Source organism: Heterodontus francisci, chromosome 50, assembly GCF_036365525.1.
Source record: "Heterodontus francisci isolate sHetFra1 chromosome 50, sHetFra1.hap1, whole genome shotgun sequence".
In the NCBI taxonomy this organism is placed as follows: domain Eukaryota; kingdom Metazoa; phylum Chordata; class Chondrichthyes; order Heterodontiformes; family Heterodontidae; genus Heterodontus; species Heterodontus francisci.
In genome coordinates, this window is record NC_090420.1 from 5,869,272 (window position 1) to 5,941,360 (window position 72,089).

The window sequence follows — 72,089 nt, forward strand, 5'->3', positions numbered from 1 at the left end:
CTCCCTGGCCTGAAGTTACAGAATTGGTTACAGCCATTCGACTCAAAAACTTACCTGAGACAGGATCATGGTCTCTCCCCTGCTCCTCTTCCAGACATTTCCACAAATACTTTCACAAAGAGTGAGGAATTCCTCCCGCACTTCCCTGCTTTACCTTCTGGAGGAATGCAGTCCGGCTACGTCTGATTGGTTACTGTTTGCTGAATCCCATTGGCTGGTTCATGTCACCAATCAGGTAGCTGCTATTTCGCCGATCATCAAAGGGCAATGAGAAAATGGGACGGAGAATGACAAATTGTCAGAGCTGAAATCCATTCTCAAATCTGAAAAGCCCGCCAAAATATTTGTGAAACAAGGAACAGCTGAAATATAATAAATAATATCGTCTAAAGAGTAAAATGTATTTCACTCTCTCCTGATATTGTGTTTCTCCTCATTGTCCGTCACAGATACCAGACTTACTTTCCTTCCGGGAGTGGAGCGGAGAGGATCAGACCTGTGGGGAGAACACCGAGAGTGGAGCTGATAAATTGAGCCCAAGGATCGCGGCCCAGTCACTTACCTTCCGGGAGTGGAGCAGACCTGTGTGGGAGAACGGAGGACATAGGTGAGGTTTTAAATGATTTCTTTTCATCTGTGTTCACTATGGAGAAGGACAATGTCGGTGTAGTGATCAGGGAGGGGGATTGTGATATACTTGAACATATTAGCATTAAAAGGGAGGAAGTATTAACTGTTTTAGTGGGCTTAAAAGTGGATAAATCCTCAGGTTCAGATGAGATGTATCCCAGGCTGTTATGTGAGGCAAGGGAGGAAATAGCAGGGGCTCTGACACAAATTTTCAAATCCTCTCTTGCCACAGGGGAGGTACCAGAAGATTGGAGGACAGCAAATGTGGTTCCTTTATTCAAGAAGGATAGCAGGGATAAACCAGGTAATTACAGGCCGGTGAGTCTAACATCAGTGGTCGGGAAACTGTATTTTGAAAAATTCTGAGGGACAGGATGAATCTCCACTTGGATAGGCAGGGATTAATCAGGGATAGTCAGCATGCCTTTGTCAGGGGGAGCGTGTTTCTAACTAACTTGATTGAATTTTTCGAGGCGGTGACTAGATGTGTAGATGAGGGTCAAGCAGTTGATGTAGTCTACATGGACTTCACTAAGGCTTTTGATAAGGTCTCACATGGGAGATTGGTTAAGAAGGTAAGAGCCCATGGGATACAGGCCAATTGGGCAAATTTGATCCAAAATTAGCTTAGTGGCAGGAGGCAGAGGGTAATGGTCAAGGGTTGTTTTTGCGAGTGGAAGTCTGTGACCAGGGATCGGTGCTGGGACCCTTGCTGTTTTTAGTGTACATTAATGATTTAGAAGTGAATACAGCAGGTATGATAAGTAAGTTTGCAGATGACATGAAAATTGGTGGTATCATAAATAATAAGGAGGAAAGCCTTCGATTACAGGACAATATAGATGGGCTGGTAAGATGGGCGGAGCAGTGGCAAATGGAATTCAATCCTGAGAAGTGTGAGGCCTTGCATTTTGGGAGGACTAACAAGGCAAGGGAATATACAATGGATGGAAGGACACTAGGAAGTACAGATGGTCAGACGGACCTTGGTGTACTTGTCATAGATCACTGAAGGCAGCAGCACAGCTCGATAAGCTGGTTAGGAAGGCATATGGGATAGTTGCCTTTATTAGCCGAGGCATATAATATAAGAGCAGGGAGGTTATGATGGAGCTGTATAAAATGCTGGTTAGGCCACAGCTGAAGTACTGTGTACAGTTCTGGGCACCACACTATAGGCGGGATGTGATTGCCCCAGAGAGGGTGCAGAGGAGATTCACCAGGATGTTGCCTGGGCTGGAGCATTTCAGCTATGAAGGGAGACTGAAAAGGCTAGGGTTGTTTTCCTTAGAGCAGAGAAGGCTGAGGAGGGACATGATTGAGGTATACAAAATTATGAGGAGCATTGATAGTTCACATAGGAAGAAACTTTTTCCCTTAGCGGAGGGGTCAATAACCAGGGGGCATAGATTTAAGATAAGGGACAGGAGGTTTAGAGGGAATTTGAGGACATTTTCTTTCACTCAGAGGGTGGTTCAAATCTATAAAACACTCCCTGAAGAGGTGGTAGAGGCAGGGACCATCACAACATTTAAGAAGTATTTCAATGAGCACTTGAAATGCCAAAGGATACAAGGCTACATCCCAAATGCTGGAAAATGGGATTAGAATAATTAGGTGCTTGATGGCCGGCACAGATACGATGGGCTGAAGGGCCTGTTTCTGTGCGGTATAACTCCGTGACTCTATGACTTGCTTTTAAAATCCGGTCTGTATTCAGGTTTATTGACCCTTCTATTTGACACTGTCTGTAACGGAAGGGGATAAAGCCCCATTCACAGCATTCTGTAACGGGACACATTCCAGCTCAATCTGTGTAAAGAAAACACATCACAGATTATAGATTGATGGCTGGTGACAGGAACTGCCAAGGGAGCTAAACCTGAGCCCAGACTTCTGGTGTAAGAAGTAAAAGTGACATTAAGGTTGTTACACTCCCAGCGGTTTACGGTTAATGAATTAATATTCCCCAATAAGTAAACAAGCTGGAAAAAGAGAAATGAGTGACTGAAGACTGAGCCATTCCCTTTAAATCAGCTCTTACTGACCATAGTCTGGGAAGAGGCGGAACATGAACGGGTCAGACCAGAAAACGGCAAAGGATCAGGGAGCAGTGTTCAGTTTAAATCACAAACAGTGAATCGGGAGGCAAATATTCTGCTGGGTAGTGAAACTGCATTTCCCAGAAACTTACCACCGGATAGAAAAACGATTCAAAAATGGAATCACAATCCGCCAGCAAAATATTTAACATTAAAAGCCATAAATTCAAAATATCGTTCACAAACGAATTCATGATGCTCATGGCCCTGGAGGAGATGGTGGTGTCGGGGTGAACCTGCTTCATCACTTTGTTGATGTAGATGGAGTAACTCTCCTTCCTCGACTTTGACAACCCTTCCATCCCATTTTCCATACCATGTACATTTTACAGCAAACCCATATTTGGTGTATACAGCCCGAGGGGTTTCACATGGGTCCAGCCCTTCAGTTCATTTTGCTGGGAGCACCTTACACAGAGGTCTTTCCTCATTGAGAATTTGCAGCGGCTGCCCCAAGCTTGAGTGCGCCCCACAGCACGTAGTCCTGGACCTCGGAATATGCCAATCTGCAACACTCGGTCGTGGACAACTCTTTCCACTGGAAGACGAGCAAGTTTCGAGCAGACCAAAGAGCGTCTTTCACTGAATTGATGGTCATTCATCAGCAGTTGATGTTTATCTCGGTGTGTGTCCCTGGGAACAGCCCGTAGAGCACAGACTCCTGTGTTACAGAGCTGCTTGAGATGAAACTCGACAAAAACCACTGCATCTCTTTCCACACCTGCTTTGCAAAGGCACATTCCAGAAGGAGGTGGGCAACTGTCTCTTCCCAACCACAGCCACCTCGAGGGCTGCGTGTGGAGGCTGTGAGATTCTGGGCATGCAGGAAAGATCTGACAGGGCGGGCCCTTCTCACCACCAGCCAAGCTGGTGCTTGTTTGAAAGTTCTGGCGATGAGCTATGTTTCTATGTTCCTAACTCCACATGATAGGTGAGGCACAGCCTCAGGCCGACTTGGTGGGTGGTGCAAACGGATATCACTGCTTCTGATCTTCATCAGAACAGAGAGTGAGATGTAATGTTGATCATAAAACAGACTGTGAGAGAATACAACAGAATAAAACACATGGAGAGACACTGTGGAATAACAAATAGATTTGACTGGAATGTTGAATTTTGATTGGAATGGATAAAAGAGCAGAAACAGCAGATTAAATTGGGATTCTCATCATTATATTGATCTGGGACAGAAAAGAGAAACTGATTGAAAGAAGGGAAGAAGGAAGAAAAGAAAGGATGGATCTGTTCACTTGTTTCAGTTTTTTCACTCGCCCATCAATGCTGGATAAAAAAAATTGCAAATAACAGAGAATTTCAACAAAAAGGGAGATTAAATGTTGCTGAAACCTTGGATCGAAGGATGCCCCAACAGATCACCTGTTTAACTGTCTCCTCACTAGGGGATTTCAATCAGTGAGTAATATTATTCTCTTCTTTTCCTTTGTTAAATAAACCCACAACTGTCACTTGGTGTTAATATCTGTGTTTCAAATCCTGAATAATAAAATTGTGAGTTTCTTGATATTTTTTGGACACATTTCCTGCTGAAAGAACTAAGAACTCTTATCTAATTTACACAATACTATCTACACACTCATCAAGCCTCCTAAACTAGCATCCTTGGTGCTGCTCTCTCGTCTCCCAAACCTCATCTCATGTGACTGTCACATCATCACTCTGACAGTGGGAGGGGTTGTTCCCACTGTTTATTTCATTTTTTATTCAGAGATACAGCACTGAAACAGGCCCTTCGGCCCACCAGGTCTGTGCCGACCAACAACCACCCATTTATACTAACCCTGCAATAATTCCATATTCCCTACCACCTACCTACACTAGGGGCAATTTACAATGACCTATTTGCCTATCAACCTGCAAGTCTTGGGCTGTGGGAGGAAACCGGAGCACCCGGCAAAAACCCACATGGTCAAAGGGAGAACTTGCAAACTCCACACAGGCAGTACCCAGAGTCAAACCCGGGTCCATGGAGCTGTGAGGCTGCGGTGTTAACCACTGCACCACTGCGTCTTCAACATTAACCCTTTACATCCTTATATTACACTGTAAGTCAAAAAAATGGTTAGAGGGAACTTCCTTCATTTATTGAAACATCAACATCCGCCAGTTAAAAATCAACTCAATCCCATCAGAGAGAGAGAGAGAGAGAGAGAGAGAGACTGTCAGAGAACTTCCTGCATCCAGTCCTGACCCTGTCACTCTCAGCAGCTGCTCACCCAGACCCCACTCTCATCAACACTGAACATTGTTACCGAGACCCTTCAAATACTGTTGACAAAAGGCAGAAAAGGTCAAAATTAATCACCGCTGTATTGAGTAGAACAAGATTTAATATATTCTCACTGTCTCTCGGTAACCACGAGACATAGGTTTTCTTATTTGGTTCCTTTGATTTTTCTTGTTCCTGATTGGCTAATATTCCGAACCTTGGATCAATCCTCCTGCTTATGTCATGTCCCAGTCACAGTTACAAGCAACACACAATGACACAAACACTCTGAAGCATGCAACACGGTCACACTTTCCTTCAGTGAGATTAATGTCGAGCTGTTTTCCAGGTTGAATGCAACTGTGAACAAATTTCTATCAAAGAAGTTGCCTTTGGAATATCAGCACTGAATTTTTGCACAAGGAGGAACAGCCATTCCAAACTCACATCCTTCACACAGGCTGTTTTTTCCTGTGACAGAAATTCATCATGAAATTTGAATTCCAAGTTAAAGTTCACAAGATACTGATGTAAATGTTGATGCAGAAACTGATAAAGCCCATCACTAATATGAAATAAGGCTCAACCGGGAGTTGAACCCACAACCACCTGTCTATTAAACAGGTGCTTTAACCAGCTAAGCTACAGAGCCAGTTTACGAATGGTGCTACAATTGAAATCAGAGGTGGTTGCTATTTATTCTTATACCACTTTTCCACAGGCCACAACAAAAATTTTAACTTTTCCCACTTACTGATAGAGTCAATCATATACTCTATTTTTCACAGAATAGAAGGCACAGACGAGGTTTCTTTAATGAACAACAACATTATCGGTTTCTTATCGAACAAATTTTAACTAGTCATGAATTAAAGTATAAATACTCAGGTGGAAATTTTAAAAGTTCCCTTTTTACCTTAACTGACTTTTAAAGTCCCTTTCTTACCTCAGCCCCACACACGGACACACACATACAGCGGTTAACTGAAAAAAATAAAAGGGGTTATTTTTTACAATTCAGAGCTCTGTTAAAGACAAAAAAACCCCACTTGGACTGATTACTTGCTCATTTAAGAACAAAACAGCAGATGAGATATGTTGTTCCAAAACTGGCGTGAAGTCGAATTTCCGAGTATACGTAGACAGGCCACTAGGGTCTTTTAGAACAGTTTTTTAGAGGCAGTGTTGAGAATTAATTTTAGCAGGCTTTCTTCAAAGACAGGAGATGAGATGAATTGACACAGTGAACTTCTCACAGTCTTTTCAAGATTTGCTGCAAAACAAGCTGGGTTGTGGTCTTCTCTCCTTCCTTGACACTTCTTCAGACTAACTTTATCAGCTGCTCACTCCAGAAGGTAAAATACACTGACTGCGACAACAAAAGCTTGTGATTTTGTGAGCTACAGGTTATTGCAATTCTCTCTGGCTGTGTTTTTTTCTGTTGATTTTGCACTCAGGTTCTTTCTGAATCCATGTGTTTGCAGATCTTTGTGAGTGAGAGACATTGAGATGTGCTTAAAGATTTCCCAATAAATTATTCATATCTCCGTCTTGCTCCGAACTTTGTACAAACACATTAATGTGGGAATCACACCTATCAAGCCATCAAACCTTTCCACTAAACATTGAAAGGTGACAGTGTATATTGTGACGAGGTTCCATTTATTTAGACACATCTGGTGTAAAAGTATCAGTGATCGAGACGTGACTCACACAGGTAATGTATTTGTATATTATATTCATGATCTAATGATGTAAATAAACAATTCCTTGCACTTGCCACGCTTGGTGTATATTTTCTCTGCTGATGCCCCCTGAATATCTTTGAGAAAATGGTGATGAGGATGAGATAAAAGTCTGTAAATATAGGCAGCAAACCGCAGCAGGGACTGAAGTGAACAAGATCAGCCAGCTCCTGGTGATCTACCTGCTCGGATGGTGGAGAATTTGGGTGGATTGTGTGAAGCCTGGGCCACAGACTGTCTCCTCAGTTGAATGAGATGTTGCAGGGTCTCAGTGTGCATCAGATTCAAAGTGATTATTTGGGACAATATGGCTGAACTCATGGGATACATCGGAAGGCTAGGAACATATGAGAGGGCTCGAGAACGATTTAGTTGATATATTGAAAGAATGGACATGTTTTTCAGAGCTAATAACATTTTGGAATTTGAAGGTGAAAGTGCAGAGGTCAAGACTCAGAATAAGGTAATTCTTGAGGTCAAGAAAGCAATTTTGCGAATGGAAATTATCCTGGAAGTGTATGACATGCTAACAAAGCTTCCTGCTCCCATCAAGTCAAAAGATGTGCCATTCAAAATAATCATCACGAAGTTGGAGGAACATTTCAACCCGAAGCCATTAGAGATCACGGCAAGCTAGAAATTTGGAACCAGAAGGCAGAAACGTAGTGAAACAGTTGGTGAGTACATTGTGGCACTGAAGAATTTATCACTACATTGCAACTTTGGCACATTCTTAGACCTTGCATTATGAGACAGATTTGTGCTTATATTGGTGGATGAGAAAAGATACTAAACACACAAAATCCTACATTTGATCGAACGTGTAAGATTGCTCTTTCCATGGAGATTGCATCAAAGAATGCTCGGGGATTTCATCCAGTTCCAGTGATAGTAACACACTTCAGGGGAACTTCAAAATACTAGTAAAATGGGCTTTGACATGGCAGATAAAATTTACACAGAGAATTGTGAAGAGATACAATTTGGGAGGAAGAATAAGGAGAGGCCATATAAATGAAATGGTACTATTTTAAAGTGGGTGCAGGAACAAAGTGACAATGTACACCAATCTTAGAAGGTTTGAAAAGGCTTCAAAGAGCAAACAGGACACTTGGCTTTATTAATAGAGGCATAGAGTAAAAGTAAATAAGTTATGATAAACCTTTATAAAATACTGGGTCTGAATGGCCTACTCCTGTACCTCCACAGAAAGCTTCCATTCCAGGTTTACAATCTTACATCAGAAATTGCTCAGTGGATGATTCATCTCGGCCTCCTGAGGTCTCCAACATCACAGTTTCCAGTCTTCAGCCAATTCGATTCATTCCACATGATAGTAAGAAACAACTGAAGTCACTCGAGACAGCAAAGACTATGGGCCCTAACAACATCCCGCTTCCAGTACCGAAGATTTGTGCTCCAGAACTAGCTGCGCTCTCAGCCAAGCTGTTCCAGTAGAGCTACAACACAGGCATCTGTCAAAAAGACTTGCAGTTTGATAGGTAAATTGGCCATTATAAATTGTCACTAGTATAGGTAGGTGGTAGGGAAATATAGGGACTGGTGGGGATGTTTGGTAGGAATATGGGATTAGTGTAGGATTAGTATAAATGGGTGGTTGATGTTCGGCACAGACTCGGTGGGCCGAAGGGCCTGTTTCAGTGCTGTATCTCTAATCTAAAAAAAAATCTAAAAATCTACTGGACAATGTGGAAAATTGCCCGAGTGTGCCCTCTCCATAAAAAAAAAAAGCAGGACAAATCCAATCTGACCAATTGCCGCCCCATCAGTCAACTATCAATCATCAGCAAAGTGATGGAAGATGTCATCAACAGTGCTATCAAGCACCAGACACTTAGAATCCCTTCGGAACATTTTTTCCAATTATTTCTGAGGACCTGCTCACCGATGCTCAGTTTGGTTTCCGCCAGGGCCACTCAGTTCCTGACTTCATTATGGCCTTGGCCCAAATATGGGCAAAAGAGCTGAATTCAGGAGGTGAGATGAGGTAACAGTGACTGCTCTTGCCAAGGGCATCAAGGAGCCCTTGAAAAATTGAAGTCAATGTCAATCAGGGGGAAACTCTCCACTTGCTGGAGTCATACCTAGCGCAAAGGAATCTGGCAGCTTAAAACTGGGCATCCATGAGGCACTGTGGGCCATCAGCAGCAGCAGAATTGTATTTAAACACAATATGTTACCTCATGGCCTGGCATATCCCTCACTCTACCATTACCATCAAGCCAACGGAGCAATAGTGGTTCAATGAAGTGTGCAGGAGGACATGTCAGGAGCAGCACCAAGCAGACCTAAAATGAGGTGTCAACCTGGTGAAGCTACAACACAGGATTACTTGCATGTCAAACAGCGGTAGCATCATGCAATAGACAGAGCTAAGTGATCTCACAACCAACAGATCAGATCAAAGCTCTGCAGTCCTGCCACATCCAGTCCTGAATGGTGGTGGATAATTAAACAATTCACAGGAGGTCAAGGCTCCACAAATATCCCCATCCTTAATGATAGGGGAGACCAGTATATCAGTGCAAAATACAAGGTTGAATCATTTACAACCATCTTCAGCCAGAAGTATCAAGTAGATGATCCATCTTGGCCTCCTCCTGATGTCCCCAAGTATCACAGATGCGAATCTTCAGCTCATCCAATTCACTCCACATGATATCAAGAAATGGCTGAAGGCACTGGATACTGACAACATCCCGGCTGTAGTGCTGAAGACTTGTGCTCCAGAACTAACCGCGCCGCTAGCCAAGATGTTCCAATACAGCTGCAACACTGGCATCTACCCGGAAATGTGGAGAATTGCCCAGGTATGTCCTGTACACAAAAGGCAGGACAAATCCAACTCTGTCAATTACTGCCCCACCAGCCTCCTCTTGATCATCAGTCAAGTGATGTAAGGTGTCGTTGACAGTGCTATCAAGCAGCACTTACACAGTCATAACCTGCTCACCGATGCTCATTTTGGGTTCCGCCAGGGCCACTCAGTTCCTGACCTCATTCTGGCCTTGGCCCAAATATGGGCAAAAGAGCTGAATTCAGGAGGTGAGGTGAGGTAACAGTGACTGTTCTTGCCAAGGGCATCAAGGAGCCCTTGCAAAATTGAAGTCAATGTCAATCAGGGGGAAACTCTCCACTGGTTGGGGTCATACCTCGCGCAAAGGAATATGGTGATGGTTGTTGGTGGCCAATCATCTCAGTCCCAGAACATTGCTCAAGAGTTCCTCAGGGTCACGTCCTAGGCCCCAACCATCTTCAGCTGCTTCATCAATGACCTTCCCTGTATCATAAGGTCAGAAGTGGGGATGTTCACTGATGATTGCAAAATGTTCAGTCGCATTCGCAACTCCTCAGATACTGAAGCAGTCCATGTCCACATTTGGAGAGACCGGGACAACATTGGGCTTGGGCTGATAAGTGGCAAGTAACATTCGCACAAGAAAAAGGTGCCTTTGTGGCGCAATTGATAGCGTGTTGGACTTTTAAATAATGATTAGAGAAGATATTCGAAGGTTGTGGGTTTAAGTCCCACCAAAATCAAATTATAGGGCGGTGCAGTGGTTGACACCACAACCGCACAGCTCCAGCAACCTGGGTTTGTTACTGGGTACTGCTTGTGTGGAGTTTGCAGGTTCTCCCGGTGACCGTGTGGGTTTTTGCCAGGTGCTCCAGTTTCCTCCCACAGCCAAAGACTTTGCAGGTTGATAGGTAAGTGGGCCATTATAGATTGACCCCAGTATAGGTAGGTGCAATTGAGGGAAGGTGGGGATGTGGTCGGAATATGGGATTCATGTAGTATGAGTATAAATGGGTGGTTGATGGTCAGCACAGACTCGGTGGGCCGACGGGCCTGTTTCAGTGCTGTATCTCTAAAAAAATAAATAAAAATGCCAGGTAATGACCATCTCCAACAAGAGAGAATCTAACCATCTCCCCTTGACATTCAATCGCATTCCCATTGCTGAACCCTTCACTATCAACATCCTGGGGGCTTACCATTGAGCAGAAAATGAATTGGATCAGCCATGTAAATAGCATAGCTACAAGAGCAGGTCAGAGGCTGGGAATTCTGCTGCAAGTAACTCACCTCCTGTCCACCATCTACAAGGCACAAGTCAGGAGTGTGATGCAATACTCCCCACTTGCCTGGAAAAGTGCAGTTCCAACAGCACCAAAGAAACTCAACACCATCCAGAACAAAGCAGCTCGCTTGATCAGCACTCCATCCACTACTTGAAATATTCACTCCCTGCACAACCAGTGAACAGTGGCAGCAGTGTGTACCATCTGCAAGATGCACTGCAGCAACTCACCAAGCCTCCTTCAACAGCACCTTCCTAACTCCTGACCTCGACCACCTAGAAGGACATTGAATGAATGGGAACACCACCATCTGCAAGCTCCCCTCCAGGTTACACACCATCCTGCATTGGAACTATATCATCGTTCCGTCACTGTCACTGGATCAAAATCCTGGAACTCCCTTCCTAACAGCACTGTGGGTTTACGTGCTGCACGGACTGCAGCAGCTCACCACCAACTTCTCAAGGGCAATTAAGGATGGGCAATAAAGGCTGCGTTTGCTGACAACGCAACCACGATGTGGCACAACTCGCTTACTTCCCCTCCGCCGCACCGCCCGCTTCCACCCCTCACAGTCACACAGTCCAGACCTTGCTGCTCCCCCCACTTCCCTGGCCGATTGTCCCCTGATCGCAATACCCCATTCTCCACTCGTCGTTCCCCGTACCCCCCTCCCCTCCAGCCGCCAGCTCTCGGCCGCGCTGCTTCCCTTCTCTCGGCCACTCGCTCCCACGTTTGACCAGTCTCCATGCGCCGCCTGAAGAAGCAAGGTGGGCTGCAAAGTGATGTAGGAGCGAGTAGCGAGTGGCCAAGAGGAGGGAAGTGGCACAGCCAAGAGCTAACGGTGGGGAGCGAGTGGCCGGAGAGCTGGATGACGCGAGCGGGGAACAATCGTCCAGGGGAGCATCGCGGTGTGGAGCGAGCGGCTGAGGGGAGGAAGCCTCGAGGCCTGGAGTGAGTTGCCGAGGGGGGAGAGCTCCAGCCTCAAAGTCCCCCATTCAGCCACTTCCTCCAGCTAAGTGAGAGGCTGATTACCCGATGACACTTTACCGCACATGTGCGAAGATGGACCAGGTGTGGATATGCGATGATGTTGGCGCTGCGCAATGACATCATCCTGCGCATGTGCCACTTAATCCTGGCAAGATGTAGCTGTGCCCATGAGCAGCTTGGCGCTCTCCGATGATGTCAGCGGGCCGCTCCATTGACAGGAATCACATTGTGTCAGCAGTGCCCACATCCCAGGAAAGAATAAAAAAGAGATTTACCACAATGGTAGCAGTGTGAGGGATTTCAGTTATGCGGAGAGATTGGAGAAGCTGGGGTTGTTCTCCTTGCAGCAGAGAAAGTTCAGAAGAGATTTGACACATTTGTTCAGAATCAGGGAGGTTTTCAATAGTTTAAATAAGGAGAAACTGTTTCCAGTGGTAAAAGGGTCAGTAAGCAGAGGACACAGATATCAGGTGATTGGCAGAAGAACCAGAGGTGACATGAGGAACCATTTTTAACACAGCAATGTGTTGTGATAAAGAAAGAAAAGACTTGCATTTATATAGCACATTTCAAGACCACTGGACATATCAAAGCACTTTGCAGACAATGAAATACTTTTGAAGTGTAATCACTGTTGTAATGTCAGAAATGCAGCAGCTAATACCCACAAACAGCAATGTGATAATGACCAACTGATCTGATTGAGGGGCAAATATTGTTCACAATACCAGGGAGAATTGCTCTTCACTTGTTTGAAATTGCAGCATGGGATCTTTTACATTCACCCAAACATGCAGACCAGGTCTTGGTTCAACATCACACCTGAAAGGCAGCACCTTCAACACCCTCAGTGCTGTACTGGAGTGTCAGCTATGAAATCTGAACCCAGAAGCTTGTGATTTCGAGGTGAGTGTGACCAACTGAGCCACAGCTTTTACCTGAGTCTCAATCCTTCAACCAACAGTTTCTCTCTATCAGGTCTGTCACAACCCCTCATGATTGTGAACACCTCTATCAAATCTCCTCTCCAAAGAGAACAACCCCAGCTTCTCCAATCTATCCACATAACTGAAATCCTAACCACACGTTGCAGAAAGGAATTTTTCCTCATGTTCCTTCTGGTTTTGTGAGTCACCTTAAATCTGTAACCTTCGGTTATTGACCGTTCAGCAGTTAGAAACAGTTCCTCAGTATTTACTCTACCTCAAACCTTCAAGGAAGCTCTGCAAAGTAACTGAAAATCAATTTGTCAGAAGTGGGATTTAAACACATGCCTCCAATGAAAGCTGCAACCTGAACAGAGAAGCTGAAACCGCTCAGTCACCTCAACTGTTCAGACCTTTTTGACCTCGTCATCACTTCTGTACTTTGAAAGGTTCACTCAGTTCAGGAACTTGTTCAATGTTACTGGAATACTCAGTGATTGGGATATTAACTCCCCCGGGTTTTCCTGAGCTTGTTCTCGGTGTATGGGGATGTTTGTCCTGGGCTGTGGAATCTTGCATCCCTGCAATGGACATTAACCCACTGATTGAATCTGTATTCACTGCTTTCCGCTGGTGCTGGGTAATTGCAGAGCGTGGGGTTGGAATGTTGCTGCTTGTCTCGGCCTCACTCACTCTGGGAAAGAGTGAATAATTGATGCGTCTGTTTCTGTATCTGAAATGTGACTTCGATCTGCTGTTATTAACCGAGGCAGCGCTGCAGAAGGATACGTTAATAATCTCTCACTAATCAACTGCAAACAGTCAGAATGTGTAACTTTGAGCAGCACTTTCTGCACCGTCAGGGCTGAAAAGTTGAGGGATGGAGAAACACAGTCAGTATCTGAGTGCATGCAGCACTGTACAGAGAAAGAGCCAATACACCGGGGCTGAGAAACAGTGCATCTTTTCACATTTAATCACAATAATATCCACAGTCAGGAACTGCAAAGGATGAAAAACCGAATAGCAAGAGCAAAAATAAAAAAGTAAGTAATTATAGATTAGCTGATAAGCTTTCACTGTGTTACCTGGTAGTCTACTGTTTTATATTCAATGCTCTCTCCACTGTGGCCAGGGAATGATTTCTTCTCAAGGGCTGAATATTAACAAAACTGCTTGTCATTTAAAATCTTTTAAAAGTAATTCCATTGAGCTAATGGGGAAAAGTCAAATAACCAATTATAGGAGAGCTGGTTGGTGATGACGTGGATGTGTCTGCAGTGTGACGGACCAGACTGTTTCTATGGATTCACAATGAATGTTCCACCCTTTATTTGTAACAGTAAAACTGATCGTGGACAATGGCTGTTCTGGTTGCAGCAACCTGGAGATTAAACTCATTGACACCCTGCTTTAGGGTAATCTAGAAAGAACAGCACCCAGCTCTGTCAGTTAGTGTGCTTGTTTGTTAACCCACAATTTGTAGGTTTAAGCACATAAATGGATGAGGCTTTATTAACTTAAACTCTTCTACATCTGCTGTATTACTGTTGCTGTTGATTCTTCAAAGATAAGGTTAATCAAGTCTTTCTTTGTGAAATACATGCTGACTGCGTTTTATTATATTTTCATTTCTTACTTTATTATTTTCTACTTTTTGGGATTACATTGTCATTTTTTATTGATTTTAGTTTTATTTATTGCATTTATTGCCCATCCCTAATTACCCTTGAGAAGGTGGTGGTGATCTGCCTTCTTGAACCACTGCAGTCCATGTGGTGCTGTTAGGAAGGGAGTTCCAAGATATTGACCCAGCCACAGTGAAGGAACGGTGATATAGTTCCAATTTCAGGATGGTGTGTGGCTCAGAGGGGAACTTCCAGGTGGTGGTGTTCCCATGCATCTGCTGTCCTTGTCCTTCTAGGTGGTAGAAGTCATGGGTTTGGAAGGTGCTGTCTAAGGAGCCTTGGGATGTTGCTGCAGTGCATCTTGTAGATGGTACACACTGCTACCACTGTGCATCAGCGATGGAGAGACTGAATGTTTGTGAATGAGGTACCAATCAAGTGGGCTGCTTTGTCCTGGATGGTGTCGATCTTCTTGAGAGTTGTTGGAGCTGCACCTATCCAGGCAAGTGGAGAATATTCCAACACACTCCTGACTTGTGCCTTGTGGACAGGCTTTGGGGAGTCAGGAGGTGAGTTGTTCAATGCAGGATTCCAAGTCTCTGACCTGCTCTTGTATCCGTGATATTTATATGGCTACTGCAGTTCAGTTTCTGGTCAATGGTAACCCCCAGGATGTTGATAGTGGGGGATTCAGCGATCAGAATGCCATTGAATGTCAAGGGGAGATAGTTAGATTGTCTCTTGTTTGCGATGGTCATTGCCTGGCACTTAGTGATGTGAATGTGAAATATCCTTATTATGGAGTACTGTATTGTACTTATCTCACTTGTCTGCATTAATTCCTTATCCCTCTATGCCTTGCTCATTCAAGTACTTTTCCAGATGCCTCTTAAATGTTGATTCTGTTCCTGACTCCACCACCTCCTCTGGCAGCTTATTCCAGATACCCACTATTCTTTGTGTGAAAAATTTACCCCTTCGATCCCCTTTATCCTCCTCCCTCTCACCTTAAATCTATGCCCTCTAGTTTTAGTCACCCCCTACCATGGGAAACAGACTCTGGCTATCTACCCTATCTATGCCTCTCATAATTTTATATACCTCTATCATGTCCCCTCTCAGCCTCCTTCGCTCCAGGGAAAACAGACCCAGCCTATCCAATCTCTCTTTATAACTCAAGCGCTCCAAACCAAGCAACATCCTTGTGAATCTTTTCTGCACTCTCTCTAGCTGAATCACATCTTTCCTGTAGTGCGGCGACCAGAACTGCACACAATACTCCAAATGCAGCCTAACCAACATTATGTACAACTGTAACATGACATCCCAACTCTTGTACTCAATGCCTCGGCCAGTGAAGGCAAGCATGCCATACGCGTTCTTCACCACCCTGTCTACCTGTGTTGCCACTTTCAGGGAACTATGTACTTGCACCCCAAGGTGTCTCTGCTCAACAACACTCCCCAGGGTCCTGCCATTCACTGTATATGCCCTGCCCTGGTTTAACTTCCCAAAATGCTTCACCTCGCACATGTCTGCATTAAATTCCATTTGCCAATCCCTTGCCCACATTCCCAGTTTATCTATATCATGTTGTAACCTTAGACAACGTTCTTCACTGTCCACTGTACCACCAATTTTGGTGTCATCTGCAAACCTACTAATCATGCCCTCTAATTCACATCCAAGTCATTAATATATATGACAAACAACAGAGAGCCCAGCAACGATCCCTGTGGCACACCATTGGTCAACGGCTTCCAATCTGAAAAACAACCCTCCACTGCCACCCTCTGCCCCCCATCACCAAGCCAATTCTGTATCCAATTGGCTAGCTCACCCTGGATCCCATGTGTTCGAACCTTCTGGACCAGCCTACCATGTGGGACCTTGTCAAAGGCCTTGCTGAAGTCCATATAGACAACGTCCATCGCCCTGCCCTTGTCAATCCTCTTGGTCACCTCCTCAAAAAACTCAATCAAATTCATTAGACATGATTTCCCACGCACAAAGCCATGCTGACTATCCCTAATCAGACCTTGCCTTTCCAAATGCATATAAATCTTGTCTTTCAGAATCCCTTCCAATAACTTTCCCACCACTGATGTAAGGCTCACCGGCCTGCAGTTCCTTGGCTTATCCCTGCTGCCATTCTTAAATAAAGGCACAACATTAGCTATCCTCCAGTCTTCTGGTACCTCACCCGTGGCTAATGATGATACAAAAATCTCTGCCAGGGCCCCAGCAATCTCCTCCCTTGCTTCCCATAGCATCCTAAGATACACCTGGTCAGGTCCTGGGGATTAATCCACCTTAATGCGCTTCAAAACCTTCAACACCTTCTCCTTTGTAATGTTGATATGCTTCAGGATATCGCTGTTCCGTCCCTTGAACTCACTAGCTTCCATGACCTTCTCCACGGTAAATACAGAGGAGAAGTATTCATTTAAGACCTCGCCCATTTCCCATTGCTCCACAAATAGATTACCACATTGATCCTTAATGGGACCTACTCTCTCCCAAGCTACCCTTTTACTCTTAATAAAATTATAGAATCTTTTAGGATTCTCCTTTATTTTATCAAAGTGATTCATGACAACGCTTCGTCATCGCCGACGTCATCGGGATGGGCCGCGGTGCGAACATGCGCAGACGGTCTACTGCCCTCTGCGCATGCGCTGAGGTCCGGCTTGCCGGGACCGTTCTGCGCATGCGCAGATGACGTCATCGCGTTATGTCGTCTTCCTCGGGCAACGCGCCAGGTTAGCCTCTGCGCATGCGTCAACTTCGGATATTCACGCATGCGTCAAAGCTTCGGCGCGACTTTTTGAAAGTGGAAGGAGAGGTTTCGTCGGGCATTTTCTCGTATTTTATCTGAATTATTTAGTCGTTTTGGAGACTTGCTTCATTTTTATTAGACACAGGAGATTGTTCAAAGGTAAGTTGCTCTGCCTTTGTCAGCTGCTCTGAAAACATTTCCATTGTCTGGGGCACCGCACGTTCTCCAGTCCTTGTTGTAAGCTGCTCTGAAAGCCTTTCCATTTTCTGGGGCACCGCATGTGCTCCAGTCCCTGTTGTGAGTTGCTGTGTTCAGGCAGTACATGTGCTGCAACCCACCATCTAAACGGTCACTTTCGTTTCACTGCAGAACTTAAAAAGGTGTGCACAACAGTAATTTTAGTGGATGGACGGAGGCAAACTCTGACTCTGATTTGCTTTATTTCTTTTCATGTAAAACATGCCGTCGAGAAAACAATCCTTGAGACTTCAAGCAACGAAGGCAACTGGATCATGCTGTGGAGCTCGTCACGATGTGGAAAGGAACATTGCATTTATGGATGAATTGGGAATGCACATTGGGATGCGCTTGGGGGACATTCACCAAGAAGAGACTGAACTCAGACTCTTGTGACTTTGCCTTCTTCACATGCACAATACAGTCGTGGAATAGAGAGCCAAGCGTTCATTCACCACAAGATGTGAAAATAGATAAGTCCCCTGGGCCAGATGGTATTTATCCTAGGATTCTCTGGGAAGCCAGGGAGGAGATTGCAGAGCCTTTGTCCTTGATTTTTATGTCACCATTGTCGACAGGAATAGTGCCGGAAGACTGGAGGATAGCAAATGTTGTCCCCTTGTTCAAGAAGGGGAGTAGAGACAGCCCTGGTAATTATAGACCTGTGAGCCTTACTTCGGTTGTGGGTAAAATGTTGGAAAAGGTTATAAGAGCCGTGATTGTGGTCGATATGGATTTTAGTAAGGCGTTTGATAAAGTTCCCCACGGTAGGCTATTGCAGAAAATACAGAAGTATGGGATTGAAGGTGAATTCGTGCTTTGGATCAGAAATTGGCTAGCTGAAAGAAGACAGAGGCTGGTGGTTGATGGTAAATGTTCATCCTGGAGTATAGTTTCTAGTGGTGTACTGCAAGGATCTGTTTTGGGGCCACTGCTGTTTGCATTTTTATAAATGACCTGGATGAGGGTGTAGAAGGGTGGGTTAGTAAATTTGCGGATGACACGAAGGTCGGTGGAGTTGTGGATAGTGCCGAAGGATGTCGTAGGTTACACAGGGACATAGATAGGCTGCAGAGCTGGGCTGAGAGATGGCAAATGGAGTTTAATGCGGAAAAGTGTGAGGTGATTCACTTCGGAAGGAGTAACAGGATTTCAGAATACTGGGCTAATGGGAAAATTCTTGGTAGTGTAGATGAGCAGAGAGATCTTGGTGTCCAGGTACATAAATCCCTGAAAGTTGCCACCCAGGTTAATAGAGCTGTTCAGAAGGCATATGGTGTGTTAGCTTTTATTAGTAGGGGGATCGAGTTTAGGAGCCACGAGGTCATGCTGCAGCTGTACAAAACTCTGGTGCGGCCGCACCTGGAGTATTGCATGCAGTTCTGGTCACCGCATTATAGGAAGGATGTGGAAGCTTTGGAAAAGGTGCAGAGGAGATTTACTAGGATGTTGCCTGATATGGAGGGAAGGTCTTACGAGGAAAGGCTGAGAGACTTGAGGCTGTTTTCGTTAGAGAGAAGGAGGAGAAGAGGTGACTTAATAGAGACATATAAGATAATCAGAGGGTTGGACAGGGTGGATAGTGAGAGCCTTTTTCCTCGGATGGTGATGGCAAACACGAGAGGACATAGTTTTAAGTTGAGGGGTGATAGATATAGGACAGATGTCAGAGGTAGTTCCTTTACACAGAGAGTAGTAGGGGCGTGGAACGCCCTGCCTGCAACAGTAGTAGACTCGCCAACTTTAAGGGCATTTAAGTGGTCATTGGATAAACATATGGATGAAAATGGAATAGTGTAGGTCCGATGATTTCACAGGTCGGCGCAACACCGAGGGCTGAAGGGCCTGTACTGCGCTGTAATGATCCATTTTCTATGTTCTAATCTGTCTTCCAAAGCAGTGACAGAATGGTGGCTTTAGTGTGTTGTTGAAATAGCTTTGTTGAGTTCGTGCTGTACTAACAGTTAAACAGTTCTTGGTTCAATCCCAGGTTTTGGCACTTTCAACCTCTCCTGTGTCTTTTTCTTTGTCTCCAACTGTCAAGCTGCATGATTTACTCTGAAATTAGCACCAGAGAACCAAGGCACCAGCGAGCATGAGGAGCTGAAATTAGCACAGATCAAATCCACTTAATATTTCTGACTGAAGATGGTTGCAAATGCTTCAGCTTCATCTTTTGCACTGACGTGCTCAGCACCACCATCATTGAGGATGTGAATGTTTTTGAGCCTCCTCATCTTGTTAGTTATTTAATTATTATAGGGAGGCAGTCACACCTCAGGTAAAAGAAGTAGGTAGATGGGTTACCGTCAGGGGAAGGAAAGGGAACCAGCAGGCAGTGCAGGGATCCCCTGTGGCCGTTTCCCTCAACAACAGGTATACCGTTTTGGATACTGTTGGGGGGGACGACTTACCAGGGGTAAGCAATGGGGTGCAGGTCTCTGGCACAGAGTCTGTCCCTGTTGCTCAGAAGGGAAAAGGGAAGAGGAGCAGAGCATTAGTCATTGGGGACTCCATAGTTAGGGGAACAGATAGGAGGTTCTGTGGGAACGAGAGAGACTCACGGTTGGTGTGTTGCCTCCCAGGTGCCAGGGTACGTGATGTCTCCGATCGTGTTTTTGGGATCCTTAAGGGGGAGGGGGAGCACCCCCAAGTCGTGGTCCACATAGGCACCAACGACATAGGTAGGAAGAGAGATGGGGATTTAAGGCAGAAATTCAGGGAGCTAGGGTGGAAGCTTAGAGCGAGAACAACCAGAGTTGTTATCTCTGGGTTGTTGCCTGTGCCACGTGCTAGCGAAGAGAGGAATAGGGAGAGAGAGGAGTTGAACACGTGGCTGCAGGGATGGTGTAGGAGGGAGGGTTTTGGTTTCCTGGATAATTGGGGCTCTTTCTGGGGTAGGTGGGACCTCTACAAACAGGATGGTCTTCACCTGAACCAGAGGGGTACCAATATCCTGGGGGAGAGATTTGTTAGTGTTCTTCGGGGGGGTTTAAACTAAATCAGCAGGGGAATGGGAACCTAAATTGTAGTTCCAGTGTACAGGCTGTTGAGAGTAGTGAGGTAGGGGATAAGGTTACAGGGACGCAAGAGGGCACTGGCAAGCAAGAACTTGGTTTAAAGTGTGTCTACTTCAACGCCAGGAGCATCCGGAATAAGGTGGGTGAGCTTGCAGCATGGGTTGGTACCTGGGATCCTGATGTTGTGGCCATTTCAGAGACATGGGTAGAGCAGGGGCAGGAATGGATGTTGCAGGTTCCGGGATTTAGATGTTTCAGAAAGAACAGAGAAGAGGGTAAAAGAGGGGGGGGGGGGGGTGTGGCATTGTTAATCAAGGAAAGTATTACAGCGGCAGAAAGGACGTTTGAGGACTCGTCTACTGAGGTAGTATGGGCCGAGGTTAGAAACAGGAGAGGAGAGGTCACCCTGTTGGGAGTTTTCTATAGACCTCCGAATAGTTCCAGAGATGTAGAGGAAAGGATAGCGAAGATGATTCTCGACAGGAGCGAGAGTAAAAGGGTAGTGGTTATGGGGGACTTTAACTTTCCAAATATTGACTGGAAATACTATAGTTCGAGTACTTTAGATGGGTCTGTTTTTGTTCAGTGTGTGCAGGAGGGTTTTCTGACACAGTATGTGGACAGGCCAACCAGGGGCGATGCCACATTGGATTTGGTACTGGGTAATGAACCCGGCCAGGTGTTCGATTTAGATGTAGGTGAGCACTTTGGCGATAGTGATCACAATTCGGTTAGGTTTACCTTAGCGATGGGCAGGGACAGGTATATACCGCAGGGCAAGAATTATAGCTGGGGGAAAGGAAATTATGACGCGATTAGGCAAGATTTAGGATGTGTAGGATGGGGAAGGAAACTGCAGGGGATGGGCACAAACGAAATGTGGAGCTTATTCAAGGAGCAGCTAATGCGTGTCCTTGATAAGTATGTACCTGTCAGGCAGGGAGGAAGTTGTCGAGCGAGGGAGCCGTGGTTTACTCAAGAAGTTGAAGCGCTTGTCAAGAGGAAGAGGGCGGCTTATGTTAGGATGAGACGTGAAGGCTCAGTTAGGGCGCTTGAGAGTTACAAGCTAGCCAGGAAGGATCTAAAGGGAGGGCTAAGAAGAGCAAGGAGAGAACACGAGAAGTCATTGGCGGATAGGATCAAAGAAAACCCTAATGCTTTCTATAGGTATATCAGGAATAAACGAATGATAAGAGTTAGAACAGGGCCAATCAAGGATAGTAGTGGGAAGTTGTGTGCGGAATCAGAGGAGATAGGGGAAGCGTTAAATGAATATTTTTCGTCAGTATTTACAATAGAAAATGAAAATGTTGCCGAGGAAATTACTGAGATACAGCCTACTAGGCTCGATGGGATTGAGATTCACAAGGAGGAGGTGTTAGCAATTTTGGAAAGAGTGAAAATAGATAAGTCCCCTGGGCCAGATGGGATTTATCCTAGGATTCTCTGGGAAGCCAGGGAGGAGATTGCAGAGCCGTTGTTGTTGATCTTTAAGTCGTCATTGTCGACAGGAGTAGTGCCGGAGGACTGGAGGATAGCAAATGTTGTCCCCTTGTTCAAGAAGGGGAGTAGAGACAGCCCTGGTAATTATAGACCTGTGAGCCTTACTTCGGTTGTGGGTAAAATGTTGGAAAAGGTTATAAGAGACAGGATTTATAATCATCTTGAAAAGAATAAGTTCATTTGCGATAGTCAGCACGGTTTTGTGAATGGTAGGTCGTGCCTCACAAACCTTATTGAGTTTTTCGAGAAGGTGACCAAACAGGTGGATGAGGGTAAAGCCGTGGATGTGGTGTATATGGATTTCAGTAAGGCGTTTGATAAGGTTCCCCACGGTAGGCTATTGCAGAAAATACGGAAGTATGGGGTTGAAGGTGATTTAGAGCTTTGGATCAGAAATTGGCTAGCTGAAAGAAGACAGAGGGTGGTGGTTGATGGCAAATGTTCATCCTGGAGTTTAGTTACTAGTGGTGTACCGCAAGGTTCTGTTTTGGGGCCACTGCTGTTTGTCATTTTTATAAACGACCTGGATGAGGGTGTAGAAGGGTGGGTTAGTAAATTTGCGGATGACACGAAGGTCGGTGGAGTTGTGGATAGTGTCGAAGGGTGTTGTAGGGTACAGAGGGACATAGATAGGCTGCAGAGCTGGGCTGAGAGATGGCAAATGGAGTTTAATGCGGAGAAGTGTGAGGAGATTCACTTTGGAAGGAGTAACAGCAATGCAGAGTACTGGGCTAATGGGAAGATTCTTGGTAGTGTAGATGAGCAGAGAGATCTTGGTATCCAGGTACATAAATCCCTGAAAGTTGCTACCCAGGTTAATAGGGCTGTTAAGAAGGCATATGGTGTGTTAGCCTTTATTAGTAGGGGGATCGAGTTTCGGAGCCACGGGGTCATGATGCAGCTGCACAAAACTCTGGTGAGGCCGCACCTGGAGTATTGCGTGCAGTTCTGGTCACCGCATTATAGGAAGGATGTGGAAGCTTTGGAAAGGGTGCAGAGGAGATTTACTAGGATGTTGCCTGGTATGGAAGGAAGGTCTTACGAGGAAAGGCTGAGGGACTTGGGGTTGTTTTCGTTAGAGAGAAGGAGGAGGAGAGGTGACTTAATAGAGACATACAAGATAATCAGAGGGTTAGATAGGGTGGATAGTGAGAGTCTTTTTCCTCGGATGAGGATGGCAAACACGAGGGGACATAGCTTTAAGTTGAGGGGTGAAAGATATAGGACAGATGTCAGAGGTAGTTTCTTTACGCAGAGAGTAGTAGGGGCGTGGAACGCCCTGCCTGCAACAGTAGTAGACTCGCCAACTTTAAGGGCATTTAAGTGGTCATTGGATAGACATATGGATGTAAATGGAATAGTGTAGGTCAGATGATCGGCGCAACATCGAGGGCCGAAGGGCCTGTGCTGCGCTGTAATATTCTAATTCTAATTCTAATTCTAATATCCACCACCATTCACGACTGGATGTGGCAGGACTGTGGAGCTGTGATCTGATCCTGAGGGAGATATCTGTGCGTGGAGTGGCGGGATGTATGGAGAGTGATCCTGAAGAGGGTGTCTGAGCCTGGAGTGGAAGCTTTTCGTGGAGGTGCAGGAGTAGGCCATTCAGCCCCACTGTTTTATAAAGGTTTAGCATAACTTATTTGCTTTTACTCTATGCCTCTATTAATAAAGCCTAGTATCCTGTTTGCTCTTAGCAACCTTTTCAAACCTTGATCAAAAAAGATTGGTGTACATTGTCTCATTCTTCCTCCCAAACTGTATCACTTCACAATTCTCTGTATAAAATTTTATCTGTTGTGTGAAAGCCCATTTTCCCAGTGTGTTTAAGTCCCTCTGAAGTGTGTTACTGTCACTGGCATAGGACGAAATTCACGAGCATTCTTTGATGCTATCTCCATGGAAAGAGCAATCTTACACACTAGCTCAAATTGGGATTTTGTGTGTTTAGTATCTTTCCTCATCCACCAATATAAGCACACATCTGTCTCATAATGTACGGTCTAAGGATATGACAATGTTGCAATGTGGTGATAAATTCTTCAGTGTCACAATGTACTCAACAACTGTTTCACTACTTTTCTGATTTCTGGATCCAAGTTTGTAGCTTTCCGCGATCTCTGGTGGCTTCGGGTTGAGCCTCACTTCAACGAAGAAACGAAAAATTATGATTTAAAGATTACACCGTCAATCATTCACATCTCAGTCTTCTCCTGAACTTCGAGTTCAAATTTGTTTGTGAAGTTGAGTCACACGTTAAGACAGCACAGTCTTTGCCTTTGTGAAGGAAGTGATTTGGGAATGGCTGTTTGAAACTGTCCCTTTTTGCACTGAAATTCAGTGCAAATACTTGATCACTCACAATTTCCTCGAGAGAAATTTGTTCACAATCGCAGTCGACACGGAAACTGCCTCAGCATTAATCTCACTGAAGCAGAATGTGACCGTGTTGTATGTTTCAGAATGTTGGTGCCGTTATTTGTCACTTTTAACCGAGACTGGGACACAGGGCAATGTTGATCCAAGGTTGGAATATATTATCATTCAGGAGCAAGAAAAATCAAAAGGAACAAAATAAGAAAACCCAGTCTCCGGATTTGAGAATCTGTAGATCCGCCTTCGGAAAGTGAATCAGAGCAGAATGAAGGGTGAACTGTCCGACTGCCCAGAAGAGATGAAGACACAGCTCAGTCAACACGTTCCCCTGGTTTATGATGCTGGAACATTCCTCACACAGAAATGATTCAACCCAATGAGAAACATTCTGACAGCTGAGAATTTATGCTCCTGATTTAAGGACTGTTTCATGTGGTTGCCGAGTGACGACGAGAAGATATTAAACTTTGTTCTATTCAATCCAGCAGTGATGAAGTTTGAATTTTTCTCCCTTTTATAAACAGTATTTGAAGGATCTCGGTAACAATGTTCAGTGTTGATGAGAGTGAGGTCTGGGTGAGAAGCTGCTGAGTGTGACAGGTTCAGGACTGGATGCAGGAAGTTCTCTGACAGTCTCCCTCTATCTCTCTAATGGGTTTGAGTTGATTTACGACTGGTAGCTTTTATTTTACTTTTCTTATTTAGAGATACAGCACTGAAACAGGCCCTTCGGCCCACTGAGTCGATGCCAACCAGCAACCACCCATTTTTACTAATCCTACATTAATCCCATATTCTCTACCACATCCCCACCATTCTCCTACCACGTACCTACACTAGGGACAATTTACAATGGCCAATTTACCTATCAACCTGCAAGTCTTTTGGAGGTGGGAGGAAACCAGAGCACCCGGCGGAAACCCACACAGACACAGGGAGAACTTGCAAACTACACACAGGCAGTACCCAGAACTAAATCCTGATCGCTGGAGCTGTGAGGCTGCGGTGCTAACCATTGCGCCACTGTGCTGCTGTTGGTGTTTTGATAAATGAAGGAAGTTCCCTCCACCCATTTTTTTTTGGACAGACAGTGTGGTATCAGGATGTAAAGGATTAATGCTGAAGATAGTGGGATCAACCACTCCCACTGTCAGAGTGATGATGTAACAGTCACATGAGATGAAGTTTGGGAGAAGAGAGAGCAGCACGAATGATGCTAGTTTAGGAGGCTTGATGAATGTGTATATGGTATTGCGTAAATTAGAAAAGAGTTCTTAGTTCTTTCAGCAGGAACTGTGTCCAGAAAATATCGAGAAACTCACAATTTTATTATTCAGGAGTCGGAACACAGATATTAATTCCAAGTGACTGGGACCAATTAACAAAAAAAGTAGAGAATAATATTGCTCACTGATTGAAATCCCCCAGTGAGGAGACAGTTAAACAGGTGATCTGTTGGGACATCCTTCAATCCAAGGTTCCAACAACATTTAAACTCCCTTTTTGGTGAAATTCTCTGTTATTTGCAACTTGTTTTATCAGCTTTGATGGGCGAGTGAAAAAACTGAAAAAATCGAACAGTTCCATCCTTTCTTTTCTTCCTTCTTCTCTTCTTTCCATCAGTTTCTCTTTTCTGTCCCAGATCAATATAACGATGAGAAGCCCAATTTAATCTGCTGTTTCAGGTGTTTTATCCATTCCAATCAAAATTTCAACATTCCAATCAAATCTATTTGTTATTCCACAGTGTCTCTCCATGTGTTTTATTCTGTTGCATTCTCTCACAGTCTGTTTGATGATCAATGTTACATCTCACTCTCTGTTCTGGTGAAGATCAGAAGCAGTGATATCTGTTTACACCACCCGACAAGTCGGCCTGAGCCTGTGTCTCTCTGATCATGTGGAGTTAAAGCAATTCTTCCAGTCAGTTAGTTCAGTTGTCACTTCATGAGAAATTCGGTCATCATGACTTCGTCAGTGACCTAATGGTTCACGTGACTGAGTGATGTTAATCATGATGTGATGAATTGATTGTATGTTCCAGTCTTTCCGTGTGGGTATTCACACTTACTAGAAACGTGTTGGACATGGTCTGGAAATGTTTCACACCGCTCCATTCCCAACTTCATTTACTGACAGAAGATAGATTTCCATCATTGCACAGCTGGCTGCACAGCCAGAAACTGTGCTGAAGGTGACAGCTATTCTTGTCCAACTGACAAGGTGGCTGAGAGGTTAAGGCGATTGACTACTAATTCGTTGTGCTTTGCACACGTGGGTTCGAATCCCATCTTTGTCGCAAGTTTGTGTATTGTTTATGTTGGGGGAGTTTATGTGTGAAGTCAGCCTCGAAACCTGTTCTTGTCTATGTCCAGACAGTGATTCCAGAATTGGTTATACTTTATTAAAATTGAGACAGACAATTGGAATTCTTCACTCAAACTGCACTGGAATGAAGATCAAATAGGGATCACGAAACGGAACAGGATTTTTCCTCCCCTCCTTCCTTCCATCTTTACTTTCTCTGGATTTACACCAAGTGAAGGACAAATGGGAAAAGCAAATGGCAAGGGAGCAGATGCAGAAAATTATCCTTTGGCAAGAAATTTATTTTCAAATCTTATTGATAGATTAAGTGAGTGAGCAATGCTTTGGCAGATGGAGTTTAAAATGAGAGGTCATCTACTACCGACGATAGATCAGAGTGTTTTTTTGTCAGAGGTGAGATGTTAGAAACGGCGGAGGAGCAGAGACCCGAATACTGAATTAATAAAAGCTAGTGGACTGGTAGAAAATAATGTGAAAAGTGAACAGAATATGAAGATTGGAACTCATGTTGCAGTGATACAAAGCTCTGTGCTCCTGAAGTAAATGTCCAAGCCCAGATTGTGGGGAATCTGTGGAGAGTGATTTGGTTTTTATTCATTCTTGGGTGTGAGTATCGCTGATAAGCCTAGCATTTATTCCCCATTCCGATTGCCGTTGAGAAGGTGGTGGAGAGCTGCCTTCTTGAACTGATGCAGTCCATATGGTGCAGGAACACCCACAGTGCTATTGGGGAGGGAGTTCCAGGATTGTGACCCAACAACAGTGAAGAAATGGCTATATTGTTCCAAGTCAGGATGGTGAGTGACTTGGAGGGGAACCTGCAGATAGTGAGTTCCCATGCATCTGCTGCCCTTGTCCTTCGAGGTGGTAGTGGTCACGAGTTTGGAAGGTGCTGTTGAAGGATACTTGGCGAATTGCTGCAGTGCATATGGAGATGGTACACGCTGCAGCCACTGTTTACTGGTTGTGGAGGGATTGAATGTTTAAGGTGGCGGGTGAGGTGCCGATCAAGTGGGCTGCTTTGTCCTGGATGGTGTTGTGCTCCTTGAGTGTTGTTGAGTGGGATGTATTCCATCCCACTCCTGACTTGTGCCTTGTCGATGGTGGACAGGATTTGGGGTGACAGGAGGTGAGATACTTGCTGCAGAATTCGTAATCTCTGACCTGCGCTTATCGCCACAGCATAGATGTGACTGGTCCAGTTACGTTTCTGGTCAAGATGTTGATGGTGGGGGATTTAACGATGATAATGCTTCTGAATATCAAAAGGCAGATTTTTTTTCTCTCTCATTGGAGATGTTCACTGCTTGGCACTTGTGTGGCCAGAAGGTTGCTTGTCACTTATCAGCTCAAGCCTGAATGTTGTTCAGGTCTTGCTGCTTGCAGGCACAGACTGCTTCAGTATCTGAAGAGTTGTGAGTCATCATCTAACATTCCCACTTCTGACTGATGTTGAAGAGAAAGTCGTCAATGAAACAGCTGGGATGTTTGGGTCCAGAACACTACCCTGAGAAACTCCTGAGGCAATGTCCTGGACTGAGATGATTGGCCTTCGCTAACCACAACATCTTGTTTTGTGCGAGGTATGACGTCAACAAGCGGAGAGTTTTCCCCCTGATTCCCATTGACTTCAATTTTGCTAGGGATCTTTGATGCCACACTCACTCAAGGGCAATCACTCTCACCTCTCCTCTGGAATTCCACTCTTTCATCTCTGTTTGGACCAAGCTGCAATGAGATCATGCGAACAGAAGATCAGAAGAACTAGTAGCAGGAGTAGGCCATTTGGCCGCTCGAGCTTGCTCCGCCATTCAATAGGATCATGGCTGACCTGATCATGACCTCAACCCCACTTCTTGCCTGCCCACATAACCCTTGGCTCTCTTGTAGATAAAAATCTTGAAGACATTCAATGACCCAGCTTCCACTGTTCTCTGCGGTAAAGAATTCCAAAGATTAATGACCCTCTGAGAGAAGAAATTCCTTCTTAAATGAAAAACCCCTAAATCTGAAACTGTGTCCGCTAGTTCTAGATTCCACCACGAGAGGAAACATCCTCTCAGCATCTGCCCTGTCAAGCCCCCTCAGGATGCTATATGTCTCAATACGTTCACCTTTCATTTTTCTCAGCTCCAATGAGTATCGGTCCAACCTGCTCAACTTTCCTCATAAGACAACACCTTCATCACAGGAATCAATCCAATGAACCTTCTCTCAACTGCCTCCTATGCAAGTATATCCCTCCTTAAATAAGGAGACCAAAACTGTACACATTACTCGAGGTGTGGTTTCACCAGCACCATGTACATTTGCAGAAAGACTTCTCTACTTTTATACTCCATTCCCCTTGCAATAAAGGGTAATATTCCATTTGCCTTCCTAATTATTTGCTGTACCTGCATGGTAACTTTTTGTGATTCATGTACGAGGACACCCAGATCCTTCTACACCGAAGCATTCTGTAATCTCTCACAATTTAAATAATAGTTTCCTTTTCTATTCTTCCTACCAAATAGAATGACCACACATTTTCCCACATTCTACTCTATCTGCCAAATTATTTCCTGGAGCTGAGAGACCCTAGCAGAACGTAAATTGAGCATCGATGATCAGATTATTGCTAAGTGCGTGGTGCTTGATAGCACTGTTGGTGACATCTTCCATCACTTTGCTGCAGATTGATAGTAGACTGATGGGGTGGCAATTGGTCAGATTGGATTTGTCCTGCATTTTTTTTATGGAGAGGGCACACTTGGGCAATTTTCCACATTGTCAAGCAGTGTTGTAGCTCTACTGAAACAGCTTGGCTGAGAGCGCAGCTAGTTCTGGAGCACAAGTCTTCAGTACTAGAGCCGGAATGTTGTTAGGGCCCATAGTCTTTGCTGTATCGAGTGCCTTCAGCTGTTTCTTGCCATTATGTGGAGTGAAGCGAATTGGCTGAAAACTGGAAGCTGTGATGCTGGGGACCTCAAGAGGCCGAGATGAATCATCCACTGAATTTCTGACTGAAGATGGTTTCAAATGCTTCAGCTTCACCTTTTGCACTGACGTGCTCGGCTCCACCAACATTGAGGATAGGGATGTTTTTGGAGCCTCCTCATCAGGTTCGTTATTTAATTGCCCACCACCATTCATGACAGGATACCCAGTTTTTCAGGGCAGTGCCCTGGGCCCAACCATCCTCAGCTGTTTCATTGATGGCTTTCTCTTCAACATAAGTGAGAAGTGGGAATGTTCGCTGATGATTCACAACTCCTCAGATGCTGAAGCCATCTGTGCCTGCAAGCAGCAAGACCTGAACAACATTCAGGCTTGAGCTGATAAGTGACAAGCAACATTCTTTGATCGGATCCTGAGGGAGATATCCGTGCGTGGAGCGGCGGGATGTATGGAGATTGACGCTGAAGAGGATGTCTGAGCCTGGAGGGCAGAATCTGTGGAGAGTGGTCCTCAAAGGATGTCCATGTCTGGAGATTTAGGATCTCTGAAGAGTGTCTCCGAGCCCATAGTGCTGGGATCTATGGAGAGTGATCCTGAAGTGGGTGTCCGAACCTGGAATGGCGGGATTTGTGGAGAGTGATCCTGAAGTGGGTGTCCGAGCCTGGAGTGGCAGGATCTGTGGACAGTGATCCTGATGAGAGTGTGTAAACCTGGAATGGAAGCTTTCTGTGGAGGTACAGGTGGAGGCCATTCATTCCCAGTATTTTATAAAGGTTTAGCATAACTTATATGTTTTTACTCTATGCCTCTATTAATAAAGCCAAGTGTCCTGTTTGCTCTTCGCTACCTTTTCAATCCTTCTAACATTGGTGTACATTGTCTCTCTGCTTCTGCGCCCAGTTTAGAATTGTAACGTTTCATTTATATGGCATTCTTCCTTCCAAATTGTATCACGTCACACTTCTCTGTGTACAATTTCATCTGTTATGTGAAAGCCCATTTTACAATTTTTTTTTTAAGTTCCCCTGAAGTGTGTTACGATCACTAGCAAAGACAAAATTCCTGAGCATTCTTTGATGCTATCTCCAGAGACAGAGCAATCTTTTACGCGAGCTCAAATATAGGATTTTGTGTGTTTAGTATCTTATTTCACCCACCAACATAAGCACAAATATGTCACGTAAATCTTGTTCACTGCAGTCCCTGCTGCTGTTTGCTGCCTATATTTACAGACTTTTATCTCAACCTCGTCACCATGTTCTCGAATATATTCAGGGGGCATCAGCAGAGAAAATGTTCACCAAGCATGGCAAGTGCAAGGAAATGTTTATTTATGTCATTATGTCATGAACATAATGTACAAATTTTTACATGTGAGAATCATCAAGATGTGTCTTCATAAATGGAACCCCGTCACAATAAACACTATCACCTTTCAATGTTTAGCAGACAGGTTTGATGGCCTGATGTGTGTGATTCCCATATTAATGTGTTTGTACAAAGTTCGGGGAAAGATGGAGATACGAATAATTTACAGGGAAATCTTTTAAACATATTACCACAGCTCTCACTCATAAAGATCTGCAAACACATGGATTCCAAAAGAACCTGAGTACAAAATCACCGAAAATAAACACAGCCAGAGAGACTTGCAATAACCTGTCGCTCATAGAAAGTACATGATGTTATGGAATGGATTTTGTTTCTTTTAATATATTTTTTGAAGAAGTCAAAATCAAACTGAATAAATGTAGGACCAGTAGGACCAGTTCTTTTTCAAGAGGGCACCAAAAGAACCAATTTGGCAACTATGTTTACTGGTTGTCACATGATTCAAGTTAAATATAGAGCAGAAACCCTGGTCATTGGGAGAAATGTGGTTAGTGAAGTCAGTCATGCCCCTCGATTGGACAAGCTTGGCAGCAGCAGTGCAAACCTAAGAAGGCAGAAAACTCACAACCTTTGGTTGTCGCAGTCAGTGTGTTTTACCTGCTGGAGTGAGCAGCTGATAAAGTTAGCCTGAATAATCGTCAAGGAAGGAGAGAAGACCGCAACCCAGTTTGTTTTCCAGAAAATCTTTAAAAGACCCTGAGAAGTCCACTGAGTTAATTCATTTTGTCGCATGTCTTTGAAGAAGGCCTGCTAAAATTAATTCTCAATGCCTTCTGAAAAGAACTGTTGAAAAATACCCTAGTGACCTGTCTACGGATACTCGGAAGTTAGACTGTATTCCAGTTTTGCAGCAACATATCTCATCTAATGATTTCTTCAGAAATGAGCAAATAAACAGCCCAAGAGGTTTTTTTTGTCTGTAACAGAGTGCTGAATTTGAAAAAAAAATCCCTTTTATTTATTCAGCTAAACGGTGTGTGTGTGTGTGCATGTGGCTCGAAGATAAAAAAAAGGACTTTAAAAGTTGTTCAAGGTGAAAAAGGAACTTTTAAAATTTCCACCTGTGTGTTAATGCTTTACTTCATGACTAGTTAAAACTTGTTCGACAATAAATGGATAATTTTGTTGTTCATTAAAGAAACCTGGTCAGTGTCTTCTATTCTGGGAAAAATAGAGTATGTGATTGACTGTATCAGTAAGTGGGAAAAGTTAAAATAGATGTTGTGACCTGTGGAGAAGTGGGATGAGAACAAAGAGTACCCTCCTCTGCCCTTAGTTGTCACAGCACTTGTGATCTGGCTCAGTAGCTTAATTGGTTTGAGTGTTTGTCCAATAATCAGAAAATCTTGGATTCATATCCTTGCTTCAAAAGTTTAGCTATCAATAATTTACATCCATTTTCTTGTGAACTTTAACTTTTCTTATGAATTTCATTCACAAAAGAAAACAGCTCAGTGGTTGCCTTTGTGAAGGATGTGAGTTTGAAATGGCTGTTCCTGCTCGTTCAGATATCCAGTGCTAATATTTCAACGGCAACTCAATCCCCTACAATTTCTTTGAGAGCAATGTGTTTGCAGTTGCATTTAACCTGGAAAACAGCTCAACATTAATCTCACTGAAGGAAAGTGTGACCGTGTTGTATGTTTCAGAGTGTTTGTGCCGTTTTGTGTCTCTTTTAACCAAGACTATAACACGACGCAAAGGGGAGGGTTGATCGATTAGAACATTAGAACATTAGAACATTACAGCGCAGTGCAGGCCCTTCGGCCCTCGTTGTTGCGCCGACCATCTGACCTACACTATTCCATTTTCATCCATATGTCTATCCAATGACCACTTACATGCCCTTAAATCCGAGGTTTAGAATATGTTATCATTCAGGAGCAAGAAAAATCAAAAGGAACAAAATAAGAAAACCCAGTCTCCAGATTTGAGAATCTGTAGATCCGCTTTGGGAAAGTGAATCAGAGCAGAATGAAGGGTGAACTGTCCGACTGCCCAGAAGAGATGAAGACACAGCTCAGTCAGCACGTTCCCCTGGTTTATGATGCTGGAACATTCCTCACACAGAAATTATTCAATCAATATTCATCTGCCAAGTCGGTCTGAGGCTGTGCCTTTCTGATCATGTGGAGTTGAAGCAATTCTTCCAGTCAGTTTTCTCAGTTGTCATTTCATGAGAAATTCGAAGTCATCATGACTTCGTCAGTGACCTAATGGTTCAGGTGTCAGAGTGATGTTAATCATGATGTGATCAATTGATTGTATGTTCCAGTCTTTCCGTGGTGGGTTTTCACACTGAGTAGAAACGTGTTGGACATGGTCTGGAAATGTTTCACACCGCTCCATTCCCAACAGGCCATGACCTGATGTGATGGAAATGTCATTTACTTACAGAAGCTACATTTCCATCATTGCACATCTGGATGCACAGTCAGGATCTGAGCTGAAGGTGACCATCCTGCCCAAATTTTCATAGAGGCAAAAAAGACATGTGATGGGTTGCTGGCACAAAGCTGGGCGATGAAGTGTTTGAGAAGTTAAGATGATGGATTATTAATTCCTTCTGTTTTACATGTATGAATTTGAATCCCATCTGCATCAACAGTTTATAAAATGTTCAATACATTGTTTCTTTGTAATTCACCAGCTTTTGCAGAAAGTAGGACTTAAGCTGTTGCAGTACCTGTTCGAAAGATAGTCTGAGCTATTCTGAAGCCATCTTCCAATGTCATCTACATGTGAGCAGGGTTTTAAAGGATAAGATGTAGTTTTTAAAAGTCACTTCAATCTTACTCAATTCTTTACAAAGAAGCCAGGTAAATCTTTGATAAAAAGTCATATATATTTAGAGATCTTTTAAAAGCACTTCAATCGTGTTAATAAAAAGTCAGATGTAAATTTAAGAACTCTGATAAGGCCATGCTAAAAACTTACATACAATTAAGAAATAAAATACAACATTTAAAATGTCTGAACTCCCTCTGAAAGTTGACCCCTGCTGCTGCCGGTGTCTTCCTGGAATAGTGGAGCTGTTGTGTCAACAGAAAAGTCCTTCCCGAACAGGCCCTGAGCCTGTTGGTACCGGCTTTAATCCAACCAAGGTAAAAATCAGGATACATTGTGGGCAATGAGCCCAAATTGCTGAACTACAGGTCCCTGTCACTTTAAAGAGTGGGCTGATGTGATTATGATCAGAGGCTCCTTCTAAGCACATTTCTCACCACCACAACTTCCAGATGCTGGTGTTAGTGTGTGCATGTACTGGCAGTTGCAGTGCTGTTCAGACCCTCAATAGCAGTGAAAGTCTCAGTGTTTGCTGCTATTGGGACTGTAACACCCAGGCCAATATCGCACAGTCCTGTTAGATTTGCTCTCCCTCTGTACAAAATCAAACTCCACACATTGTCTTTCACTCACTCCTGTTTCCAGCCCTGATGGTGCAGAAATCCCCTCTCAAAGGTACACAATCCAGTTAATTTCTGATCAAATATCTCCTTCCTCATTCAATAGAGGAAACAGAGACATGAACAGGAGTCAGGTGCAAGAAAGTTTCACCAACAGAGCAAAGAAAGGCACCAACAAAAGTCACCCCTACTTTCCAAATCATTTCATTGTAATATTCTTTCACTTGTTTTGTCGGATGACTGCAATAAATCTGAAAATGAGCACCATGAGGTTTGTGTTCACTAGTCACTTGTTCTCCTGTGTTTGTCTGTCAGGTTTGCAATTCAGTTTGGATTGGATATTGAAGAGAATCTCTTTTCAGATGATTGCACATTGTACTGTGTTTAAAGCAACCAAATTGTAAAATGGAAGATAATGAATGTTTCAATACCTGTGTGACCAGATTCTTCCAATGCATTGCAACAGCTGGATTGATGATGCTTGTAATCTGTATCCTGTGGAGAATGGGAGAGGAGAGTAAAAACATGGTGCATGAACAGGACAGACTGTAAAATGGGAGCACAGAAATACTGCCACCTCATTGAAGGTTAATGAGATTTATTCAAAGTCAGATACCTGTCCACAATGAACAAGTGAATACATTAATTGTCCACTTTCAATCTAAATGGGACCGAGGTTCCAACAGAGAAGTTTTCTGGAAAATACCTGCTGCAGTTTTAAAATTGATGAACTGGAACATCTTATACTAACTTTCAAATAACTGTAGTGATTGTATAGTTCTCATAGTGGAGAGAAGGAGTTGTTTATAAATATAAGCAGAAAGACACATTTGCGGATTGGTGAATGAGCTTTAACTTTCTGAAATGTATTTGTCCATTGGTTGCAGGTCACTGGACATTCTTTTTTACATTTCAATTGTAGCAGCAGCAGTTAACAGCAAAATGTCTGGTTAATCAGAGTAGTGGGTCTGGGAAACACTTAAACAGCCGAGACCCTGTAAAACAGAACTCCAAGTAATAGTTTAAATAAGGCACTGAACTGACAGAGCGGTAAAGGCCTGCTCAGGTCAGGAAAAAATACCCGACCCGAACCCGACAGAACCACATTGGACCCAAGCCCGACCCGGCCCGAGTATCTCCATTTATTCCCGCGCCCGAACCGACCCGCGCCTTACCCGACCACCGGATTGTTCACTTTACCTACCTCCCGATTTCGAATCTACAGGAAGCTGCAGCATGAGCGCAATGACGTCATAGAGATGCTCACTTGCTCACTGAGCAGACTCAGAGTTTCCCTCCTTAATGACCCGGACTCCCGGCTTTGGTTGGCTTTTCAACTTTTGACACTTATTAAACTCAACTTCCCAGCAGAGTTAAATTTAATACTTACTGTGTGTGTCCCACCCGGACTCAGTCCAACCTGGAGCCAGCCTGACCTGAACCTGGCCTGACCCTACCCGAGTCCAAAAGCCGGACCTGGAAGAGCGACCCGACATGACCCGAACCCGACACAGGTCGTCGGGTCCCGTCGGATTCAGGTCGGGTAGCAGGCCTTGACAGAGTGGAGGTCAGATGAGGATTGAATTAATTTCAATCACTGAATCTAAACAAGAAGTAAATCTGCCAGGATTGGAAGACTTTGCTTTATCTGTGAGCTTGTGGCACAACGGTATCGTGTCTAATTCCAGATCAGAAAGTTGTGTGTTCAAATCACATCAGGCTCAGTTATGTTTTACAGCAGCTCAAGTTACTGGATTTTATATCAGGAGAGAATTCAATCTTTTGGAATGTTCAGTGAATGGTTGAATTTCAAGATCAACTTTAATAGATTAAAGTCCTGATTTCTGGTTCCGTTCCATTTCCATGCTCAGTTCTTATTTCACACTGTTTTATATCAGAACAATGTTTCAGGGATGTGATGTGTCCATTGTTTGCACAATTGCTCTGTCACCCAGTGTGAGAAATAAAACACAAACCGCCCAGCGTGCGGCTCAACCCATACCTGGCTCTGTCTATAGGCCACTTAGTTCAGTTGGTTAGGACGCAGTGTTGATAACAACAAGGCTGTGGATTTGATCCCCAACTGCGCTGTCACATGGTCAGTCAATAATTCGACACATTTTTGCACACTGAAAATCCAACTTTTAGATACAAACAAGTTTACATAAAATGTCAGAGGAAACTTATTTTGAATAACATCCATTGTATCTTTGTCACTGGTCTGGAGTAACACAGAATTCTTTCCAATTATCTTCCATTTGCTGATCAACGTTGAACTCGTGGCCTGTTCTCGTTAATGGTCACGAGCAGCAAAAACAGACAGAGCAAGTCTGACCGCCCAGAGATGTGGAAAAGGCTTCAGTTTGGGACATATGCAGCAAATCAAATGTTCACCCTGCCCCGAGAGAGTCAAAAACTGGGGAAAAGGACACAAGGAGATAGAGAATAAGCTACAGCAGACAATGTAAATATTTCCCATCCTTGATATCTCTCTATTCCAATCCAACCTTCAGAGTTGGGTAAATAATTTCAGTGTAAATTGTGCAGCTCAAGAGTCAAAACCAAATGGCGATGCAGAATAAAGGAGAACTGCCAAAACCCCAGATTGAACCAGGGATCTTCAGTCTAACACTCTCCCAACTGAGCTATTTCAGTCACACAGGCTTGGGATGATAAGTGGCAAGTAACATTCGCACCACACAAGTGCCAGACAATGAATATCCCCAACAAGAGAGAATCTAACCATCTCCCCTTGACATTCAATAGCATTACAATCACTGAATCCCCCACTATCAACATTATGGGGTTTACCATGGGGAGCCATACAAATAACGTAGCTACAAGAGCAGGTCAGAGGCTTGGAATCCTGAGGCGAGTAATTACAGTGCAGCTGTTGGCTCCACCCCAGGGGCTGAATTTGATCTGTAAACCATGAAGCAGCTTCCTCTCAAATCCCAGGTTTATCAATTAATCCTCTTACAAAAGCCCCAAAGTGTGATATATTCCTCTCACTCATCCATGACTCTTGACTCCCCAAAGCCTGTTCACCATCCACAAGGCACAAGTCAAGAGTGTGATGGAATACTCTCCACTTGCCTGGATGGGTGCAATTCCAACTCAAGAATCTCAACACCGCCAGGCCAAAGCCCATTGGCACCCCATCTGCAAACATTCACTCCCTCCACATCGACGCACAGTTGCAGAGTGTGTACCGTCTACAAGATGCACTGCAGCAATGCACCACGACTCCTTCGACAGCACCTTCCAAACCAGTGACCTTTACCACCTAGAAGGGCAAGGGTAGCAAATGCAGGGGATACCACCACATGCAAGTTCCCCTCCAAGCCACACACCATCCTGACTTGGAACTTTATCGCCGTTCCTTCACTGTCGCTGGGTCAAAATCCTGGAACTCCCTTTCTCACAGCACTGTGGGTGTACCTACCCCACATGGACTGTAATGGTTCAAGAAGGCAGCTCACCACCACCTTCTCATGGGCAATAAATGTTGGCCTAGCCAGCGATGCCCACATCGCATGAATGAATGAATAAAAAAGTGAAGTATCCCTTGTGTCATTGTTTTGGTAGAAAATATAACCCTGGTGGAATTGTCCCTCCCAATCACACCTCACTTCATAGAACATAGAAAATGGAGAAAATTTATGGCACAGAATGAGACCATTTCGCAATCGTGCCTGTGCCAGCTGAAAAAGAGCGATCCAGCCCAATCCCACTTTCCAGGTCTTGGGAATGGGATCTGAACAGATCTCAGAGCTCACATTATGTGAATGTTCTGTTGAAGTGTTGGTGAGCTGATATACCAGGGGAGATTCACACTGTTAGACACAGTGTGAAATACATTCAAGTATTTATAAAACATTGTAACATGTGAGTAATAATCCCCATTGATTTCTCAGCACTGATGGATTGTGAAGTGGGAGACAGCCAGAAGTCTCACTGATTCACACTGACCATGAGCTGAAAATGAAATGAGATAAAGTTCAATCTTCAGCAGCGAGTTGCTGCAGAGAGGTAAGATTCCTGAATCAAGGAGAGACTTTCTCATACTGCTGTTGAATCTCATTTCAAACACTCCTTGAACTCTCTGCCGAGGAATTCAGAGCTGGATAACGCCTGTAAAATCAGCCTAAAAAGGAAATAGAAAACACCCACCGTGGGCTCAAACTCAAAAACTTGAGATTCAGAGTTTCATGCTTTCATCGACTGAGCTCACCAGGCCTGAGACAGTGTCCCCGTCCTGTCTGTTATTGGACGGTGCAGCTGTTGCCTCCACCCCAGGGACTGAATTTGTTCTGTAAACCATGAACCAGCTTCCTCTCAAATCCCAGGTTTATCAGTAAATCCTCGTAAAAATCCCCAAAGTGTTATAAATTCCTCTCACTCAACCAGAATAAAAGTTACATCTTTTGCTCTTTTTACCTTCCAAACATTGACTTCTATTTTTCTCAGCATTTATTTCTCTCTCTATTTTATGTTGTGCATTTCCTAATAAACATTTCATTTCAATTATTTATGAGGGATGAAATGAACAGAAGAGATTTTCTGCAATGGTACCAGGGGTGTGGGACAGAGTGAGTGGTTCGGATCTGGATTACACTGCCTGAGAGTGCTGGTGGCAGATTCAATCGTGGTTTTCAAAAGGGAATTGGATAAACACCTGAATAGAGAAAATTTGCAGGGTTACAATGAAAGGGCAGAGGAGTGGAATTAGCTGATTTGCTCTTGCAAAGAGCTGTCATGGACATGATGGACTGAATAGTCTCCTTCTGTACTGTAACCATTTGATTCCTTGATTCTAACTCTGTCAAAGTTGTTCTGAACTTGCTCTGCTCCAAGGAGAACAACCCCAGCTTTTCCAGTCTGAAGTTATGAGGAACCATGGGGAACCCACTGTAAACCTTCCTCCAGACAGAAATGCAACTGTTCACCACTGCACTGTGACGCAGCTGTTCACAATATACATCAATGATTCGGATGTGGGGACCAAATGTAGTATTTTCAAGTTCGCAGATGACACAAAACTAGGTGGGAATGTGTTTTGTGAGGAAGATGCAAAGCGGCTTCAAGGGGATTTGGACAGACTTAGTGAGTGGACAAGAAAGTGGCACATGGAATATAATGTGTAAAAATGTGAGGTTATCCACTTTGGTAGGAGGAACAGATGTGCAGATTATTTCTTAAATGGTAAGAGATTCGAAAGTGTAGATGTACAAAGGGGCCTGGGTGCCCTTGTCAATAAGTGACTGAAAGCTAACATGCAGGTGCAGCAAGCAATTCAAAAGACGAATGATATGTTAGCCTCTATCGCAAGAGGATTTGAGTACAGGAGTAGTGAAGTCTTGCGTCAATTGTATATAACCTTGGTTGGACTGCACTTTGGAATACTGTGTGCATTTTTGGTCCCCTTACCTTAGGAAGGACATCATTGCCATAGAGGGAGTGCAATGAAGGTTGACCAGACTTGTTCCCGGGATGGCAGGACTGTCCTATGAAGAAAGATTGGGGAAACTGGGACTGTATTCTCTGGAGTTTCAAAGAATGAGAGGTGATCTCATTGAAACTTACAAAATATTTAAAGGGATAGACAGGGTAGATGAAGTTTTTCCTCCGGTTGAGGAATCTAGAACCAGGGGACACAATTTCAACAGAAGGGGAAAGGCACTTCGGACAGAGACCAGGAGAAATTTCTTTACTCAGAGGGTTGTGAATCTTTGGAATTCTCCACCCCAGAGAGCTGTGGAAGCTCAGTCATTGAGTATGTTTAAAGCAGAGATTGACAGATTTCTAAATACAAATGAAATAGGGGATATGGAGATAATGTGGGAAAAGGCATTGAAGTGGATGATCAGTCATCATCATATTGAATGGCGGGGTGGTCTCGATGGGCTGAATGGCCTACTCCTGCTTCTATGTTCCTATCAGTCTGCTAACTTCATATGCATGCTGTCATTGTCCCTTTTATTACATGGGCTTCAGTTTTACTGGCAGTCTAGTATGTGACATCATCAAGAATTTTTTCAATAAGTTAAATAAGGAGAAATTGTTTCCAGTGGCAAAAGGGTCAGTAACCAGAGGATGTATTTATCAGGTGATTGAGAAAAGAACCAGAGGCGAAATGAGGAATGATTTTTTATACAGTGATGTGTTGTGATCTGAAATGCACTGTCTGATCAGGACTTGAAAGCAGATTCAGTATTAACTTTGAAAAGCAATAGGGATAAATACTGGAAGGAAAAATGTACGGATTACAGGAAACGGCTGAGCAGCAGGACTAATTGTATAGCACAACCAAAGAGACAGCACTGACACAATGGACCAAATGGTCTCCTTCTTTGGGTATCAGTCTATGGTTTTATGAACATAATGTTGATGCAATTCGTTGAGTTGGAAGGGAAGTGAACCCAGATTCCGGGTATTCTAAACACCAGACCCAAGCCAACTGAACAAGCCTGTTGTTTAATCTCTGTTTTTCACACCAGCTTCTCCTCGCTCTTTCTGTGTTTCCAGCCTGGTCTGTTCCTCTGACCTTCATTCCTGACACTTTATTGAGAATGGCCTATTGGGATGGAAGACATTGGAACGGATTTTTCTGTCGGCGGCTGACATGGAGGGCAGACTTCGCACATCCACACGGCAAGAAGGCATTTCAAGTATTTATGAGTCCAATTGTCAGCAATTTTATTCACTGGATCAAATCGAACTAATAGCACACGGGAACCACGGGGCTTCAGAGCCTCGCCTGGTTAAAGGAGGTGACTGGGAGGTGGGAGCTGAGTGTTGGCTTCACTGGGAAGCTGTCGGGTGAGGTAGCGTAACTTGGCAGCAAGGGTGGAGGGGGAAAGGGCATCCGGAATCACTGTCAGGAGTGGGGGCCAATGTGCCAGCTCTGCAGGGGAAGCTACACCAGGGTGCCATTGAGGCAGTGCCACCTCAATGAGGGTAAATGTGAGTGGGTAAAGAGTGAGGTAAATGTGGCTGGGTGTTGTTTACTGTGAAGGCCTTGCACTCAGGGAGAGGCAACCTGTCATGGGCCTCATTCACCCTGGATTCGAGGCTCCCATTGAGGAGGAGTAGAGAGGGAGGGAGGGAAGGGCAGGCACCAGCAGGGACACCACAGCAGCTTGGGTGCCCACAGGAAGGCCAGCCTCGAACTGGAGGCTGGAGAAGGAGGCAGAGGAACACGTCAGCCAAGGTTCAACTACCTGCAGATGTCCGAGTGACAGTGTCTCCACAGACTGCACCTCTCCACGGAGGTTGTCACTGATCTCTCTGCCATGATGCAGCTGTGCCCCTTGGGACTTGGTGGGCACCTGATGCCGGTGTCACTGAAGGTCACTGTGCCACTGATCTGCTGGATGACCAGATCATTGCGGGGATCCACTGGAGATATGTGTGGAATCTCACAGTCTGTGGTGAATCAGTGCATCAAGGAGGTCACCAATGTCCTCTTCAGGAGGGCCGGTGACTATGTGCACATCGATCCAAACAGTCACGCTGAGAGGGCTCTTGGATTCAGGGCCATCGCTGGATTTCCCCAGGTGTAGGGTGTCATTGACTGCACCCATGTGACCATCATGGATCGTGCAGACCAGCCAGCAGCCTTCAACAGGAAGGGCTTCCATTTGCTCAGTGTGTAACTGGTCTGTGACCATCACAAATGGATCCTACAAGTGTGTGCACAAATCCAGGGAAGCAGCCACAACGCCTGCATACCAAGGCAGTCGCAGGTGCCAGAACTTTTCCGTGGACCCATGCGCTTTCTGAGATGGATCCTTGGAGACAAGGGCAACCCAGTGAGGACATGAGTACTGACGCCTGTGAGGAATCCACACAAGGATGCAGAGGAGAGGTACAACACCTGCTGCGGGTCAACCCGAGTGACCATCAAGGAGGCCATTGGTCTCCTGAAGATGAGATTGAAGCGCCTGGATTGTTCCAGTGGAGTCCTTCAGTATGTCCCGGCGAGGGTCTCGTATATCGCGGTGGTTTGCTGTGCACAGCACAATCTGGCATTACAGAGGGGTGAGGTGTTGACTCGTGAGGATATCATGGAGTGTGATGTCTCCTCTGATGATGAGGATGTGGAGGAGGACGCTGCTCAGGCAGTGCCAGATGTAGGACCTCAGGCACAGCAGGAAAGCCACCATGAGATCCACACAAGGGAGACACGAGACACCCTTATACATTCACGTTTCCTTTGAGCGTTACCACCTTCTGGAACCAAGTCAATAAAGTCTTAGCTTTGATCAGCCCTGTTGTCACCTCCTTCATTCTGCACGACAGCGCCCAGGTACACTTCGCACAGTGGCAAGGCCGAAGCTTTGTGAACTCAGGGCTTGGTCCCTCACTTCCAGCCCCTTGGGAGGAAGAGTTTAAATGAAGTCCCAAAGGGCATCAACAATTAGAAGGAGACATAGTGAGAGAACATCATTTCTTTATTCTGTGTGACACCAAACACAACCCTATCCATCTGGAATGTACATTCACCCGTGAACCACTCAGTGAATCTAGGTGCTCTTCTTAAATCTTTTCCGGGTGCTCCTACGTGGTGCTCCCCCTGCTCTGGCAGCTGAGGAGGAGACAGGCTGCTGACCTTGCTGCCCCATTGCTTGGGATGACATTGGTGGCCGTCCTCTGGCTGCCTGAGGCCTGGAGGGCCCCGGCACACTAAGGGCCTCCTGCACAGGTACAGGGACCCCCCTCTGTCATCGAGGATGATGGAGGCACTGGCATCACTGGTGTCTCTGGCAGAGGGACTTTCGAGCTACTGTCCACACCAGGAGCACCCTGAGAGGAGACCCCAGATGTAGCAGCCAGCTGCTCCTCCCCCATATAAGACACACTTGTACCTCCCTGCTGACCTGAGAGGGACGTGGACCTGGTGGAGAATTCAGGTGCCTCGTCCCCCCTCTCACCTTGTCACCGCTGGATGGAGCTCATGGACAAAGTGATGGAGTGCAGGTCTGCGAACATCTCTGGCAGCCACTGATTGATCGGCTGGATATGGTTCTCCATGAGAGTCACCAATCTCTCAATGGAGGAAGCCAGACACACGCCCATCAGAGACAGTGCAGCACCCAAGGCCTGGATGGACTCCTCCACCATCCTTGTTTGGGTACACATAGCCTCTGGCAACTCTGCCAGATGTTACCTGACCTCTCGCTGCAGCTGCGGTATTTCCCGTGTTGCTGGTGACACCAGAGGCATGTCATCAGGCTGGGGCTCAGTGTGGGCCTGTCCTCCCACAGACCACCAACTGTCAGTGGCCTCGGCTGTCACAGCCTCCATCAGCTGCCCGGGCCTGTCTGTGATGTGCTCATCAGTTTGCGTGAGCGTTTCTGTTCTGGTGGAGGGTGCAGGGGAATGATGTGATGGTGCACCATCTGAGGCTCCCTCCTCCTCCTCAGACGTGTCCGGCTGTCTCCCAGTCTCTCCAGCTCTTTGCTTTTGTCGTTCATCCGGGCCTTCATGAGAAAACAGGGACATTGAAGGGTTACCGTCTGCCCATCGTGACATTCCAACCACCCCTACTGTGCAGCTCCATTGATGCAGTGGTGAACAGATGGGCAGTGTGGCTCCTTTGCAGCGGATGCTCCCTTGTGCGCCAGGAGATGTTCACTCACCCTCTTGGGTAGATGCCCCTGTCTCTCCATCAGCTATGGAGCAGCTGCTTTGCTGCCCTGCCTGTTCCATGGCCTCATCCTCCATCGGGATGAGGACTCGGAGATAAGGCACTCCACCGCCAGTCTTGACACGCTCTTTCCAATTGTGGGATGTCTTCTCCTGCAGACACAATGATGAACAAAGTTAGTCTCTCAGCGGGGACAAGCCCAACATCTCTGATGGTGATAGTCCAGCAGTCCATGATGTGGACACACATATGCCTCCTGCATGCGGCCCCTCTCGAGGGACTGTGTGAGGTTATAAAATGACTGACGTGTGCCTCTCCCCAATACACATGACTGGGTGGTCACTCCCTTTCCACTAAACATTCCCTCTCACTCTGCCACATGCAATGTCCAAAGGGTCCAAAGTGTTTTGTGTTGTCGCCTGAGCAACCTGGATCAGGTCATTGACCCACTTGCTGCACTGGATCCATGTCCTGGGGGTGACCCCATGGCTGCTGACCTCACCTACTATCTCCAGCCAGCTTTGCTTGGTCAGGTGGACAAGTCTCCACCTCCCATCTCTGGGGAAGAGGATCTTCTATCTTTCTCTTGCCACCTGGAGGTGAACCTGCAGGGAGGCATCGCTAAACCGTGGGACAATGGTCACTGCAGGCTCGCATTCAGCTCCTTACCCATCAGGCAACAGAGGCAGCAGAACGGGTCCTGGGACAGCAGAGGACTCTCAGGAAGACACTCCTTTAAACCAGGCAGCAGTGAATGCAGGGCTGGCAGCCCTTTAAATATGGTGCCAGCACCTGCCGTTGTGTCAGATGTCGGTGCCATCAGCACCTCGTTCCCTGCCTCTGGTCCTTGTTTACATGGGCCCCACGCCTCCCCTTCATTAATTTTTCGGCTGCTCCATGATCGGGGTCGGTCGGCCACATTTCACTCGTGCGGTGACGACACCCGCTTCCGGTTCCTCTGCCGAGAGCCGCACCATTGGTTTAAAATTCAGTCCATGGGGTCAAGAGTGGAAAATCTCCCCTCTGATTCTCTCTACTTAAAATGAAGGAGACACCAAATTAAAACTGATGAAACCAGGGATTGTATCCTGGTTCTTCAATCTAGTGTTCTCCCAACTGAGCAATTCCATCCTCACTGTGAACTCATCTTCATTGGAGACAAATATAACTCCAGGTGGAATTTCCAAACCCGTTCATTCCTCACTTCAGGGGAATGGGACCCGACCAGATCGCAGAACTCAGATTATGTTAATGTTCTGCTCTTGATACCTTCATATTATTTTGCGTTTGAGCCACTTTTAATCAGGTTCACGGACAAATTCTTCGATCATCCCTTCTCCCACATTCTCTCTCTCTCATTCATTCTTTATTCCTCACAATCCAGAAAGGGTTAGGAATCAGAGCTCACCCCCAAACCTTCCGCACACAGACATCTGTCTGTCACCCTGTTTGCTCCAAGATCCAAGAGACCAGTCAATAAATTACACTCTTTATAAACACAGAAAGCTGCCTCACAGTGTTGGACACAGAGTTAAATACACTGAAGTCTTTTGAAAAAAGTTCATCTTCCGGGCTGTGTTACTGAGCCCACAGAGCAGGACAGGCCCAGGCTCCAGCCCCAGCCCCACCTGGGCTGTGTTAGCTGATGTCACCTGGTGTGATACTGAGCCACATGGAGCAGGAAAGGGCCTGGTTGTATTCATGGCCTGTGTTGAGTTAACTGAACCCACCCAATGTTGTCGGAGCCACACAGAACATAATGGGCCCAGGCTCCTTCCTCAGCCTGAGGGATGATAGTTTATCTCACACGGTGTTGTACAGAGCCCCACACAGAACAGGAAAATCCCAGGCTCCATCCCCGGCCTGTGGTATTTTACTTCATCACACCTGGTATGGTACGGAGCCCCCAGAGCAGCAAAGATCCAGCTTCCATCTCCAGCCTGTGCTGAATTAGCTAATCTGACCTGGTTGGCACTGAACCACAATCAGGGGAGGATGGGCCGTGGCTCCCTGGCCTGTGGTGTGTTAGTTATTCTCATTTGGTGAGGTACTGAGCACCATATAGAGCAGGAAGTGCCTGTGCTCAGTGAGCTGATCTCACCTTGTGTCTTCCTGAGACCCACACACAGAGCAGGACAGGCCTAGGCCTCATCCCCGGCCTGTGCTCAATTAGCGGATCTCAGCCAAAAGATTTTGATTAGGTTCCACTCAAGAGGCTTCTCTATAAGATTAAAGTCCCTGGTATCAGTGGTAATATATTGATCTGGATTGGGAACTGACTGGCACGACGTAGGCAAAAAGTAGTTACAGATGGATCTGGATCTGTTTGGAGACCAGTTACCAGTGGTGTCCCACAGGGATCGGTGTTGGGTCTGTTGCTCTTTATTATTTTTATTAATGATCTGGATGTAGGTGTAGGGGGCACCATCTGTAAATTTACAGATGATTTGAAGATCTGTGCGAGTGTTCAGACTGTAGACGATGCTCGACTGTTTCAGGCTGATCTTAATGTGTTGGGAGATTGGGTTCATGACTGGTAAATGATGTTTAATTTGGGTAAGTGCAGTGTTATTCATGTGGACAGGGCGAATGCTCAACATTCATACACCCTTCAGGGAAAAACATTAAAGCAGGTGGAGCAAGAAAATAATTTTGAGCAGAGATCTGGATGTTCTAGTGCACAGATCTCTAAAGTTACAGCAGCAATGCTGTGAAGTGATAGCTGGAGCAAATAGGGGGTTGGGCTGCATTCAGAGGATAATTGCATATAAGATGGTGCATATTCCTTCATGGGATGTGAGCGACTCTGGCAAGGCCAGAATTTGTTACCCATCCCTAATTGTCCTTGACAAGGTGGTGGTGAGCTGCCTTCTTGAATTGCTGCACTCCATGTGGTGTAAGTTCACCCACAGTGCTGTTAGGAAGGGAGATCCAGGATTTTGACCCAACATCAGTGAATGAACAGCGATATTGTTGCAGATCAGATGGTGTGTGACTTGAAGGGGAACTTGCAGATGGTGGTGGTTCCATGCATCTGCAGCCCTTGTCCTTCAAGGTGGTGGAGGTCTTCGGTTTGGAAGGTGTTTTCGAAGGAGCCTTGGTGAGTTGCAGCAGTGCATCTGGTAGATGGTACACACTACTGCCACTGTGCGTCAGTGGTGAAGGGAGTGAATGTTTAAGGTGGTGAATGGGGTGACAATCAAGGCAGCTGCTTTGTCCTGAACAGTGTCGACTTTCTAGAGTATTGTTGGTGCTGCACTCATCCTGGCTTGTGCCTTGTAGATGGTGGACATGTTTTGGAGAGTCAAAAATCACAAAATTATTACAGTGCAGAAGGAGGCTATTCGGCCCATTGTGTCTGCATAGAATCATTGAACATAGAAAGTTTACAGCACAGGAAGGCCAAAAATCGGGCAACCCAGCGGAATCCCATTGTCCAGCATTTGGACCGTAGCCCTGCAGGTTCAGGTACTTGAGGTGCACATCCAGACTCCTCTTAAATGAGTTGAGGGTTTCTGCCTCAACTACCCTTATAGGCAGTGAGTTTCAGACCCCTCGCACCCTCTGGGTGAAAAAAACGTTTCCTCATCTCCCCTCTAATCGTTCAACGAATCACTTTAAATCTATGCCCCTTAGTCATTGACCTCCCTGCTAAGGTAAATAGACCCTTCCCATCCACTCTATCCAGACTCCTCACAATTTTATACATTTCAATGAAATCTCCCCTCAGCCTCCTCTATTCAACCCTAGCCGATCCAATCTTTCCTCATCGCTGCATTTTTCCAGAGCTGGCAACATCCTCGTAAATCTCCTCTGTAACCGCTCGAGTGCAATTACATCCTTTCTGTAATGAGGTGACCAGAACTGCACACAGAACTGAAGTTGTGGCCTAACTAATGATTGATGCAGTTCCAGCATAACCTCCCTGCTCTGATATTCTATACCTCGGCTAATAAAGGAAAGGATACCATAAGCCTTCTCAACCAACTTATCAACCTGTCCTGCTACTTTCAGGGATCTGTGGACATTCACTTCAAGGTCCCTCACTTCCTCTACATCTCTCATCATTCTCCCATTAATTGTGTATTCCTTTGCCGTGTTTGGCCTCACCAAAGGCATCACCTCACACTTCTCCAAGTTGAATTCCATTTGCCACTTTTCTGCACACCTGACCAGTCCATTTTTCCAGCTCTCCTAATGAGCATTTCACCTCGTGCCAAGAGCTGAATTATTCATTGCAGAATTCTCACTGTCTGTTTTACCTTTGATGCCACAGTATTTATATGAATGGTCCAGTTAAGCTTGTGTCTATGGTTACCCCCAGGATGTTGATGGTGGGGGGGATTCAGCGATGGTCATGCTGTTGAACGTCAAAGGGAGATGGTTACATTCTCTCTTGTTGGAGATGGTCATTGCCTGGTACTTATGTGGTGTGAATGTTACTTGCCACTTAGCAGGCCAAGCCTGAATGTTGTCCAGGTCTTGCTGCTTCTGGACACGGACTCCTTCAGTATCTGAGATGTCCAGAATTTGTCCTTTTATGAAACCTTGGTCAGGCCTCACTTGGAATATTGTATCCAGTCTTGGTCTCCTCACATGATGAGTGATATTGAGGCTTTTGACAGGGTACAGAGGAGAGACATTAAACTAACTCCCAGTTTAAGACATCTTCGTTATCAAGTTAGACTAAAAGAGTTGGGACCCTGCACCTTAGAGAAACCTAGACTGAGGGGTGATCCAATTGAGGTTCATAAGTAATGAAGGGTCCAATTTAGCATGGGAGAGGAGTCATAATTGTATATTGTAAAAGGCCAGATGAAACCCGGATCACATTAAATTTCATTTTCAGCAACGGGTTAATGAACCAGGAGGGCTGAGTGGTTAAGGTGTTGGACATAAAATCCGATGAATATATGTCTGTGTGTATTCAAACCCCACTCCTGGTATCTGTGCCGGCCAAATGTTACTTGTTGTTTCACTGACTTTTGCCTTGCACCATCATCTCTTCTGTCATTTAATCACTCCTGCCTTCCAACCGATCACAGCTTCCTATTATTTGCCCCAGCACCGTTCCTTGTCTCTGCACTTGCTTATAAGCTGGGAAACCTTGAACTTAATCTCCTCTGTCCCCTCACAATGACCTTCTCATCTTTCCTGAACTGTGGTTCCTCACAGGATCCGCTGCCTCTCCGACTCCCCTCCAGGGGTAACTGAAGGCCCTGAGCCTGGGTCTTGCTTTATACGCTTGCTGGTAGTTGAGTCCTTGCATGTCCAGACTCCTCCAGGAAGGGCTTGCCATAATCTTCCAATCTTCCCTGGATAAGGGGATTGGAGAGTGGCAAATGACACCCTTATTCAAGAAAGGGTGTAAGGACAGTCCAAGCAACTCCATGCCAGTTAATTTAACATCAATGCTGGGTAAGGTTTCAGAAATGATAATCAGGGAAAATATCAATGGACATTTAGAGAGGTTTGAGTTAATTAAGGATATCCAGCATGGATTTGTAAAAGGCAGATCATGCTTCACTAATCTAATTGAATTTTTTGATGAAGGAGCAGAGAAGTTTGATGAAGGAAATGCAGTGGATGTTGTTTCTATGGATTTTACGAAAGCATTTAATAAGGTATCACATAAAAGGCTGGTTAACAAAATTGAGGCTCATGGAATAGGAGGGTCAGTGTCCAATTGGTTAAAAAATTGGATTAAGGGCAGAAACAAGCAAGTTGTAGTAAATGGTTTCTTTTCAGACAAGGGGATGGTCGACAGTGGAGTTCCCCGAGGGTCAGTGCTGGGATCACTGCTTTTCCTCCTGTGTATAAAATATGTGGATCTTGGAATACGGAACAGAATCTCACAATTTGCTGACAATACCAAACTTGGAGGTGAGGCAAACAGTGAGGATGATATGAACCGCCTGCAATAGGACATAGATAGGCTAGCAGAATGAGCAAAGAGGTGACGGATGGAATTTAATACTGTTAAGTGTGAGGTGATGCATTTTGACAGAAGGAATAGGGAGAGGCAATGTATACTTAATGGCACAGTTCTAAAGAGTGTTCAGGGACAGAGGGACCTGGGGATGCATGTGCATCAATCTTTGCAGGTAGCAGGGCATATTGAGAGAGTAGTAGTAAAATATATGGCATCTTGGGCTTTATACAAACATACATGCATACGAACAAATGAATTAGGAGCAGGAGTAGGCCACTCGGCCCTTGCAGCATGCTCCGCCATTCAATAATTTCATAGCTGAACTGATGACCCACATTTCCAGCCAGCCCTGACCACCCCCTTGCTTATCAAGAATCTATCTGCATCTGCCTTAAAAATATTCAAAGACTTTGCTTCCACTGCGTTTTGAGGAAGAGAACTGCAAAGACTCACAACCCTCTAAGAGAAAAAAATTCTCCTCATCTCTGTCTTAAATGGGCGACTCCATATTTTTAAACAGTGACCCCTAATTTTAGATTCTCCCACAAGAGGAAACATCCTTTCTACATCCACCCTGTCAAGACCCTCAGGATCTTATGTGTTTCAATCAAGTTGCCTCTTACTCTTCTAAAATCTGGTGGATACAAGCCAAGCCTGTCCAATTTTTCCTTGTAAGACAGCCCACCATTCCAGGTATTTGTCCAGTAAACCTTCTCTGAACTGCCTCCAATGCATTCACATCCTTCCTTAAATAAGGTGACCAGTTCTGCAGACAGTACTCCAGATGTGGTCTTACCAATGCCCTGTGTAGCTGAAGCATAACCTCCCTACTTTTGTATTCAATTCCCCTCGTGAGAAACAGGAGCATTCTATTAGCTATCCTAATTACGTGCTGTACCTGCATACTAACCTTGTGCGATTCATACACGAGGACACCCAGATCCCTCTGCATCTCAGGGCTCTGCAATCTCTCACCATTTAGATAATATGCTTCTTTTTTATTCTTCCTGCCAAAGTGGACAATTTCACACTTTCCCACATTTTACTCCATTTGCCAGGTTGTTGCCCACTCACTTAACCGATCTACATCTCTTTGTAGCCCCCTTATAAGTACATAAGAAATAGGAGCAGGAGTAGGCCATTCAGTCCCCAAAGCCGGCCCCATCATTTAATAAGATCAGGGATGATTTGCCCCAGACCTTCAACTCCTCTTCCGTGCTAGCTCCTCATAGCCCTCAACTCCCCAATATTTCAAAAATCTATCTACCTCCTCTTTAAATGCTTTCAGTGATTTAGCCTCCACAATTTTCTGGGTAGAGAATTCCAGACATTCACTACCCTCTGAGAGAAGAAATTCATTTGCATCTCAGTTTTAAATGACTGTCCCCTTATTCTGTAACTATGTCACCTAGATTGAGATTCCCCCACTAGTGGAAACATTTACCCTGTCAAGCCCCCTCAGAATCTTATACATTTCAATAAGATCACCCTTATTCTTCTGAACTTTAATGTATAAAGGCCTAACTTGTTAGCCATTCTTGATAAGTCAACCCCTTTCTCCCAGGAATCAGCCGAGTGAATCTCTTTTGACTGTATCCAATGCCAATATATCCTTTCTTAAATACGGGGACCAAAACTGTACACAGCACTCCAGGTGTGGCCTCACCAACACCCTGTACAGCTTTGACAAGACTTCCCTATTTTTAAACTCCAGCCCCCTAGCAATAAAGGCCAAAATTCCATTTGCCCTCTTAATTACTTGCTGCACCTGCATGCTAACTTTTTGTGTTTAAATCACAAGAACACCCAGATCCCTCTTTTTTTGGAGTCTCTCTCTATTTATATAATAGTCTGCATTTTGATTCTTCCTACCAAAGTGTATGACCTCACACTTTCCTACATTAAATCCATCTGCCAAGTTTTTGCCCACTCACTCAACCTATCTATATCCCCTTGCAGATTCCTTATGTCTTCATGACAACATGCCCTACCTATTTTTGTATCATCAGCAAATTTGGATATATTACACTCTGCCCCCTCCTCCATGTCATTAATATAGATAGTAAATAATTGAACCCCAAGCACTGATCCTTGTGGCACTCCACCAGCCAGATCCTGCCAATGAGAAAATGGCCCATTTATGCCTACTCTTTGTTTCAACGAATTGGTAACTCGTGTGTGCATCATCACTTCAGGAAGTGATGTCATACAGTATGTGACAGAGTAGGCGATGGGATGATCCCCGGTAAGATGTGCCTGTAATACTCTCCTGTAAATTGTATATAGTATTGTCAGTCTTCAATAAAAAAGTCAAATTATTTGTTGGCGTTGATCAGTGTTTGATTGGTAAGTCTGTGTGAAGAACAGGGGTTGGCAACATGTCTGTACATGGACACCAGTGTCCACGTTAAAACAGTTCGGTCCGTGACTGATAATTTCAGGGATGAGAAATTTGCCATTGGCTTCTTCTTCCAGACCAGTCTGACTTTCAATCAAATCGCAGCCGTCAGTTTCACAGCTGACAGGTCCAAAGAGCAGAGACAACGTTTCAGAACCTCGGACAAGTTCGGAGCTTTCCGGCAGTTCTGACTTCATTTAAAAGCCCTCCAGAAACCCGGAGCTTGTCCGAGTTTCGGAAGTGCTGTCTCTGCTCAAAGCACCTGTCAGCTGTGAAACTGACGGCTGCGATTTTTTAAAAAAGACTAACCATAAAGCTGAGAGTTCTCGCTCTCTGCAACTGTCAGAAAGAGGGAGAGAGAGAGGGGAGAGTAAGAGGGAGAGAGGAGACCGGGGGTGGGTGTCGGCAGAGAGAGAGGGGCAGAGAGAGAAAGGACAACCTGAAAGGTTTACCCCGTATCCTTAGATTATGACCCCTGGTTCTGGACTCACACCCAAATCCCATGAACGAATAAAAAAAGTCACAACTGTGATTGGCTCTTGTAGCGGACTCTGGTTAACAGACAATATTCGGAGCGCCGGCCCCAGACTGTTTAACACTGACTGAGCTGAGAAAATACAACTCACCCCCGAGAATCCGCAGCACAGACCGAGCGGAGGGGAAAACCTGTCCTGGGAACTCTACATTCAGGGAACAGTTTGTCCTGTGAATATGCAGATGTGAATATTGTGGAAGACAGATGATATTAAAGGGGAGGGCGGGTTAGTCTGAAGCCACTGTGTTTGTGGGTCCACTCTCATCGCCGGATTTCAGAGTCATTCTTGTGTAAAATCAAATGATTTTCCAGTCAAAGAACCGCCCTGCTCCCTGCTCAGCCCCAAAGTGGGAATTCGGGATCATTTTTTTTTTATTTCAAGATTTCAGTTGAAAAGTAGAGAACATGTCAGCGAGGGGTGAGAGAGGGCGGTCAGTGCAGCAATGAAACCAGGTGAAATGGAAAATGGAGTCCTCAATCCTAGTGAAAGCTTTTCAACAGCAAACATACTGGAGTGAGAGACAGGAAAGATCTAGTCTGGAAGTCTGGAGTCTCTGAATTTCAATGGAATTGGAGAGTTTGTGAGGAGAGAGAAACACAGAGAGACAGCAGGAGCCGGAAGCTGACAGCAGCTTGTCTCCGCCCCGTCCTCTCTCTGCCTTTAAGTTGCTCTGTGCCGCCACCACCGGCTTCATTTCTGACCCAGTTCACATTGACAGAGAGAATTTGTGCAGAGTCCCGGACATGACCGATATTGCAGCCGCCCAAACGGCTCCTCCAGCCGCCGCCGCCGCCCAAGTCAAGACCCCCAAGAAGAAGAAGGTGGCTCCCCGGAACAAGCCAGCCGGTCTCCTGTTGGGCGAACAGATCCTTAAGATTGTGCCGGCTTTCAGCGATCGCAAGGGGATGTCCCTGGCCGCCATAAAGAAGGCTCTGTGTAGCAGCGGTGTCGATGTGGAGAAGCTCAGGACCCAGATCAAGCAAAGTATCAAGAGGAATGTGAACACAGGCTCCCTGGTGCAGAGCAAGGGACAGGGAACCTCCAGCTCCTTCAAAATCAGCAAGAAGGAAAACCCAGGGAAAAGTCGGAAAGAAGGTGAAGAAACCAGCAGACAAGAAATCTTTAGTGAAGAAACCAGCAGACAAGAAATCTTTAGTGAAGAAACCAGCAGACACGAAATCTTTAGTGAAGAAACCAGCAACCAAGAAATCTTTAGCGAAGAAATCAGCAGCTAAGAAATCTTTAGTGAAGACACCAGTAGACAAGAAATCTTTAGTGAAGGAACCAGCAGACAATAAATCCTTCGTTAGAAACCAGCAGACAAGAAATCATTGGTGAAGAAACCAGCAGCCAAGAAAGTGACAACAAAGAAAGTAACAGCCAAGAAAACGAGCAGCAAGGTGGCGGCAACGCCAAATAAGGCGGTGAAGAAAGCAGCACTTCAGAAAAAGTCTCCTGCGAAGAAGGTCAAAAAAGGCAAGAGTGCGGCGGGTGGAAAGGCGCTGAAGAAAGTGCAGACATGGACGAGCAAGGTCAAGCCGAAAGCAGCGAAGGCTCAGAAAGCAGGGTCTGGAAAGAAGTGAAAGAGCGCGGGAAACTTGTAAACATCTGAACACAAAGGCTCTTCTCAGAGCCACCCACATCTCTCAGGAAAGAGCTGATCCCCTGATCAAATGATCCCTGTCCCGGCCCCGCCTGCAGATTCCACATGGAAATGATTTGGAGTAAATCCAGGATCCCTGGTGACTCGCTGAGATCCCCTCCACCCAGCCCTTTCCCCACTCTCTGTAATAAAACAGAAGGATGTCCGGCCATCACTCTAACTGGAGATGTGTTCGGTGTAGTCTCAGTTCACAAATTCAGGGGGAGAGTCCTGTAAGGTAGCTCGGTCACTCTGACTGAAACCGCCAGTTCCCCGGGGCTGCAGCCACTGACACTGCGGGGAGAGAATCCCCGACTCTACCCCGCCGCCGGGGGAACAAACAACTTTGTGTCCGGAGAATAGGGAGAGCCGGGGAGAAGGCACATATTGAAGCGCTGCAGTGGACTCAGCTCATGTGTGTGCACAACTCTCACTGATTCCGTCCTCTGGGAACAGTGCGGTCTGAACAGATCAGGTTAGGAGAGAAACACACAGCCCGAGAATGGCCTCTTTCTTCCTGCATTTACTCTGTTCTGGGAGCAGATTCTCATTGAGAAGTGGCACTCAGATCACCGGAGAGAAAAAAAAAAACACAATTCAAGCTGTCCAAATGAAAAACAGAGAATTAACCCGGACACTTCCATTATTAAATAAATTCATCAGCTCCGAACCAGTTCCCGTTAATGTACCGGGATGGTCTCGGGATTTATAAAATCGAAGGCAGCGAAATTTATTAAATTGTTGATTCTGACACCCTGTAGTTCAGTTCTTCACTTAACTGGAGGGGGAGATGTGTGAGCAGAGAAACAGAGCGAAATCCAGAGAGGGAACTGAAAAGACAACTGGACAGATGTGAAACAGATCAATCCACTGTTACAATAACTCCATCTCTGATTCCCTCCTGACAGTAACCAGCCCTTTCACAGAGACTGTGGGTGGCTCTGAAAAGAGCCTTTGGTTTATGAGATGAAATTTTGGCCGCTTTACTTTTTCTGGGAGCTCTTGAGTGCTGGTTTTCTTGGGCAGCAGCACGGCCTGGATATTAGGCAGCACCCCGCCCTGAGCGATAGTCACCCCTCCCAGCAGCTTGTTGAGCTCCTCGTCGTTGCAAACGGCCAGCTGCAGGTGTCTGGGGATGATGCGGGTCTTCTTGTTGTCCCGGGCAGCGTTACCGGCCAGCTCGAGGATTTCAGCGGTCAGATACTCGAGCACAGCAGCCAGATAGACCGGGGCCCCGGCACCCACACGCTCAGCAGAGTTGCCCTTTCTCAGGAGCCTGTGAACACGGCCCACCGGCAACTGCAGTCCAGCCCCGGAGGAGTGAGACTTGGCCTTGGCCCGAGCTTTCCCGCTGGTCTTTCCTCTTCCAGACATTTCCACAATCTCACAAATACTTTCACAAAGAATGAATAATTTCCTTAGCATTTTTAATAACCAGTAGGCGGTCAGGATGGCCGAGCGGTCTAAGGCGCTGCGTTTAGGTCGCAGTCTCCATTGGAGGCGTGGGTTCGAATTTCACTTCTGACACCTTGTGTTTTGACTGCACTGGAGGCGTTTGGGAGCAGCGGTGAAGAGCAAAGAGAGAACAGGAAAGAACATGGACAAGCAAAATAACAATGGACCCAAAGATGTTGCATCAAAACATTAGAGTAAGAGGCAACTGAGCAAACAGCAGGGCACAGAAAAGATCAAAAATGTAACCTTTGTATCGGGGTGGAAGATGTTTCCAATATCCTTAATGAATACATTACTGTCTTCTCAAATGAGGGGGTGATGCAGATATTGTTATGAAGGAGGAGGAGTGTGAAGTATTGGACGTGATAACTTAAGGAGAGAGGAAGTCTTAATGGGATGAGCATCCTTGAATGTGGATAAATCAGCAGGACCAGATGAAATGTACCCCAGGCTGTTGAATGAAGCCAGGGAAGAAATAGGGGAAGGTCTGACCATCGTTTTCCAGAGGATTGGAGGTCTTGTAACGTTGCAATAAAAGCAAAATACGAGGCAGATCAAGCATGGCTGAGCCTTTAGAGTAGAGAAACAGGGCTGAATTCCCTGAACCAGTGCTACAGCTTTCAGAATAGAAGGAGCCTAGACAAACCTGATGGGTTCCACTTAAACAAAAGAGCTGGAGGTGTTGACAGTCAGGACAGATAAAATGTGGAGGAGTGTTTGAAGCAGATTCTGTGTGGTTACTGTCGTTGTACTATGGCGTTATTTCAAGGAGGTGATTCTGAATGTAATGGATCAACGTGGTCCCACCCAAGGCAAAGGTCACTGAAAGTGGCAACGCAGGTGGATAAGGTAGTCAAGAAGGCATACGGCATGCTTGCCTTCATCGGTCGGGGTATAGAGTATAAAAATTGGCAAGTCGTGTTGCAGCTGTACAGAACCTTAGTTAGGCCACATTTAGAATATTGCGTGCAATTCTGGTCGCCACACTACCAGAAGGACGTGGAGGCTTTGGAGAGGGTACAGAGGAGGTTTACCAGGATGTTGCCTGGTCTGGAGGGCATTAGCTATGAGGAGAGGTTGGAAAAACTCAGATTGTTTTCACTGGAACGACGGAGGTGGAAGGGCGACATGATAGAGATTTACAAAGTTATGAGCGGCATGGGCAGAGTGGATAGTCAGAAGCTTTTTCCCAGGGTGGAAGAGTCAGTTACTAGGGGACATAGGTTTAAGGTGCGAGGGGCAATGTTTAGAGGGGATGTGCGAGGCAAGTTTTTTACACAGAGGGTGGTGAGTGCCTGGAACTTGCTGCCAGAGAATGTGGTGGAAGCAGATACGATAGCGACGTTTAAGAGACATCTTGACAAATACATGAATAGGAAGGGAATAGAGGGATATAGGCCACGGAAGTGCAGAAGGTGTTAGTTTAGGCAGGCATCAAGATCGGCGCAGGCTTGGAGGGCCGAATGGCCTGTTCCTGTGCTGTACTGTTCTTTGTTCTTTGTTCTAAGCTTCCCTGTGGTCCAGCCTGGTTGAATGGAACTGAAGCAAACAAATCATCCAGAAGAGGAAAAGATGTATAAGGTCATGAAAGCACAGAATTCAGATGGATGCAATACCAGATGGTATGGCAAGAGTGTAAAACAGCAACAGACTTGTGAATAAAACTTTCCCATTGAATAAGACAAGAGAAGAGAAGGGTAATAATAGTGTCAGAGGTGAGTTGTGACACTATTCACATTCCACCTTGATCTGAATAGGACTGTGGAAGGGAGTGATTGAGAAGAATAGAGGAGAAATGAAAAGAAAGGAGAAATAAACAAAAGGTCTTTTGATTTTAGAATGCTTGTTTTTGGAAATGACAGACTGTAAAGTATGTGTGTCAGAAGATATAGAGCGAAGTTGGGTATGACAAGATCACAGGAAAGTTGTGCCCTGAGACAAGGTGTGTGTTGACAGGAAAGCTGCTTTCTTTTGCACAAAATGTAATTTATTCATATAATTTGTGCAATTATATTGCAAAGCAGTTCAAATTTAATATTACATAAGGTACAATACAGATCAGTTTCTTTCAATAATGTACATGATGTATCTCACTATCCCTGCCAGCACAGGTTATATTTACAGTATTTACATTACACATCAAACATTCTCTGGTGCAAACAGCCCTAGGGGTTTTACACAGGTTCCAGACCCTCGCTGTACTGGGGCATTAGTCTGTCGCCTTTCCATTGAGGCTCCATGGTGGCTTCTCCAAGCTTTAATGCCATCCCACAGCACATATGATGGAATGTGCCAGTCTGCAACACTCGGTCATGGACAGCTCTTTGCACTGGAATACCTGTCCAACGGCCGGGCTCGTTCTCAATAGAGATCATTTCAAATGAACATTTCCTAAATCCGTGCTTTCTCTCTCGCAATAAGAGAACAGGATGTCTGGCAGATTCAGTGTGAGACGATAACACTGCCGGGTAAAGGCCGCTTTCCAACTCCAATCTTAACACAGGAGATTCCCCAAACAGCTGCAGTAAGGTGCTGTAAACTGCTGGAAGCGCATGTGTGTGGAAATAGTGATGTTACAAAGGAGGTTTCTTGGTATAGAATGGACTGTGTTTAGGTGGGAATATTACTGAGTGTTAATTGTAGCGGGAGCATATTTAAAAACTATGTCTTTCTGGAAAGCCTTGAAAGGTCGAGTCTGGAAGGGTTTGCGTGGAGAGCTGGGTTTCGGTTCTACTGTTAATAAAGGGTTTGAAATTGGCAGCCCGGAGGAAACAGGAGGTGGAGCTGAAAGATAAGGGGCCGTTCTCTCTCTGTCTGTCACTCTGCGTGTCTCCTTCCCTCTCGCTCTCTGTTTAATCTTCACTCTTGTCTCCTCCCCTCCCTGCACTCACTCTGCCTTTCTCAGCCAGGTCCGGGCGGCCTGTAAAAAAAAAGGAGGCTGACGGAATCAGTCTCTTTTATTGTGCACTGATTTGAGGCAAGAATTATCAGGGTGGCTGTTGTGGGGAAGAGACGGTCGCCCACCTCCTCCTGTAATGTGTCTTTGCAAAGCAGGTGTGGAAAGGGATGCAGTGGTTTTTGTCGAGGTTCATCCCAAGCAGCTCTATAACACAGGAGTCTGTGCCCTCCGGGCTGTTCCCAGGGACGCACACCGAGACAAACATCAACTGCTGCTGGAGGACTATCAATTCGGTGAAAGACGCCCTTTGGTCTGCCCGAAACTTGCTGGTCTTCCAGCGCAAAGAGTTGTCCACCACCGAATGTTGCAGACTGGCACATTCCAAGGTCCAGGACTACGTGGTGAGGGACGCACTAAAGCTTGGGGCAGCCACAGCAAAGGCTCAATGGGGAAAGACCACTGTGTAAGGTCCACCCACCAAGCTGAGCGGAGGGGCTGGATCCATGGGAAACCCCTCGAACCTATCGGGAAAATTTTGTGTGCTGTAAATGTAGAAATGTATATGGCATGACAATGAAATGGAAGAGTTGTGAGGCAACTCGTGATTGTATAGAAGGAAACTGATCACCTTTGCACTGTTTGTATTTTTTGACTTGATGCTGTTTTAAACTGTTTGGGAATGTAATTTTTACAGATTTTTATGAATAAAGTATATTTTGGAAGGTTAAAAAAAAAGTCTGGCAGTATGCCAGAGTATGGTCCTGGTCGGCAGCATATTAGAATCCATGAGGAAAGGCATCATCACCCTCATCTACAAGCGGAAGGGGGAGGGGGCCGAAATCAGAAATTGGCGGCCCATCTCACTGCTTAACATCGACTACAAGATTCTGTCAAAAGTCATAGCCAGTCGAGTTAGGTCTGCTCTGGAGTTGGTGATTGACCCTGATCAGACCTGTACTATATCAGACAGGAAGATCTCTGATAGTCTCGTGCTACTCAGGGATACGATCAACTATGTATGGGACAGGAGGGTGGACATCTGCCTCATCAGCCTGGACCAGGAGAAGGCTTTTGATAGGATATCGCACACCTATATGATGGACGTACTTTCCAATATGGTGTTTGGGGAGGGAATCTGCAATTGGATCAAACTGCTCTGCACAAACATCAGTAGCGCAGTCTCAATCAATGGGTGGGAATCAGAAAGTTTCTCGATCCAATCTGGAGTCAGGCAGGGCTGTCCTCTCTCCCCTGTCTTCTTTGTTTGCTGTATTGAACCCTTTTCTGAGTCCATTAGGAAGAATGCGAGTATCAGAAGGGTAACAATCCCAGGCAGTGGAGGCACTCAGGTTAAAACCTCCCTGTACATGAATGACGTCGCCGTTTTCTGCTTGAACCCGCTGCCTGTGCGCAGACTGATGAGCATCTGTGACCAGCTCGAACTGGCCTCGGGAGCCAATGTTAAACACGACAAGAGCGAGGCCATGTTCTTTGGGAACTCAGCTGACCGATCCTTTGTCCCCTTCACCGTTAGGTCAGATTACCTGAAGGTGCTGGGGATATGGTTTGGAAGGGCTGGGACGTGCACCAAAACCTGGGAGGAACGATTAGCCAGGGTACAACATAAGCTGAACATATGGGAGCAGCGATCTCTCTCCATTGTGTAAGGTTACTGTACGTGGTGCAGGTCTGGCCCATACTGCACTCCTGCACTGTGGTGATCACCTGAGCCATTTTCCGTTTCATCTGGGGATCCAAAATGGACCAGGTCCCGAGGGACACGATGTTCAAACCTCTGGGGAAAGGCAGGAAAAATGTCCCCAACATCGCCCTTATCCTGATGGCTACCTTTGTGTGCGGCTGTATCAAGCTGTGTGTAGACCTCCAGTACGCAAACTCCAAGTGTCACTCCGTGCTGAGGTTCTATCTGTCCCCTGTGTTGCGAAGGATGGGCCTGGTCATATTGCCGTGGAACGCTCCATCCAGTTGGACTGTGCCGTACGTAACTCCTATCCTTCATGGAAAAGTTTCTGTGGAAAAACACCTTTGACCACCAATCCATCAGGCACTGGTCTGCACAGAATGTTCTCAAGACTCTATGGGAAAAGAAGATGGTGGATCCTGTCGGATGGTTTCCCGAGCAGACTTCCAAAGTCATTTGGCGGAATGCCCCATCACCAGAACTTTCAAACAAGCACCAAGATGTAGCTTGGCTGATGGTGAGAAGAGCCCTCCCCGTCAGATCCTTCCTGCATGCCCGAAGTCTCACCCACTCTGCACAATGCCCTCGAGGTGGCTGTGGTGGGGAAGAGATGGTTGCCCACCTCTTTCTGGAATGTGTCTTTGCAAAGCAGGTGTGGAAAGAGATGCAATGGTTTTTGTCGAGGTTCATCCCAAGCAGCTCTGTAGCACAGGGGTCTGTGCTCTACGGGCTGTTCCCAGGGACGCAAACCGAGATAAACATCAACTGCTGCTGGAAGACAATCAATTCGTTGAAAGATGCTCTTTGCTCTGCCCGAAACTTGCTGTTCTTCCAGCGCAAAGAGTTGTCCACGACCGAATGTTGCAGACTGGCACATTCCAAGGTCCAGGACTACGTGCTGAGGGACGCAGTAAAGCTTGGGGCAGCTGCAGCAAAGGCTCAATGGGGAAAGACCACAGTGTAAGGTCCCCCCACCATAGTGAACTGAGGGGCTGGATCCATGGGAAACCCCTCGAACTGTAGCCAGAAATTATTTGTTTGCTCTAAAATGTACATGGTTTGAGAAATGAAATGGAAGGGTTGTGAGGCAACTCACTCCTGTATTGAAGGAAACTGATCTCCTTTCCACTCTTTGTATTGTTTGACTTGGTGCTTTTTGGAACTGTTTTGTAATGTATTTTTTTTGCAGATTTTTATGAAGAAAGTATATTTTGGAAATTAATAAAAGAAAGTCTGGCAGAGGTAAAGCAGGCAAAGGACTGGGCAAAGGCGGCGCAAAGCGGCACCGCAAAGTGCTTCGTGATAATATCCAAGGCATCACCAAACCAGCAACCCGCCGCCTGGCTCGCCGTGGCGGGGTCAAGCGGATCTCGGGTTTGATCGATGAGGAGACTGGCGGGGTGTTGAAGATTTTCCTGGAGAATGTGATCAGGGATGCGTTCACCTACACTGAGCACGCCAAGCGCAAGACGGTCACTGCCATGGATGTGGTGTTCGCTCTGAAACGGCAGGGCCGCACAACTCGACCCTTTCCAGCAAACACACAACAAAGGCTCTTCGAAGAGCCACCCACCGTCTCACAGAGAGAGCAGTGACCTGGAAACGGGAGCTGGGATAGGCTGTTCAGAACTGTCTGGAATAAATGTGTGCTGTATTCGGGTATAAAACTGGAATCCCCGAAATTGACATTTCATTTGCAGCAAGGATGTGCAGTGGATTTGATTTTCTAAACGGGCTGTGTAAACAGTGCCCGAGGCTCTGCAGTTAGTTATTTCACCCGTCCACACATGCCCTCAGTGCAAAGCCACATCACTCCTCCAGAATCACTCATTGTTTTCATAGAATTTCAAAATGATTTCGCTGCAATGAGGGAATCCGGGAATTCTGCAGCAGCCGTTGAATCGGTCACTGGAACCAGACCCACTTGTGATGTTACTTTTCACGAGACGGTGTTTCCTGCACTGAAACTGACAGGCTTTGTGAAACTGATCAGTTTCAGCTCATTCATTCAGGGACCTGGAATTCCCGCAGTTTGAGCCTGCGCGAACCCGTGCCACTTCTGATTGGTCACCCTCTTCCCATTCGCATTTCTTAACCAATCGCAGAGCCTCGAATTAGGGAAAATGCAGCAAATCATTGGCTTAAATTGTCGAAATTGGCAGAACGTTTGAATTCGAAAAAGGCGCCAATTTCAGTGTCGGCAAAAAGCGAATTACTGGAAAATCTATTTAAAGTTGTTCGTAAAATATTTTCCACCAACCTTTAAAAACCTTTCTTTATTCCGCTATTATCGCCACAAATTCCTGGCGCTATTTTACGCACAGCTTTAACCTCTCATTTTCCCCCCCATTTCTTATCTGTAACCGGCGGTAAAAGACTCCATTCAGCAATCCTTCAGGGACCAATAACTCAAACTCGGTGTGAAAAGGAATAAATTATACTATTGGTAGTTCCCCTTCACACAGGGATCAGGGGAACAGTGAGAAGCCACTGACATAGTTGCTCATAAACATTTTAAATAGTTCCTATTCTGTTCTGTTACTGACATGCTGGAATCAGACAGTAATCAGCCCTTTCACAGAGACTGTGGGTGGCTCTGAAAAGAGTCTTTGGTTTATTAGATGACATTTTGTCTGCTTTGCTTTTTCTGGGAGCTCTGAGCGCTGGTTTTCCTGGGTAGCACCCCGCCCTGAGCGATGGTCACCCCTCCCAGCAGCTTGTTGAGCTCCTCGCCGTTGCGGACAGCCAGCTGCAGGTGTCTGGGGATGATGCGGGTCTTCTTGTTGTCCCGGGCTGCGTTACCGGCCAGCTCGAGGATTTCAGCTGTCAGATACTCGAGCACAGCAGCCAGATCGACCGGGGCTCCGGCACCCACATGCTCAGCATAGTTGCCCTTTCTCAGGAGCCTGTGAACACAGCCCACCGGGAACTGCAGTCCAGCCCGGGAGGAGCGGGACTTGGCCTTGGACCGAGCTTTCCTGCCGGTCTTTCCTCTTCCAGACATTTCCACAATCTCACAAATACTTTCATAAATGGATAATTTCCGCAGCATTTACTTGACTTAAAGACTGAGAACTCTCCTCAATGGTCGGTACTGTATTCACCTCATTTGCCTATATTCTTCACCAATCAGGTCACTGACCAACAGAAGAGGGCGGGATTTACCCGCCACGACATCAGAAGCAGAGAATTTGTCAATTTCAAAAAGACCGCCAATTTCATCGTCGGAAAGGAGCGGATTAAAATAAATGTCATCCTTAGTCAAAGATTTAAAGTCCCTTCTCTTGATTTTGTTTTATTCAACTTGTAAAATGTTATTTAAATTGTGACTCATTCTACAATCGCTTTCAAACTGTCCCGGGTGGGGACTGCATTGGACTGAAGTGAAATACTCAGTTTAGCTTTGAATCAGAGCCCAGTGTCCTTCTCTGAAAAGAGGGAGCCGGATCAAGTCCTCAAACGTCCCTTAACTTGCTCTGTAATAATCCCATCCCAGGCTGTTACACTGCGGAGAGTTGCTGTTAATAAAATGATTAATCAGTGAAGGGATGAAGGTCTAATCCTTACCGCTGAAATCAGCTGTTAATGCGGTCATTCAGGGGCTGTGAAAAACGAGAATAAGAGCAGCTTTAAGCAAAAAAAGTGAAGGCGGGTGATCAGATTATGGGTTCGTGTTCGGTTAATAACAGGAGATACAAACACAGCATTGGGATCGTTATCATATTATACATTGTCTTAAAGTGATTTCATAGAGATGTCGGATGCAGCTTTTTCAGAGATTGTTGGTGGCTCTTAAAAGAGCCGTTGTGTTTGATCTGTTTTTCAGTCCATTGTGCAGTTTCACTTGGAGCTGATGTACTTGGTCCCTTCCGACACGGCGTGCTTGGCCAGCTCCCTGGGCAGCAGCAGGCGCACGGCGGTCTGGATCTCCCGGAGCTGATGGTTGTTGTAATGGGCCAGGCGGGAAGCATCACCCGCGATGCGCTCGAAAACATCGTTCACAAACGAGTTCATGATGCTCATGGCCTTGGAGGAGATGCCGGTCTCGGGGTGAACCTGCTTCATCACTTTGTCGATGTAGATGGAGTAACTCTCCTTCCTTCGCTTCTTGCCGCCCTTTGTTGACGGTTTATTTAAGGTTTTCTTGGCGCTCTTCTTAGGAGCTGCTTTCTTCTCTTTTTTTTATTTCCAAAATAGACTTTATTCATAAAAATCTGTTAAAAATACATTGCCAAACAGTTTCAAACAGCACCAAAAAATACAAACATTGCAAGGGAGATCTGTTTCCTTCAGCACAATCATGAGTTGCTTCACAACCCTTCCATTTCACATTTGTCATGCCAATTACATTTTTACATTTACAGCAAATGAAAATTTTCCCGATACAGTTCGAGGGGTTTCCCAGGTGTACAGCCCCTCAGTTCAGCTTGGTGGGGGGACCTTACCATTTTCAGTTTCAGATACAGAAATAAACCAAACCCCTTCCGAGTGCGGATTAAATAGACAATCCCACAGCTCTATGCTAATGAGGGATGGGAGAAAGTAAAGATTGTGATTGGGTGATTGGCAGTGATGTCACAATAGTTTTATATCTGCAACCAATCACAAACTGCATTCAGGAATTCCATTTCCCAAAGACTCTCTCCAGCCCCAGTTTCTATTGAAAAATCCACCGGGAAATGAGGCCTGGCTGCGAGGGTCTCTTATTCTCAGCAGCTTCTCACATTCCGGCCTCTAAGTTGAGCGCATTGTTGGGCGGAAATATTTATTCAGGCAGTTTCAACAGCTCAGAGCCGACACTGGGTTAGAAACCAGAAATGGGAATACGGGTCACAAACAGGGAGTTTATGCTGAACCTTTATAAATCTCACTGGTTATCGGCCTCAGCTGCAGCATTGTGTCTAATTCTAGGTTCCACATTTTAGCAGGGAAATCAAGGCCTGAGAGAGAGTGCAGAGGAGATTGACTAGAATGGCAGTAGAGATGCGTGAAAGGATAGCAAAGCTAGGGTCGTTCTTCTTGGTGCAGAGATGTTAATGTAATATTTAATAGTTGTGTTCTACATTGTAATGGGTTTAAGAGGAACTGTTCCCACTGGCAGAAGGGTCTGTAACCAATGGACACAGAATTGTTAAAAGAATCAGGGGAAGATCAGGGGATATTTTAGCACGCGTTCTGATGATCAGAAATGTACTGCTTGAAAAGGAGGTGAAAACAGATTCAACAATAACTTTCCTGAGGGAATTGGATCATTATCTGATGGGGACCTTGCAGGGCAATGTGAAAATGACAGGGAGGTGGGACTGATTGGATAGATCTTTCAAAGAGCAGCACAATTGTTCAAATGAACTCTTTCCGTGTTGTAAAATTGTGATTATTGCTGTTCAGAAACATCCTGACACATCCTGAAACATCATGTCGCCTTTCAGTTCATCAGTTTTAAACACCTGGAACTGAGCTGAGTATTTTATTGGCTGTGATTATAGCATCAGAGACCAAAAGACAGCGGCCCAGTCTGAAAGTCCACAGAAAGACTCAATGTATTGCTCCATGTGAGCGATGCTGTTAGAGCAGTGAGCATAGTTGCTTTCCAAACAGCTGGAATAAAAACAGAAAATGCTGGAAATACTCAGCAGGTCAGGCAGCATCTGTGGAGAGAGAACAGAGTTAATGTTTCAGGTCAATGACCTTCCAAGCAGCTGTGCCCGGGTTTGATTCCCAGCCATTACAGTTTGGCGTTCCTTAAATTCCTCAGATGAGAAACTGAAAGAGAGGAACTGAGTTGGGTGCTGTCTCAAAGGAATTTTGTTTCCCAAACCAAGAAGTGTATAATTTGAGTAAACATATTTCCAACACTGATTTCCTTCAAATTATACTTAAATTGAACTCTGATTTTACTCCTTTTTATTGATAATTATTATTTGACCTGAATCATGCAGTGGACTCAGAATAGAATTACTCAGATTCATTTTCCCACAGCTATTCCCGTTCCTTATAAGAAACAATTCCTGGAATCTGGAAGCTGTGGATTGGAGGGTAACAAACATATCCACACTATTCAAGAAAGGAAGGAGAGAGAAAGCAAGGAAGTAGAGGCCAGTTTGCCTGACATCAGCAATGGGGAATATGCTACAATCTATTATTACAGACATGGTAAAGGGTGATGTGGAATATCAGAATATGGTTGGGCAGAGTCAACATTGATTTATTAAAAGGAAATTGTCAATGACAAACTTATTAGAATTTGTTGATGTTGTAACTGCCAGGGTAGATAAGGGGAACCAGTGGATGTAGTCTGTTTGGATTTTCAAAATGCATTCAATCAGTTATCAAACAAGTGGTTATTACACCAATGTAGGTCCCATGCAATTTGGGGATAATATATGAGTATAGATTGAGTAGTAGTTAACAGACAAAAACAGAGAGCAGGAATAACCGAGTCATTTTCAGCAGGAAAGCTGTAAGTAGTTGGATACTGCAAGGATTGGTGCTCGGGACTCAGTTATTTCCATTCTGTATCAATGACTTAGATGAGGTGACCGAATGTAATGTTATCCATGTTTGCCGATGATATAAAGTGAGGTGGCAAAGTAAACTGTGAGGAGGATGCAAAGAGGAAAAAAGGGATTTAGACAGACTAAGTATGTGGGCAAGAATGTGAGAGATGGAATATAATGGGGAGAAGTGTAAAGTTACACACTTTGGCAGGAAAACAGCAATACAGAACATTTTTGAAATTACTGAGAGACTGGGAAATGTTTACATTCAGAGGGACCCGAGTGTCCTTGTCCAGGAATCACAGAAAGTTAACGTGCAGGTACTCAACCAATTAGGAAAGCAAATGATATGTTTGTCTTTATTGCAAAGAGATTAGAGTATGAGTATTTATTGCAATTATACAGCGTGAGATCACCCTTGGAGTGCTGTGCAGTTTTGGTCCCCTTATCTAAGGAAGGATATACTTTCCTTAGAGGGAGTTCAGAGACGTGCCACTAGTCTGCTTCCCAGGATGAGGGGATTGTCCTATGAGAAGAGATTGAATAGACTAGGCCTCTATTCCCCAGAATTCAGAAGAGTGAGAGGTAATTTCACTGGCAGATAAAATGCTCAGTGGCTTGACATGGTAAATGCTGGGAGGATGTTTCCTCTCGCTGGACAATCTGGAATGAAGGGTTACAGTCTCAGTATAAAGGGCTTGGTCATATTTGACTGAGAAGAGGAGATTATTTTTTTCAGTCAAAGGGTTATGAATCTTTTGAATTCTCTATCCCAGAGAGCTTTGGATGCTAAATCATTGTGTATATTCAATTGAGATCGATAGGTTTTTGGATACTAAGGGAATCTAGGGGGCTGTGCCAGTGTGGTAAGATGGAGTTGAGGTAGGAGAACCGCTGTTATATTATTGAATGGTGGAACCATTTCGATGGGCAGAGTGGCCACTCCTGCTCTTATTTCTTATGTAAACTTTCATTCCCTCCCAGGGATTGTTTTATTCTTCAAAAAGAGAAATACTGCAGCCGCTAGAAATCTGAATAACAGAAGATTCTGGAAACACTCAGCAGTTCCAGCAGTATCTGTGGAGAGAGGAAGGGAGGAGCAATGTTTCAGGTCTATAGAAGGGTCACAGAACTGGACCATTAACCCGAGATTCTCTTCTCCACAGTTGTTTCTGGACTAGCTGAGTGTTTCCAGTATTTTAGCTTTTTTTCTTTCTATATGTTATCTCTTTCCCTTTTGACTGTTTGCTGTGAAACTTTCAGCATTGTGCTCAGTTCTTTGTGCAGTTATGTTTTCTTTATTTGAAGTAATGCAAATAGTATCCGGAAAAATCAGACAGAAATACTGCTCAATGTAGTGTAATATATAACAGGGCACATTTACAAATATCAGATCAATGTAGTAAACATTTTTATTAAGAATTGATTACTTTTATTTTCAGTATAAAAATGTGAAGCAATATGAGTTTATTACAAAGTTTATTACCTCACATTACCTGTTTATTAACCCTGACAGACTGTGCCAATTTCTGCTTCTATGTTGCAGTTCTCACTTTCAGCTAGCAAATGTCAGCAATCTGTGATACAGTGCAGTTTACAGATCAGACAGTCAAAACAACATGCAATAATTGTTCAGATTATGTAGGACAGGTGGGATTTAGAAATACTGGGAATGGAGACAAGTTATTATTACACTGAGTTTGCCCAAAGATTAGAGACACCATTGTGGCAAATCAGTCTGTTGTCCTGTACATGAGAATGAGAATTATTCTGTATTTGTGGCTATCTGTCAGTCTCTATTACTGAGTGGGAGTGTGGGATTCATGCTGCATTGGTCAGTCTCTGGTACAAAGTGTGATATTCACTCTGAATGTATAAGAACTGTTTGTGTGTGTGGAATTCATTCTGTATCTGTCAATCTCTGGTACTATATATGAATGTGGCATATATGTTATAGCTCTCAGTGTCACTGTATGTGTGTGTGGGTTTCATTTGATATCTGTCAGCCTCTGTTTCTGTACATGACTGTCAGATTCATACTGTGCCAAAATGTCCCTGTTGCTGTATGTGACTGTGTGATTCATTCTGTATCTGTCATTCCCTGGTATTATGTGTCAGTATAGACTCATTCTGTATCCCAGTCGCATGCACTATATTTGAGAGTGCGATTAATTCTGTACCTTTAAGTCACTGGTATTGTATGTAAGTGTTGGATTTCTGTTGGATCTCTCAGTTATTAGTTTCTGTTGTGAACTTGGGATGGACATAACATCTGTCAGTCTCTGGTACTGCCTGTGAGTGTATGTTTTGTTCAATATCTGTCAGTCTCAGGTACTGTCCGCGTGTGTACTTTTTGTTCAATATTTTCAGTTTCTGGTACTGCCTGTGAGTGTAGGTTATGTTCAATGTCTGTCAGTCTCTGGCACTGCCTGTGAGTGTAGGTTATGTTCAGTATCTGTCAGTCTCTGGTACTTCCTGTGAGTGTGGGTTTTGTTCAGTATCTGTCAGTCTCTGGTACTGCCTGTGAGTGTAGGTTATGTTCAGTATCTGTCAGTCTTTGTTACTGCCTGTGAGTGTGGGTTTTGTTCAGTATCTGTCAGTCTCTGGTACTTCCTGTGAGTGTGGGTTTTGTTCAGTATCTGTCAGTCTCTGGTACTGCCTGTGAGTGTGGGTTTTGTTCAGTAGCTGTCAGTCTCTGGTACTGCCTGTGTGTGGGATGCATTCAGTAGCCATTAATCTCTGGGTTAGTTTGTCATTCTGGATTCACACTACACAGAATTACATAGTATTTACAGCACAGAGACAGGCTTTTCTGCCCAAGTGCTGGTAGTTCCAATGAGGTTACTCCAACCCTACTTCATCTAATCCTATCAGCAAATCTCTCAAATTGTTTCTGCCTCATTTAATCATTTAGCTTGACGTTAAATGTAACAATGTTCAGCAGCTCAAGTGCTGTCAAAGCAGGGTAAAGAAGTTTCCCCTGAGTTATTTATTTAATTTATTACTGACTATTTCATATCGACAGCTTTGGACTCCGCCACAAGTGGCAAACATCTCCACCTCTACCCTAACAAAACCCTTCATATTATTCAATGCTTCCATTAGGTGACCACTCAGAGAAAAGAGCCCAGGCTTGTTCAATAGTATGAACTCCTGTGGAACATATAGTTCGGTTTGCATTTATGGAATAAATACTGTATCTCAGTCTGAAACTGTATGTAATTTTAGATTGGCATATAATGTGTAGCTCAGGCTGCAATAAATGACTGAGACAATATCTGTCACTCTAACACTATAGTTTTGTGGAGTGCTATGTTATCTGTCATTCAGTCTGTTCTGATAGAATATATAATGTTACCTTTAAGTCTGAGGCAATGGGGGGTCAGGTACAGGATCCGGGGGTGCCCAATGGGGGCAGTTGGAGCTTTGAGGGTGGCCCTCCATGGGGATCAGGGTGCCTAATCAGGAGGACCCCCCCGCAGCCCGCAAGAAAGACGCCTGGTTTTATCAGGCAGAGTTCTTGGTGCCTTTGCCACACTGCCTCCCCGCCCCTAACCCAACCGAGGATAAAATACCTGCAGCAGAGAGAGGAGGCCCATAAGTGGCTGTTAATTGGCCAATTAAGGGCCTTGATTGGCCAGGGGCAGACAGGCTGTTTCTCCCCACCCCCGTTCCCTGTAATATTGCAGTGGGTGTGGGAGGGGGTCAGAAAATTTCCATCAGATTGGAAGTTGGCAGATGTTAAACTGCTTTTCAGGAAAGGAGGGAGAGAGAAAACTGTGAACTACAGGTCAGTTAGCCTAATATCAGTCCTTGGGAAAATGCAGGAAGTCTGAACAATGCACTGAGAAAAGCATTCAAACAAGTCAACATGATTTTCCTGAAGGGAAATCTTGTTTGACAAATTTATGAGAGTTTTTTGAGGATGTAACTAGCAGGGTAAAGGGAAACTAGTCGTATTCCTGGATTTCCAAAAGGCATTCAATAAGGTGCTACATAAAAGGTTAATAGAGAATATAAGGGACTCATGGAATTGTGGGTAATATATTAGCATGGATAGAGGATTGGTTAATGGACAGGAAGCAAAGAGTGGGTATAAACAGATTGGCAGGCAGTGAATAATGGAGTGTCGCAAGGATAAGTGCTGGGGTCTCAGCTATTTACAATCTAAATTAATGACTTAAATGAAGAGACAGAGAATAATGTATCTAAGTTTGCTGATGATACAAAGGTAGGTGGAAAGGGAAGCTGTGGGAGGACATAGAGAGGCTGCAAAGAGATATAGACAAGTTCAGTGAGTGGGCAAGAAGATGGTAGATGGAGTATAATGTAGGGAAGTGTGAAGTTCTTCACTTTGGTCATAAGAATAGAAAAGTAGAATATTTGATAAAAGGTGTGAAACTTGTAACTGTTGGTGTTCAAAGAGACTTGGGTGTACTTGTGCAAGGAATACAGAAAGTTAGCATGCAGGTACAACAAGCAATTAGGAAGGCAAATGGCGTGTTGGCCTTTATTGCGAGGGGATTAGAATACAGCAGTAAAGAAGTGAGTTACAATTGCACAGGATTTCGGTGAGACCACATCTGGAATACAGTGTGAAATTTTGGTCTGCACATTGAAGAAAGGATATCTGTACATCGGAGACGGAGCAGCAAATGTTCACTAAATTAGTCCCTGGGATGAGGGGATTGTCCTATGATGAGAGGCTGAGTAAATTGAGCCTATACTCTGAAGTTTAGAAGAATGAGAGGTGATCTCTTTGAAACATACAAAATTCCAAAGGGGCTGGATAGGGGAGACACTGAGAGATTGTTTCTGCTGGTCGGAGAATCTAAAACATGGGGACACAGTCCCACGATAAGGGGCTGATCATTTAGGACTGAGATGAGGAGAAATTACTTCACTCAAAGGGTTGTCAATCTTTGGAATTTTTTACTCCAGAGGATTGTGGATGCTCCATCATTGAATACATGTAAAGCTGCGATAGACAGATTTTTGATCTCTCAGAGAATCAGGGGATAAGGCGAGCAGGCGGG

General features: G+C 45.1%; 2 non-coding genes across 2 annotated transcripts; both read left to right on the forward strand.

Annotated features, from left to right (window-relative positions):
• The first annotated feature begins 26,490 nt into the window (after nt 1–26,490).
• Nucleotides 26,491–26,572, forward strand: trnas-acu (transfer RNA serine (anticodon ACU)). Its single transcript has one exon. It is a non-coding gene; the product is annotated as a tRNA-Ser (tRNA).
• A 29,372-nt stretch (nt 26,573–55,944) lies between these two features.
• trnal-uag (transfer RNA leucine (anticodon UAG)) lies at nt 55,945–56,027 on the forward strand. Its single transcript has one exon. It is a non-coding gene; the product is annotated as a tRNA-Leu (tRNA).
• The last annotated feature ends 16,062 nt before the right edge of the window (nt 56,028–72,089 follow it).